Source organism: Manihot esculenta, chromosome 6 (assembly GCF_001659605.2).
Source record: "Manihot esculenta cultivar AM560-2 chromosome 6, M.esculenta_v8, whole genome shotgun sequence".
Classification (NCBI taxonomy): Eukaryota; Viridiplantae; Streptophyta; class Magnoliopsida; order Malpighiales; family Euphorbiaceae; genus Manihot; species Manihot esculenta.
Genome location: NC_035166.2, coordinates 2,699,090 through 2,769,905, shown reverse-complemented (window position 1 = coordinate 2,769,905; position 70,816 = coordinate 2,699,090). Strand labels below are relative to the sequence as shown.

The 70,816-nt window shown below is 32.5% G+C and overlaps 6 protein-coding genes and 1 non-coding gene across 15 annotated transcripts in view; 3 read left to right on the top strand and 4 right to left on the bottom strand.

The window, feature by feature from the left end:
- Nucleotides 1-2,361, bottom strand: part of LOC122723821 (ferric reduction oxidase 7, chloroplastic-like) — a 3,052-nt gene extending 691 nt beyond the window's left edge. Inside the window, exons 1-3 of one of the 3 annotated variants that reach the window (XM_043957505.1) lie at nucleotides 1,883-2,361; nucleotides 1,706-1,799; nucleotides 1,400-1,597 (exon numbers count right to left, since the gene is read on the bottom strand). Coding sequence is in view for 2 of the 3 variants with exons in the window: in XM_043957503.1 (XP_043813438.1) it covers nucleotides 1,285-1,597; nucleotides 1,706-1,799; nucleotides 1,883-2,105 (630 nt within the window). In the remaining variant the exon portion in view is untranslated. Of the gene's footprint in view, nucleotides 1-321; nucleotides 1,598-1,705; nucleotides 1,800-1,882 lie in introns of those variants that run through there. The other 2 variants (XM_043957504.1, XM_043957503.1) reach the window with 2 other exon arrangements.
- Nucleotides 2,362-17,733: 15,372 nt separating this feature from the next.
- Nucleotides 17,734-20,379, bottom strand: LOC122723780. 2 transcript variants are annotated; one of them, XM_043957237.1, is made up of 2 exons: nucleotides 20,041-20,379; nucleotides 17,734-18,290 (listed from the first exon to the last, which is right to left on the bottom strand). In XM_043957237.1, the coding sequence occupies exon 2, from the start codon at nucleotides 18,274-18,276 to the stop codon at nucleotides 18,001-18,003; it is 276 nt and encodes a 91-aa protein (XP_043813172.1). In that variant the 5' UTR covers nucleotides 18,277-18,290; nucleotides 20,041-20,379; the 3' UTR covers nucleotides 17,734-18,000. The 2 variants fall into 2 exon arrangements, with proteins under 2 accessions (XP_043813172.1, XP_043813173.1); XM_043957238.1 differs by having other exon boundaries at nucleotides 17,734-18,285.
- Nucleotides 20,380-23,193: 2,814 nt separating this feature from the next.
- On the top strand, nucleotides 23,194-27,578 carry LOC110618044 (glutathione S-transferase zeta class). Of its 4 annotated transcripts, none has more exons than XM_043957835.1 (11): nucleotides 23,197-23,367; nucleotides 23,470-23,563; nucleotides 23,653-23,709; nucleotides 23,824-24,006; nucleotides 24,108-24,184; nucleotides 24,387-24,440; nucleotides 24,524-24,599; nucleotides 25,297-25,358; nucleotides 25,998-26,057; nucleotides 26,525-26,652; nucleotides 27,300-27,578. In XM_043957835.1, the coding sequence occupies exons 1-10, from the start codon at nucleotides 23,365-23,367 to the stop codon at nucleotides 26,633-26,635; spliced, it is 777 nt and encodes a 258-aa protein (XP_043813770.1). In that variant the 5' UTR covers nucleotides 23,197-23,364; the 3' UTR covers nucleotides 26,636-26,652; nucleotides 27,300-27,578. The 4 variants fall into 4 exon arrangements, with proteins under 4 accessions (XP_043813771.1, XP_043813770.1, XP_043813769.1 ...); XM_043957834.1 differs by having other exon boundaries at nucleotides 23,199-23,367; nucleotides 27,294-27,578; XM_021761057.2 differs by having other exon boundaries at nucleotides 23,206-23,367; nucleotides 23,824-23,909; nucleotides 24,113-24,184; nucleotides 27,294-27,578.
- A 6,580-nt stretch (nucleotides 27,579-34,158) lies between these two features.
- Nucleotides 34,159-34,231, top strand: TRNAA-UGC. The gene has a single exon. It is a non-coding gene; the product is annotated as a tRNA-Ala (tRNA).
- Nucleotides 34,232-37,017: 2,786 nt separating this feature from the next.
- On the top strand, nucleotides 37,018-62,122 carry LOC110618133 (general transcription factor 3C polypeptide 3). Of its 3 annotated transcripts, XM_021761196.2 has the most exons (19): nucleotides 37,018-37,179; nucleotides 37,536-37,840; nucleotides 38,336-38,438; nucleotides 40,771-40,878; nucleotides 43,176-43,357; nucleotides 45,092-45,287; nucleotides 48,469-48,726; nucleotides 50,256-50,402; nucleotides 51,232-51,313; nucleotides 53,681-53,794; nucleotides 53,887-54,053; nucleotides 54,854-54,966; nucleotides 57,046-57,157; nucleotides 57,283-57,354; nucleotides 57,542-57,668; nucleotides 57,933-58,047; nucleotides 60,028-60,218; nucleotides 60,313-60,425; nucleotides 61,683-62,122. In XM_021761196.2, the coding sequence occupies exons 2-19, from the start codon at nucleotides 37,539-37,541 to the stop codon at nucleotides 61,959-61,961; spliced, it is 2,781 nt and encodes a 926-aa protein (XP_021616888.1). In that variant the 5' UTR covers nucleotides 37,018-37,179; nucleotides 37,536-37,538; the 3' UTR covers nucleotides 61,962-62,122. The 3 variants fall into 3 exon arrangements, with proteins under 3 accessions (XP_021616888.1, XP_021616889.1, XP_021616890.2); XM_021761197.2 differs by having other exon boundaries at nucleotides 37,018-37,840; XM_021761198.2 differs by lacking the exon at nucleotides 37,018-37,179 and having other exon boundaries at nucleotides 37,691-37,840; nucleotides 38,341-38,438.
- A 42-nt stretch (nucleotides 62,123-62,164) lies between these two features.
- On the bottom strand, nucleotides 62,165-62,776 carry LOC110618134. Its single transcript, XM_021761199.2, has 2 exons — nucleotides 62,531-62,776; nucleotides 62,165-62,435 (listed from the first exon to the last, which is right to left on the bottom strand). Exons 1-2 carry the CDS (start codon nucleotides 62,575-62,577, stop codon nucleotides 62,165-62,167), a joined length of 318 nt encoding a protein of 105 aa, XP_021616891.1. The 5' UTR covers nucleotides 62,578-62,776.
- Nucleotides 62,777-64,468: 1,692 nt separating this feature from the next.
- Nucleotides 64,469-66,939, bottom strand: LOC110618223 (lysosomal Pro-X carboxypeptidase). Its single transcript, XM_021761348.2, has 8 exons — nucleotides 66,556-66,939; nucleotides 66,300-66,474; nucleotides 66,046-66,179; nucleotides 65,807-65,919; nucleotides 65,456-65,708; nucleotides 65,214-65,369; nucleotides 64,911-64,990; nucleotides 64,469-64,811 (listed from the first exon to the last, which is right to left on the bottom strand). Exons 1-8 carry the CDS (start codon nucleotides 66,922-66,924, stop codon nucleotides 64,634-64,636), a joined length of 1,458 nt encoding a protein of 485 aa, XP_021617040.1. The 5' UTR covers nucleotides 66,925-66,939; the 3' UTR covers nucleotides 64,469-64,633.
- Between the last annotated feature and the right edge of the window lie 3,877 nt (nucleotides 66,940-70,816).

The window sequence follows — 70,816 nt, the reverse complement described above, 5'->3', positions numbered from 1 at the left end:
AAAAATGAGCAACTCCACTTGGCAATCATGCACTAAAAGGTTACTATTTCATTAAACTACAGTCTATCCCCTTTATTCCCTGTTTGCAGTAGTCCTCCCCCCTGGCAGTGCGAGGTGCTACAGCTCAACAGATTTATGGTCACAAGGAATGAATAACACCCTCATTTTAAGCAATTCACACATTCGTCCTAGATCCAATAAAGAAGACTTATACAAAGGGGAAATGAGATTTCCAGTAAATACCGATTTCTTTCAAACTCTCTATTATCACATCAATTTCATTCCTATCTCAAACTCTCCAATTTTTCATCAAGTCACTCCTCTCCCTTTACACGTGTTTTCACTCCAAAGTATCTTCTTCTATCTGTTGCATAAACCCATTCCTTTAAGCATAATCCCATTTCTTTCCTCTCTGAATTATCAATTTCAACCACCTCTAACTCTAATTTTCTTCTTTTTCTTTCTTTCTTTTCTTTAAAGAAAAAAAAAAAAAAAGAAAACTTCTTCCCTTGTTGGAACAATGTCAAACAAAAGAAATTGCAAATACCACCATGCACTACCATTGTTGCAGGTTACAAATTATTTTTTAAAATGGTTCACAAATTTAATGACAATCTGAATATGAATAAGGAAACATTTTCTTGATGTATTTTAATAGTTTTGATGATAAATAGCCCTTTTTAAGGTTATTGAATGGTTTAAATTAAAGGAATAAAAGTTTGGTAATTTAAATGATTTTGTAACTGTAAAGTGGATTGGAATAAGGGAAGAAATAAACAGTGTGAACTAAAATAATATAGAAGATAAAAAAAGCAGTTGTTTGAAGTTGTTTCTCATATTTTGAAAGTAAGGGCTAACTTATATACTTTGAAATAGATGATCTAAGTAATTATGTTCACTAAGGACTAAATAGTAAATTTGCACATATACATGTATGTATATATATAAAGCACTGAACTGAGTAAATTGAAGAATGAAGTCTATATCTTCAAACATGTTATGGAACAAAGTGAACAAAAATTTGCAATATATGAATGTATAAATCAACGTGCATCTTGAATTTGTTGATTAAACTGAATACAAAATGCTTAAAAGAAAAACATGTTATATTCCTGCCTCCACGTGACTCACTGAAGGAATGCATATAACCAATTTTTATGGTCAAGGTCTTGTGAATATATAAATTGCATGCCAGTTTTTTTTTTTTTTTTTTTTTTTTTTTTAAGAATGAAAAATAAAATAATAAAAAAAAAAAACTAGAAAAAAGCAAGGGTTGGAAGGCCATCAATAGAGCGGAAAACAAGTGAGAACTAAAGAAAAAGAAAAGTAAATATAATTTAATCTCATAAACAGTAAATAAGCAATACATATTAAAATATCAAAGCAGAAAACGCTGTACCCTTCATCTTTAGAAGTTAAATGCAACTGGGAGATAAGGCTGAGATTCCGCAGAGTATAGACATAGACAGCCCAGATGATGTACACAACAAACAGGAGAATCCCAATAAACTCAGCAGCAGAAACAACCCCAAATGGTCCATCCACAAGAACAGGAAATGTCCACAGGCGGACACTTGGATACTTTGAATTCTTCTTACTATAACAGAGAGTTCACAGCACAACACAAAATAATGAATAAATAAATAATAAAAAATTTTGAATGAGAAGTTCTGGCATAAGAACTTTAAACCAGGAGATGACATACTGGTGAAACTCATCTTCTCCAGAGATGATCAGATGTGCAATAGCAAGAAATGCAATAAGAAGAATAGGTCCACTCAGTAATAAGAATATGCTTCCTGCACTTGGGATATTTCACATCAAGCTTACTTGCAACAAACAGAAACTAATCATGAAAGAAAATTTTTAACAAGGATCGAACCTGAAAGGCCAAAAAGAGTTCCACTGGTGGCTCCAACAAATTTCTCAAACAATTCATTACCAAATTGCGTTGGATACAGAAAGATAAACACAACCCATGCAATGAAAATCACCCACATAAGAATCTCGAGAACCCATTTCACTGACGATACAAAGAGAGGCCTCTTCTTGACACCTTGGCTTGAAAGAAGAGGTTCCTGAACTGGGTATTGATCCATGGACATAAAACCAATTTGCTGTTCAGTCCTTTGTGAAGTAGTTCAAAATATATAAAGAAATTGTAGCAATAAAACCAAAATCTGTGGAACCCATCTCCACAGTTACGAGGTACATCCAGATTTTCCACATAAAAATGAAAGGCAGAGAAATTATGATATATGAACCACACAGAAGAATTATCTTGTCATAAAGGATTTGAGTCCAGAAATGTAAAACATAAGCAGACAGATGAAAGGGAAAGGGTTTGACGCAGAAGGAAAAAGCAAAAGAATTATAACCTTGTAATAGGAGTATGATAAGAAGAGTGAATTGATTGAGAAAACAATATTTGCCGCTACTTCATACTCAAAAGTAGATGGATAACGTGAAGACAGTAATGACAGACGCTTGCTAGTAAAGCTAGAACTAATTTTATTATAAAAATTGTCATTTAAATTTTTAAAAGGTTAATATAAAAATATATAATTGAGTTTTAAATTTAAAATTATATATATCATTGATGTAGTCCAAAATAAATTGTGTATTAATTGGTTAGACTTAAGTAATTAAGGATGTGAGGTGGTGGATGTCTACGGCAGCTATTCTAACACTCAACTCAGAACACTAAAGAATGTGAGTGAATGTAATAAATTATTTAGAAATTGAGTAGTGTAAGAAAATAATACATTTATTTTATTTATGTGATCATTTATATATATATATAGGTAAATTATAATTTAGTCCCTCTACTTTAGTAAAATATAATCTTTCATCCCTCTGTTTTAAAAAATCGTCAATTTAATCACTATGATTTTTAAAAATTATGCGATTGGTCCCTCCCGTTAAATTTTCAGTTAAGTCACCGTTAGTCTTTAATTTATAAATTTATCAATAGAAAGTTAAATAGAAAATTCTTAAATTGCCCTTTAACTGGCGGGAAGAATAGATATTTTTTCCCTCCAATTATAGAAGGGGCTATTTAAGAATGAGGAAAAACTAATACACAGACAAATTAATCAAGGATGTCGGTCACCAGTTGCTAGGGGTGAGCATTCGGTCGGTTCGGTTCAAAACCGAACCGAACCGAAAAAACCGAAAACCGAATTGTAGAATTTTACAAAAACCGAATCGAACCGAATAAGAGGAATAACCGAATCGAACCGAACCGATTTGGTTCGGTTCGGTTCGGTCGGTTCGATCGGTTGAACCGATTTTCAATTTTTTTTTTTTAAATTCATTCTAAAATTCTATTAAAATATTTTAATTTTAAATTTTACAAATAAAAAATCAAACAACTCATATATTCATGCGAACCCCAGCTGAAATGCCCCAATACTCAATTCAAAAAGCAGTGTGTCATCGGATGTACAGATTGGGAAGATAAAATCTGAACGCAAGAATACAAAATAGAGCAATAACAGTAAAATAATACTAACCAATACCATAAAATAGCAAATTGAAACCAACACCAGCAAGCAATACAAATTTACAACACCAGCAAGCAACAAAATTTGTATTGCTGCTCTCTATTTCCACAGCAGGAAGCTAGTTGAACTTAAAGGAGGGAACCATAAATCTAAAACATATGAACAGGTCTCAAGAGAAGCAAGCTATCCCTTAATTGGCCAACACTCTTAACAATGTAATATGCTACAAGCGGATAGTTAAGGCATATGTTAACCTGTAGAGCGACGACCGACGATTGTGTGGAGAGCGACGGTCGAAGATTGCGTGGAGAGCGACGGCCGGAGATTGCGTGGAGAGCGACGGCCGAAGATTGTGTGGAGACTGGAGAGAGAGAATAGAGAGCTACAGTGGAGAGCGACGATAGTCGGCGACTCAGCGTTGCAAGTGAAGATCGATGACCCGAGTTAGCCGCGATGGTTAATCGGTCGATGTCGGGAGGAGAGTGGAGGTTGGACGGTGGACGGTGGACCCGCTGGAAGTGGTGGAGCTCAGTGCTCAGAGAAGAAGAGGCACAGGTATGACGGGAGGGGTGAGTGAGGCGGCGTGGATTCTGCGTCTCTACTCTCAATGGCACATCTTTTAGATTTAGGGCAAACGCTTATAAGAGTATATTTCAAAACGACGTAGTATAGGTGATTTCGGTTCGGTTCGGTTTAATCAAAATTTTTGAATCTAAAACCGAACCGAACCGAAATCACCGAAATTTCTAAAATGAAAAACCGAACCGAACCGAAATATATAAAAAACCGAACCAAATTTTAAATCGGTTCGGTTCGGTCGGTTTTTTCGGTTTAAACCGAAATCTGCTCAGCCCTACCAGTTGCTCACCCAATACCGGCGGCAGATGGGAGGGAAGATATCTAAATAAGAATTGCAAGTGTGACATTAGGGCTGCTGTGAGGATTTATGAATCTGAAAGGAACAAGAACTGCTTGTATTATGCTTGTCGTAACAACGTATGTGGCTTGTTCCTGGGATGGTGCATACTGGCATCGAGGTTTCCAGCAAGTGCAGAGACAGTTGAAGTCGGGTCGAGATAAAGAAATCTTGGGCGAGATTGGCCGATATAAAAGAAGATATGCTTATTGTGCAAGATGAGAATCGAAAGATGATAATGAAGATAGAAAATATGGAGAATATGATGGGTTTTACAAAGACTATCTTAGTTGTTGTATTGGTGTTAATATTGTTTATTTTTCTTCTCATTCTCGTTCTCGAGAATGAGGTCTGTGTAATGGGTTTTGTAGTATTTGCTTATTGGAGTTATTTTGGGTGTAAGTAAATGGATGAAAAGGGGTAGGTTGTTGAAGTAGTTGGATCTGGGTTAATGAAATCATAAGTTTCATAGATAGTGGGTTATTTTGGGTGTAAGTTAATATGATGTATTATAGTTGATGGGTTAATATTGTATAGTACGTAAATCTGATGCAATGCAAGCTACTATGAATGATGACCAGTATTTTATACATTCTGAGTTTTCATGTGTTTGTGTAAATTGGTTGAATCAATATTGTTTAGATATAAAATTATTGGCAATAATAAAATTTGAAATATTAGATGGACTAAATGGTTGTATAATTTATTAATATAGGGAGTAATATGTATTGAATTTAAAATATTAAGGGACTATTTGCTATGAAATATGAAAATATAGGGGCTAAAGGTCTGTTAAAATTGCAAACGAAGGGACTAAATTGATGGTAAACTTATTAATCTGGAGACTTAATTCATGACTAAATTATTAGTAACCAGATTGGGCAAAATATAAATTGCTATGAAATTGGTAATAAATTATTGACATAATTAGCTCATAAATGAGTTGTCTAAAACAAAGATTATATCATTGTATTTAGCCATTGCAATATCAAAGTTTGTCCATCCAGTGTCCAAGTACAAAGACCATACCAATAACCTTCTTCTGCATATCCTAAAATTATTATAAGCTTCCAAAAGTCTGTACCCATATATATTCCAAAAAATTTCACCTATCTACCAGGATTACCTGTACCCATAATTACAAAAATACAAAAGTACAAAATCAATATTGTCCATTGAAAATCTATTGAATGAGTTCAACCAGCTTCCAAAATCTTCAAGGGTATTGGTGGTATCTTCATCTTCCAAAATCTTCAATTACTTGTGGCATCTCAGATAGGTCTCCCATGTATATTAGATGAACTGCCATTTCTCTGTTACAAAGTAAAATTGAGATTAAATTAATCTATTCAATATATGATCTAAAAAAATAATATCCATAAATGCTTATCTTCTCCTTACTAGGTGCCCTTTGGCAAGTCCTTTTATTATGCCCTACTTGCTTACATGTGGCACATCTAATTGTCTTTGATTTGGTCCTTGCATTTGATGGAGCAGCTTCACCTTCTTCCCTCTTCCTTGCTTTTCTAGGCCTCCCAGGTAACCTTTTCAAAAGTGGTGGCATAATGCATTGAGACTCATCTTGTATACTGTAATTGGCTTGTGGCATTGGGTGAATAATCCCTTCATAAACCTTCAAATATGTTGAAACATGATAGTAATAATGGCAATAATCCTCAATATCTTGACGCATGTATCTAATACACAAGGCTGCATGTTTGCAAGGCAATCCACTTATGTCCCACCATTTGCAAGAGCATTTTTTTTTCTTGAAGCTTTACAGCAAATTTCAGATTACCCTTAGTGACCTCAAATTCATCATTTCTACATGGCAATAACCTACAATATTTACCTTGCTTGATGATTGAATTAATTGTCTTGCGAGCCTTAGGAGTGATCTTACCTTCCCATGAAGTCCCATTGGCATATCTCTTCTGGAGTCTGACCATGCATTTTTGCCTAAATGTATCTAACAGTTTCACAATTGGCAACCCTCTAATTTTTCGGATCCATGCATTAAATGATTCTATCATGTTATTAGTTAAGTGCTCTGGTTTTGCTTATAGCCAAAACATGTGTCTACTCCATTGGCTCATAGGTATCTTCAATAACCAATCAAATGGCTCCCCATCCTTAACCCTCTTAATCCTTTTCATTGCCTCCCAAAACTCATATCCATGTGTGGCTCTAGCAGCATTCCAAAAATCTTGTTTCAGATCAAGTCCAGGATATTGCTTCTTAAAGTTGTTGAACATATGTCTAGCACAAAATCTATGACATGCCTCTAGAAACCAATTATTGACAGCTTCAATAAGTCCCTATATAAGAAAAAAGTATAAATCACATTATTTTGTTAATAGATAAATGAAAGTATAAATGGTTCTAATAGTCATACCTTTTGTCTGTCACTCATGAATGTCAGAGGTGTTTCATCATCTTCTGGACCAATACAGGTTTTCAAGCAATCAAAGAAAAAATCCCAACTTGCACCACACTCAGTCTCCACAATTGCAATAGTTAAAGGAATCACACCTTTATCACCATCAAGTGATATAGCTGATAGCAAAACACCTCCAAATGGACCCTTCAAGTGGCAACCATCAACACCTATAAATGGTCTACATCCAGCTTTAAAGCCATCTATAATTGGTTTAAAAGACAAAAACATAATCTTAAATCATTTTGGATCATTATCTGAAAGTCTATCTCCAAACTGAAAATTGACAAAAGTTCCTGGATTATGCCTTTGTAGCTCCTTCACATATCGTTTTAAAATCTTATAACTATCTCTGTGACTGCCTTCATTTTGCAATCTAGCTCTTACTTTAGCTCTATATAAATTCCATTCACTCACCTTAACTCCCCATTCTTTCACAAGTTCATGACGCATTAAGTCATAAGACATATCACCATCTGCTGATAGGACATCCATTAGTTTACCTGCAACCCACTTAGAATTTGCATTTGCATTTTTACTACCCATTGGCCTAATACATGTATGATCACTTGCCATTGTTTTAATCATAAAGGTTTTACCATCTGGAATCACTGATGCATGTACTCTCCATGGACAACCAGCGGTGGCACATATAGCTGTAACCCTTTTCAAATCATTTTTTTCCCTTGTAATAATATAACCACCCTTAATAGCATAATCTCGTAAAGCATTCCTAAAGGCAGAAGCATCAACAAAACATTGACCAATCTCAAATTGGATCTCACCTTCACCATTATATGTAAATGGATTATTGTAAAATCCATGCAAATGATCCTTTTGGTCTGGTGTATTGTCACCATCTGATGATGATGAATCTATTGAAGCTTCTGACTCTAAGTTGCTCAACCCATCACTATCCTTAGCAATATCCATTTCATCTAACTCAACTTCTGAATCTACGTGACTATCACTACTAATCTCATCTAATTCATCAATTCCAACAGTTTTTGTACAATCACTGCCATCAGAGGACTCAAATTGATATTCATTTTCACTCTCAATCATTTTCGATTCTGTAGATTTGCCCTTGCCATTCTTAGTACCCCTAGTTATTCCACTGCCACTAGCATCAGCAGACTCCAAATTATTTCCACTACCCTTACCCCTGCCCTTAGCTAAGCCCCTTCCTCTGCCTCTTATACTAAAATTGCCTCTCCCATTACCCCTACCCCTAGCTAAGCCCCTTCCTCTGCCTTTTATACTTACATTGACTCTACCCTTACCTCTGCCCCTATTTTCATTTCTACCACTGCCCATGTTACAATTAGTGCCTCCATCCCCATCAACTAGTATTTCAGATTGAGCCGTCAAGGGTACCTTTATAAAGTCACTTGAAGGTGCTTCAAATGTATTATTTTTATGAACAGTTTGATCTCCATCATTTCTTCCCTCCATAAATACAAACTCATCATAAACAGTCTCATTTATGAATTCATTTGCATCATTTTCAGAACTCCCCTCACTATCCTCAACTTCCAAAATAATCTTTTTTGTCCCCTTACTACTTTCACATTTTTCACTATTGCACTTTTCTTTCATCTCATATTGCTTTAACCAAAAGGGCTTGAAAGGTGGAGGTTCACTTTTCCTACCAGATTCAGTGTTCAAATCAAACTTCAAGGGCCCATCAGCAATCACAGATAATGCATAATGTTTCTCATAGCAATTCATTTTTATCAGAGAATTATCAGCATACTTTTCAAACAATTTATTCACATCATCATCCCCTTGAACATGTATTCCACAACTAGAAATAATATCCATAAAGTCTGATTTAATCCTAAATGCCTTATGGCAATCTGATAATAGACTAAAGTATGAGTACATATCTGGGTTAACATTTCGCACAATGACAATCTCCTTCTCAAAGTGCAGGACCAATTCATATAATGGAGCCACCATTTCTACCAAATAACAAAAAAAATAACATTAATAATAAAACACAAATTGTAAAACAGGTAACCCTAATCCCTAAATTGTCAAAAACCTAATCATATCGTACAACCCTAACCCTAATCCCTAAATCATAAAAATACCCAACACCTTAAATCATAAAAAAACACAATACCCTAATATTTACTATATTCGACCAAGTAATTCATATATATATTACCTAAAATTTATCCTTATAAAATAAGTGCCACACCTTTGCCGCATAGGGATGAGGTTCGACAGATCCAGATGGGTGAGAGAAATGGAGCTCCACCTTATGTTTCTCGTATGCTTTGAGAAATCAAATGGAGAGTAGGTTAGATCCCGTTAGAGAATGATATTAATGATGAGTATTTTAGTTTTTTAACTAAGACTAACAGTGACTTAACTGAAAATCTAATGGGAGGGACCAATGGCATAATTTTTAAAAATCACAGTGACTAAATTGATGATTTTTTAAAACAGAGGGACGAAATGTTATATTTCACTAAACTAGAGGGACTAAATTGCAGTCTACCCAATAAACAATTTTCTTATTTTTAAATATTTTAAATATATTAATTATTTAAAAGTTTTTAAATATTTATGAACATAAAACTATTTTTTTAATATATCACGCGTCTCATGTTAACATAAAATTATTTATAATGAAAACAATTTTCAAATTTTTTAACTTTAAAATAAAATAAACATCTCTTTAAAAAACACTGCAATTATTAATTCAACCATTTATAAGATTATGAGTATAAAAAGTATAACATCAAATATTTATTGAAATTCAATTTCCGTTGAAAAATATAAAAAATTATTAATCCTCCCTTTGAATAGAATAATATTTATGTTAAAACAGAATAATATTTATGTTAATTTTTTTTTCTTTCGGAGGATAATCTAAAAATAAAAGAAAAAAATATGTTGGTTGGAGTGGGGAGGTGTGTAAAAAATACTCAAGCCAACAACCAAAATTTAATATGAGGTCCTAATCCTTGATATAGCCATATTGAGTATAAAAGAATTTAAAGTTTAAAAGAGGAGTAGATATCTTTTGAACTTTCAAGGTTCAACTTCGTAAAATATAAATCACAAATTCACGGACGCGCTTGGATGGGTGTCCACGGCAGTTATTCCAACACTCAAATAAAAAATGGGGCGAATGTAATAACTTACTTAGAATTTGAGTAGTGTAAGAATAATATTTTTTTACTCTGTGATCGTTCTCCATTAATACCATAAGAAAATATAGATAAACATAACATCTTCTAGTGATCCGGTGATAATATGATCAGTTAATCTGATAAAAGATCTTACTGAGTTGACTGGTCAGAAATCCCGTGATTACAAACATAAAAGTAGCATATTAATTGTGTATCTGTTAATAGTAACTTTATGTCGAGACTTACCCTATTTAAAAAAGGGCGAATCTCAATAATAATTCAGGTATTAAAATGTCTGAAACTTTCTTTTCACGGCTGAAATCGCATTTTTCACCAGTGAAATCGCATTTTTCACCATTACTACGTTGTTCTATATTGTGATAACAGTTATAACTCAGTTTGAACAATTGTTATATAATATTAATTATATTATTATTATTATTATTATTATTAACTTTTAATGATAAAATTAAGCAATAATTTGAATTTTATAGATATAATTGAAATATAAGTGGGCGTATTTATAGTCCATAATAAATAAAATCACAATATTATTTTAATCACACTTTTAAAAATTTTTAAAATTCAAGACTGTCACATAAATTTTTTAAAGTAAAATTTAGATATATAAATATTTATTTGCCCTAAAAATAAATCAAACTAATAAAAAGTGGGTTGAATAAAATTTTAATATTTAACAAAATTCACAACTTAAAGAAATAATTTAATTTCTAAAATTTTATTATATCAACGAATTAGTCATTTTGTTAAAATTTATTATTATAATATAATAATTTAATATTTTAAATTTTATTTTTATATTAATTTAATTTTTTAATTTTAATAATTTATAAAAATTTAGTCTTTATATTTTTAATATTTATAATAATTTAGTTCTTTCAATTTAAATTAATTTATTCAATTTACGATTGATGAATGAAAAATTTAATAAAAAGATTATTTTATTAATAAAATAAAAATTTAATGAACAAATTATTAATTATTAAGTTATAAATTTTATTAAATTAGAATTATTCCCTCCTTTTAGTTATTATAAATTTTATCAAAAAGAAAATTTATTTTTATAAAGTGATTATGTTATACACACTCTAGAGACGGGGACCACACAAAATTGTGTGTACCTGCAGCCTCCTCCTTTCATCTTCTTGATGTTGACAATAACATTCCCTCAACATTTATTTATTCATTTATTTATTTATTACAAATTATCTATCTTTTATGAGGTCATCTTCACCTGAAAATTTTTAAATTTTTTTAAGAGTACTTAGATTTAAAATAAGAAAAATTATTTTTATAAATTTAAAAAATTTATTAATTAATAACCGTTGGGTCTCACACCTATTCGGTGGCAGGCCGAATCATTCATGAGCCTAGACTCGATAAAAAGGAAGCTGGTCTAGTGATGGGATATGAAAAAAACGAATAGGTCTCGTCCCTTCGCAGCCCTATTCACATGCGTATTGAAAAAAAATTAAATAACCGTCTGATATAGATAAAATGACTGATAACATTGATCTGTCCGACAAAGACAGATGACATATAAAGACTATAAAGCGTCATTATCAAATCAGAAGAAAAGAATAAAATGAAAAGAAAGGGGACGCTTTTTAATTTTTTTCTTTAAAACTAACACAAAAATATTAAAAAATTTTATTTTTTAGATTTTAAAATATCATTAATTAATCTTTATTTCAGAATTATTAAATTAAAATATTTTAATTTTGTAAATACAAATGTTTGAATTCTTCTATTAAATAAATTCTTAGTGGATTTTAATATTTATATTATTTAGTTTATATATTTTTAATTATATTATACTAATTAATCCATTTCGTTTTTTATTATTTTTCAATTTAAAATATTTATTTTTTATTTTTATTTTTATTTTTATTTTTTAATAAAAGTGATATATTTTATTCACTTTTGTAATAAAACATTTTGTTGGGTTATACTATCCACTGCTAACATTAATAGATAATCTAGTAGGTTGTAGCTTGGGCAAGCTCATGCTCACATGCAACCATATTTGCAAACTGTAAAATACAGTTCCAACGACAAGAACTTCGAAACTGAAATTGTAGCTGCTGGATGTCTATGATGACATCACCAATTGACATGAGATCCAATCCTAAAGCGCCAGAAACAGCATGATAAATTTTCTGCCAATCACTCTCAACCACAACCTGTTCTGCCCTTGCGTACAACCAACCAATCCTTTGTTTTTAAAGCAAAAGCATTTGCAATTCTGGAAGTAAAAACTCTAGGTAGAAATATATTTTTTGTTGCCACAAAGTAAAAGGACTCAAGGTATAAAGGAAATTTCAATGATCTATTACTGTAAACAGAGACTGAATTTATACAGGTAAGTGAAACTAAATCCCTAAACTAAAGGGGATACAATCAGATACAAAGAGATACAGATTATAGAAATATAAACTGAATAGCTATGCCTAAAGAATAGGTCTTCACGATAAGTAACAGTCTGATATAATCGAGGTTTTAAACTGCCAGTTTTCGACCGAGTGATCATGGGATGAGAACTGTTATTGTTTGATGGTTGGGAAGCCAAAACAGCAAGCGGAACAGGTGGAGGCAGTAAGGGTATTGGAGCAGCAGATGGAGGAGATTGTGGTGGCATGGGAGCAGCTGCTAGTGGTGACGACCGGTCAATTTGAGTAGAAGGAGAAGGTAGAAGAGGCGGCAGAGGTGAAGGAGGTGCAGGTGGTGGAACGGGTTGTGGAGATAAGGTAGAAGGTGGAACACGTTGTTGAAGAGGAGCAAATAAAGGAAATTCTGGTGGAGAACCGAGGACTGAGGAGCTACCATCACTTTGCTTGAACGGAAAATCCTGTTCATCAAACAAAACATGACGTGAATAAAAAATTTTATGAGTAGATAAAGAAAGACATTTATATCCTTTATGCAGAAGACTGTAACCAAGGAAAACACATTTTGTAGATCGAGGTTCTAATTTATTAGAAGTGTATGGTTTAAGCCAGGGAAAGCAAGAACAACCAAAAATTTTGAGAAAATTATAATCAGGCTGCCGACCAAATATTTTTTGATAAGGAGACATGTGATTAAGATTGGGAGTAGGTAAGCGGTTAATGGTGTAAACGGCAGTAGCAAAAGCATGATCCCAATATTTAGAGGGAATAGAAGCATGAAACAAATTGGCTCGACCAGTTTCAGTGATGTGTCTGTGTTTTCTCTCGGCACACCCATTTTGTTCAGGTGTATGGGGACAAGAGCTTCGTTGAATTATTCCATGTTGAGCAAGGTAAGGTTTTAGTGCTTGGAACTCCCCTCCCCAGTCAGATTGGAACATTTTAATAGAAGTATTAAAGTAATTTTCAACTATTTTGCGGAATTTATCAAAACAAGAACGAACATCTGATTTGTGCCGCAAAAAATAAATCCAAGAGTATTTGGTGTAATGGTCATAAAAAAGAACATAATAACGGCAGCCATCTAAAGTAGCAATGGGTGCAGGACCCCATAAGTCCGAACAAACAAGTTCCAATGGTTTTTTTGCAACAAATGTGGAATCAAGAAATGGCAATTTATGTGTTTTGCTAACACAACAGGTTTCACACAATGATTTATTTATTTTATTGAAACAAGACAAATTATTGGATGACAAAACTCTGGAAACAGTTTTAGAGCAGGCATGACCAAGCCTAGCATGCCAAGTAGACAAAGAAACTGAATTGCAAGAAGGAGATATAGACGCAGAAGCCAACACATAGAGTCCATCTTCAACATGCCCCCTGTGAAGTATCTGTTTCGACCGAAGGTCCTTAATAACAAAACAATGAGGAAAAAATTCGAGTGAAACACTATTAGAAAGAGCAAACTGACGAACAGAAATTAGATTAGAATTAGCATTAGGAACATGTAAAATATTACGGAGTGAAAAACGATTAGAATCAAGAGATAAAGAGGCAGAACCAGTATGAGAGATTGGAAGAGTTTTACCATTTGTGAGAGTAACTTCGTCAGTGCCAGAATATTCAGAATGAAGAGCAAGATTATCCAGTTCAGATGTCAGGTGATGGGTCGCTCCACTATCCACAATCCAGGGTTGAGGGGTAGCAGTTGGGGAAGATGTGTGATGACTGACAGGTCTGGGATTATTTCTATTATACCTTGGACTTGGACACACATTAGCCAAATGACCTTGGCCGCCACAGTTATAACAAACTGGAGATGATGTAGAATTTGTGTTAGAGCCAGAACCTCGACCAGCAGAACTGGAGTAACTACCATGTCCACCACGCCCTCGTCCACGAGAAGGGCCACCACGATAACCAGAAGTATTGAGGTGAGCAAGTGCAGGCACAATTGGTTCAGCCGATTGCAATTGCAATTCTTCAGAAAGCAATAAACCCAATAAGTCATCATATGAAACGGATGCCAAACGTGCCTCAATATTACGGGTAAACGGACGGTAATCAGGTCCTAACCCACGAAGAATATGATCGACAAGATCATCCTCAGAAATCGCAGCATCAAGAGAAAGTAACTGATCATAAATCTGTTTGGCACGACTCATATAGACTGGAATGGAGTCCGTACCTTTAGAAAGGACATAGAGGGAGGACTTAAGTGTGCGAATTTGAGCTTTTGAGCCAGAAGCATACTGGATTTTTAATCGAGACCAGGCATCATGAGCCGTAGCAACACCAACAACCTGAGAAAGAACAGATTCGGATAAGGAACTTAGAATCCAACCAAGAACAGTCTGGTCTTTAAAAAACCAAGTAGAATAAGCAGGATTAGGAGCATCATTGATCTCCTTAGGTGGAGCAACAGTAGACCCATCAATGTGATGAACGAGCTGCTGACTATGAAGAAGGGGAAGAATCTGTGTTTTCCAGAGTAAGTAATTGGTCGAAGTTAATTTGACAGTGACATGATTGTGGATCGAAGGGATGGAAGAAGGAATTGTAGAAGAAGAAGCCATTTGGAAAAGCAGAAAAGAGTCGAGAAAAAAAAAAAAATAGGGCTCTGATACCAAAAAGGACTCAAGGTATAAAGGAAATTTCAATGATCTATTACTGTAAACAGAGACTGAATTTATACAGGTAAGTGAAACTAAATCCCTAAACTAAAGGGGATACAATCAGATACAAAGAGATACAGATTATAGAAATATAAACTGAATAGCTATGCCTAAAGAATAGGTCTTCACGATAGTGCCTTATCAAAAGTTACTTCCTTCATCCCTTATGAATGGCAAACCGGTTGAAGAGTCATTAATATTAGTTATCGTATCAACATTAACTTTGGTCCATTCACTATCTCGTATTTGCCATAACTTGCTTCTCCTTTGTTTCTGCTCTCTTATTTTCTCCATTTGAACATTTTTCCAATCACCTTACATGCATTTTGCACATAACCAAGTTTTCAATGGTGGTTTATACTTGTTTTTCTAAATAATGGAATTATGTGATCTCCAAATAAACTAACACACCCACAACACCATGTTAGCATCAATCTCATTAAAGAATAAAGCACATATGCCAACCATTCAATCTCATTAAAGAATAAAGCACATATGCCAACCATTCAATAAAAGAGCTAATATATGATTTATACCACCCAGGAAAAAAAAAACATTCCAAACCTGTTATTTACTCATTTTTAAGATTTCAATACTCTAAGCCAATAAATTTTTCTTAAGTCATTTACTCACCATTTAATTTTTTTTTTTTGAAATGGGGATTGAAATTGACAGAGTAAAACTTAATACCTCTGAAATTTAATCAAAATTTAATTTTATACACCATTTTTATTATTAATGATATATTTGGTATGAAATTAAATGATATTTATATGGATACTATTTAACATTGTGATTGTTTTTGAATTAAAATTTACACAAATTAATTTATATCTTTCCATATTTATTGCACTACCTTTTCTGTGCAACATTCAGAATGAATTATATTAGATTAAAAGAGTTAAATTTTAATCTTTTGAACTTATTTTATTTCTCATTTTATTATACTAAATATAAAAAAAAATTAACAATAAATAAGAATCATTATAATTTTATTATATTATTATTAATTTTTATAAAAAATTTTATAATTATATTTTATTTTTTTATCGTTTATTTAAATCCATCTCCTAATTTAAATTTCTACATCGGATACTGATCATCTTATTCTGTTGGGGGACATTTGGCCTTCTTCCTTTCCCCATGAAGGTGATGTAGTGGCATGGGAAGGAACACCCACTAGTAATTTTTCTATTAAAAGTGCTTACGCAATGCTGAGTGGCTATGAAGGTAACAGGCGAGTTTGGGACTGGAAGGGACCAGCACGAATGCAGTCCTTTATGTGGCTAGTGTTACCTGAGGCTATCATGCTGAGCGCCATCGAAGACATATAGCTCCCTTTGCAGTTTGCGGCCGTTGTTGGGAAACAGACGAATCAATTTTGCATGCTCTTCGTAATTGTCATGCCTCTCGAGAGATTTGGGAACAATTGCTAACAGGGACTGGCTTCGAGTCTCTGTTTTTTTTATTATCGATCGACTCAGCAGTGGGTGATCAACAACATGCATATCGAGCACCCACAGATCTCTGGACATCATTGGGGAACTGTTCGGAGTCATCTGTTGGTTATTATGAAAGTGCCGTAACAATGTTTTATTCAATGACACTGTTTGCTCCTCTCACAAAATTATTGAATTCCTTTTGCACTAATAATATGTTCTACACCCAATCAATAAATTGTAATTGTATATTGTTCTACATCCAATCAATAGATTATAATTTTATATTATTTTTCATATATTTCAAGTATTTAACTATTTTTTAGTATTAATTTAATTAAATCTTACTGTAAAAAAAATTATAATTACACATATATTAAACCTATATTATATGTTAATTACATAATAAACTGTACATTGTATTCTTGCAAAATAAGTTAAAGCATATCATTTATATATAAAAGGATGAGTTTAGGCTTTGATATTTTTTAGTAAGTTCCGTCAATTATTCTCTTTTTATTATTTTTATTTTTTCTTATCTTTTTCGAATATATTTTTACTTTTTTTTATTTTTTTTTCGAGTATGTTTTCACCGATTACACTTTTATCTGTGTGCTATTTTTACTAGATATTATTCTTTTCTTTTTATTTTTATTTCTTCTAGTCTTTTTCGAGTATACTTTCACCATCTTCCGCTCTTATTTGTCTGCCATTTTCGCTCCTTTTGATTCTTATAAAACATAGCCTCTATTATTACGAATTTTGCTTTCATATGAACCTTGGTGATTGGTCTGGCTTGACTGCCTTCGCGCTCCTTCAAATCCTATTTGGCCATAAAACCAGATTTTAGTTTATCTGACCGTCTTTTTTGCTTTCATATGAACCTTGGTGATTGGTCCGGCTTGACTGCCGTCGCTCTCCTTCAAGTCCTATTTGGCCATAAAACCAGATTTTAGTTGATCGGTCAGTCTTACGCGACACATTATGAGCCTATGTCATATTAGCCCGAGCCTCTTCAATATGGGCTGCTGTGTGCTGACTGTCCAAGACTCATTAGTCATCAATATTTTTTTATAATTTCTATAAAAAAATGAATAGAAATTTTTTTACTCCAAAAATATTAATAGACTTTTATTAATTAAAAATTCTATTGATAAGCCCTCACAACCCAACTTTGATTCTATGAAGAAGTACACAAGAATATCACTAGATAACAATTAGCCAGCAGATATCCATTAGGGAGTAGCTATCTAATTACACAACACAAGGGTGATAAGACTAGCAGAATAAGCTTACAAAAGGAAGAAATAAGAGATAATACTGAAGTTTTTCGTTGTGATTTCTGATTACTACTTCATATCTATGAAAACAAGAAAACAAGAAAAAAAGGGGAAAAAAATGCTAAATGATTCTTGGTTAACTTTTAAATACATCAAGGGAAGTTGCAGAATTCAAATGCTTGGTAGCCAATTACCATTGGATGTTGTTGGGGATTTCACCTTTTCTCAGGATAGAGAGAGCATATTCACCAGTGTCGATAAGATCATTGATATTGTGGAGGGATCTCTCCTCAGAAGCCAGCATGAAGATGGCACGAACTTCAGCCTTCTTAGCCAGTCTAGCAGCTAAATTAAGAGGCAAACTTGGAGAGTTGAGGCTGCGCAAAATTTGGCGATAAAGAGAAATAACCCGTCCTCTATTCCTTCCCAGATCTTCTGCTGTTGCCCATATCAGACCTTTTGCCATTACTAAGCACTGAACTGATCAATAAAAATGATAACACTGATCAAACAAAAATGAGCAACTCCACTTGGCAATCATGCACTAAAAGGTTACTATTTCATTAAACTACAGTCTATCCCCTTTATTCCCTGTTTGCAGTAGTCCTCCCCCCTGGCAGTGCGAGGTGCTACAGCTCAACAGATTTATGGTCACAAGGAATGAATAACACCCTCATTTTAAGCAATTCACACATTCGTCCTAGATCCAATAAAGAAGACTTATACAAAGGGGAAATGAGATTTCCAGTAAATACCGATTTCTTTCAAACTCTCTATTATCACATCAATTTCATTCCTATCTCAAACTCTCCAATTTTTCATCAAGTCACTCCTCTCCCTTTACACGTGTTTTCACTCCAAAGTATCTTCTTCTATCTGTTGCATAAACCCATTCCTTTAAGCATAATCCCATTTCTTTCCTCTCTGAATTATCAATTTCAACCACCTCTAACTCTAATTTTCTTCTTTTTCTTTCTTTCTTTTCTTTAAAGAAAAAAAAAAAAAAAGAAAACTTCTTCCCTTGTTGGAACAATGTCAAACAAAAGAAATTGCAAATACCACCATGCACTACCATTGTTGCAGGTTACAAATTATTTTTTAAAATGGTTCACAAATTTAATGACAATCTGAATATGAATAAGGAAACATTTTCTTGATGTATTTTAATAGTTTTGATGATAAATAGCCCTTTTTAAGGTTATTGAATGGTTTAAATTAAAGGAATAAAAGTTTGGTAATTTAAATGATTTTGTAACTGTAAAGTGGATTGGAATAAGGGAAGAAATAAACAGTGTGAACTAAAATAATATAGAAGATAAAAAAAGCAGTTGTTTGAAGTTGTTTCTCATATTTTGAAAGTAAGACTGTAAAAAGGTTTTTAGTTTCAGAATTCAAAAAAAAAAAAAAAACGTTAATGATATCAAACATACACTAGGGTAATACTGTGATTCCTCATGCATTCTAATTATCTACATGCTAGAACAGAAAAACAAGTAGATGATGCTCTCAATGACAACATTAATGTTAATTTTCTATGACCTATTACCACATGGCATTGACTGGCGCACATGTAGACTCTACTGATACTGACAAATGGCAACTGTTGTTGGTATGAAGAGATTGGGTTGCAGAACCGTTTATCCCATGAAACAAACAATCAAAAGCTAGAATTACTGGTCTCTTATATGTGTTTCTGATATGGGATCTAACTCTAATAGTCAAAACTAGGGATGGTACTGGGTAGGGTACCCGCCAAATTTAAGCACCCGAACCCGAACTCATTAGAAATCCACTACCCAAATCCATCCCAAATGTGATTAACTCGTAATCACCCAAAAAAAAGAGAAAATTTCACACAATCTCAGATCAGAATTTCAATCTCACAAAAACAACTTTGATTCATTCACAATAGTGTTGATTTCTTCAATAAATCTCACAATTACAACCCAAGGCATATTTACATAAGTCTTGGCATTCCCAAGAATTTCAGAAATCTCACATTAACATTTCAATAAAATTCAGAAACCCATTTCAATAATCTCACTTAAACAACTCTCAACCCATTCACTATAGTCTTTATTAAACAAATTCTCAATAACTCTCACAAATACAAGCCTAAACACATCACATAAATCTTAACATTGCCACAAATTCAGAAACCCGCATTAATAGATCTCACAAATCTTAGAAAGCACACATCTGAAACCACAATCTCAAAACCCATACGAACCTGCAGTGACGGAGGACGCCACGAGGCGCTGCAGCCCCGTGATTGAGGACGAGAACCAGCGGCGGGGAGCACCACCGGACGGGAGAAGGACTGGACCAGCGGAAGCGGCGACGAGGAGAAGAAGAAGCGGCGGAGAAGAGCGAAGAAGCAAACAGGAGCAGCGGATGCAGAAATGACGTTAACAGCGTGAAAAGGGGAGGCACGATTGGCGGAAGGTGGGAGGCGCGCGGCTGTACCAGAGGGAGTGATGGAGAAGCCGAAGTGGTCGGGGGAAGGCAAGGGGAGGGGAGAGGAGGGGAGAAGAGGATGGGAGACGGAGTTTTCGTGTTATTAGTTTTGTTTCTTACATTTTATGAAAAATTAATTTTTAATCTATACAAAAACTCGCTATTTAATTTTTTAATTTTAAAACATATATTAAAATTTCTTTAAAATTTTATAAAATTTAAAAATTAATTAATAAATTTTTTATACTATAAAAATTAAATATTAAAATACTTAAAATCTAAAATTAATTTTTTTAATATTTATAAATATTTTAATATATTTTAAAATTAATAGTCTAATTAATAAATTTTAATATATTTTTTGAAATTAATGATTTAATTAGTAATTTTTTTATATTATATGTACTAAATAATAAATTATTTTATATTTAATTATTTTTTATATAATTTATATTATATAAAATATTTTTATATTATATATGTATCAATATTTTATTTTTTAAGATAAATAATATAGTTTATAGTATAATATTAAAGAAAACATTTTAATTTTTTAATTACTTGTAGAATTATCTCATTCAATGATATTTTTTATACTTTTTAGTGTTTATCTATAACTATGACAAAAAATTTCACCTTAATTATAAGAAATATAAAAAGGAAATTATATTAAAGGATAACATAGTATTGTAGTAATAAAATAAATATGTTATTCTATATTAGATGTCTATTAATTTAAGCAAATACTATAATTTAAACCAAAGTAAAGATACAATAACGAAATCAAGTCTCAAAACGCACCGATTTTAGCCAACTTAAGGCTTGATAATTACCCTCTAAACCAAATGTCCATTTCAAAAAATATAATAACATAGTTACTTAAGCATTTATTTTAGGATTTTTTTTTTATTTGAAATGAAAACCGAAGATTGAGAGAATAGAATTTGAAATCTCTCATATTTACTTTAATACACTTATCACCAGACTAAGTAACTATTTTTTTTTCAAGTAAAACTAATGATTATATTAATAAAATTCCATTAAAAATATATCATTCCAAATATATTCTCTAATCAAAGTATGAGGAGCTAAAGTGACGTGACGACGAATTCATCTAATAAAAATATTAGGTCTAACAAAGATTTATAATCATTTAAAATCAAATTCAATTCAGAAATATTTAAATGGGGAGACTAAAGAGATTGAAATACTTGTAAACCGTCCATAAGAATGTAACAATTAAAAGACAAAAATTCCGTCAAAAAAGCAAACAGTAAAAGCTAAAACTTTTATTTTCATCAAAAATAAAATGTCCAACTTATAATTAGTAATCAAAGCTTTCAATGCATTAACTGTTCGAGAATTGCCGAGTTCTCGACAGTTACAACACGGGACGATCATTGCTTTTGATTATCCTAATTTTTGACGAGATGAACTGCTTCGCCAAATTAACATTCGCAGGGTGTGATTAGAGAGATCATGTTGAGAGAAAGGAAAATCTATAGTATCATCGTCCTGTTGAGAGAAAAAAAAAATTAACATTGTTAAAAAATTAAAGCAGATATCTTTTTGTATTTAATTTCATAATAGATACTCTTTCTAAAAGAGGACATAAATCTGTTAAAAAAATTTATATATTTTAAAAATTGATTGGAATTTATTTTAGGATTTAAATAGTTCGTTTAACTATTAAGGTATATAAATTAAATTAGTTGAGGAATAAAATATAAATATATGAGATGAAAAAGGAGAGAGATTATTTATATATAAATGTGGAAGAGGAGAAAGAATAATTGCACTTCCTCCCATACTATCTTAGTTCTATTCAATGTGAAAATTAATAAAATAAAAATGTGATATTTTTTTTCCTAATTAATAAAACAATTATTTCGATGGAAAAAATTAAATTAGAAAAAATTATTGGAATTTCAATTTAAATGTATATTGTATGAAGATTTTTATTTTTATTTTTATTTTTTAATTTATTAATTTATTTTAATATATTAAATTTAATAATTAATCCAATAAATAAATAAATATTTATTGAAAATAATTATAATATTTAAAAACTAATTTGTACGAATATAGTAACAAATTATAATTAAAGGAACTATTTTATTGTAAAATAAAATGTTATAATTAAATTTATAAATACTTTAATTAAATTATATATTTTATAAAATTTTAAAAATTAAAAAATATAATTTTTTTAATTAAAAATTATTTTTAATTAATTTTTAAATGTCTTAAAAAATCTTATTTTATTAATAGAATAAAATAATATTATTTTCTCTATTTTTAATTAAATTACGGATGTCAATTTAAAAAATAATCAAAATACATAATAATTTTTTATAATTACCTCTTAAATTTAAATTAAAAATTTCTCTAACATCAATAATTGATAAATCTAAATTTTTAAACAAGCAGGCATCATCAAATATTTACTCCGACGAAAAAAAATTGAGAAGGATACAGAGTTCTCTGTTTTATTAGATTCGGCTGTTACTTACCGAACTGTGAAAGGATGGGACGGAATTATTAAAGAATTTAATTTTACATGATATTTTAATGGCCGTCAATTTCAGTATTTCTTTTTTTTTTTTACTAATTTTAGATTATTTTAAATTTTTTTAATTAATTGTGATCCATAATTTTGATCCATCCTTTTACCGAAAGTGTGAAAGGATGGGATCGATAATTTTTTATTTTAATTTTGATTATAGATTAAAATTGAGAAAAAAATTTTAATTAGGTTAAAATTGAAAAAAAATTGACTCAGAAATGCACCAAAATTTTAGATTTTTAAAACCTATTTCAATTTGATTTTCCCTTAAAGAAAATGAAAGTAAATAATTAATTAATTCCGATAAACTATATAAGGAAATGATAGTAATTTACTTAATACATTCTAGAAAGGACAAAATGTCATTTTCGTTGGGGAAAAATGAGTTCCTAGAAAATGAAGATGGAAGGTGAATATAAAATTCAATAGATGACGGGTTGCTTTTGAACCCTAATGCTTGATACCTGATTCCTTTACTCCAGCACAGTCCAAAGCCCCATCAGAAGCCGATTCTTCCTCTGTTAATTTCGCATGGTATTTCAAGTTTTTCTTTCTCTCTCTTGCTATTCTATTCTCTTTTTGGTTTGGTTGGAAAGAACTTTGAAATTTGACAGTAAGTGTTTGGTTCAATTCCAGGCAAGTGTTGAAGAGCCCAAGAACAAGCTCAAGCTCTATTCCTACTGGAGAAGTTCTTGCTCATATCGCGTCCGGATTGCTCTCAATTTGAAAGGTTTTTTTTTTTTTTAATTTTTTTATTTGCACTTTGGATTTATTGAGTATTGAATATCAAGCACTTCAATTTCCAATTTTATTTTGCAGGCCTAAGCTACGAATATGTACCTGTTAATCTGGTCAAAGGAGAGCAATTCAATCCTGGTGAGAAATGCTTGCTTCTCGTTTACTTGATCATGAACTCAATTAGGAATACTGTCAGCTTCTTTTTTTATTAATTAATTTAATTTTATTTGTTTCCTGGTTCTATGTGGGTAGAATTTTTGAAGCTCAATCCTATTGGCTACGTGCCTGTGCTGGTGGATGGGGACATTGTTATTTCTGACTCTTTTGCCATCTTGATGGTTAGTTTCGCTTTTTCTCTTTTCTTTTTTTTTTTTTTTTTTTTGGTTGATCGAGCTCCAGATGGAGTTATAACTTCAATTTTCCCTGTTGATAAAGGTAATTGGTAAACTTCCAATTTTTTAATGTGATATTTCGTCTTTATTTTTTTTTTTTTTTGAATTATTTTTCCTTTTTTGATGGGTGCAAATTGATGATAGTGCAGTATTTGGATGAAAAGTATCCTCAGCATCCATTGTTGCCCCGTGATCTTCATAAAAAGGCAATTAACTACCAGGTTAAATTTTATTGCTTTTCATTTAATTTTCAAGTTGTATATGACCTGTGTTTAATTTATCTAATTTTAGTTTAGTTTATTTGAACTCTACTAAATCTGTTTGTCTTTGATTCATGTTTTCTTTTAATTACTCCCAGTGCTATATGCATCTAGTTTTGAGATTCAGAAACTGAGAATTTTTCTTTACTTACCTCTTATGCAGGCTGCAAATATTGTTTCTTCAAGCATACAGCCTCTTCAGAATCTAGCCGTGCTAGTTAGTATCCAACTCGGATTAGTGATATATGTATTATATGTGTTTATATATATTATATTTATCTTTCTGGTGTCTTTTTGCAGAAATATATAGAGGAAAAAGTCAGTCCAGATGAGAAACTTCCTTGGCTTCAATATCATATTGGAAAAGGCTTTGCAGGTGAGATCTAGTCTAAAGCCAAAACTGAATGCCCCTATCTATTCCTAGCATTTAAATATAAATCTAAAAAAGAAGTGCTTCAAATATTTAAACAGTTGAGTTGTTCATGATGAAATCTTATTCATAAAAAGAAGAAAATAACTTGCTTTCTCATTAGGTTGTTAAAATTGACAGCACTCATACGCATTTTTGCCATGTGAATTGTTGCTTCTGTTTCTCTCTCTACTTCTTACATCATAATCATGTCAATCTTTTTGTTTGACTACTTACTATGGTCCTGGCATGGGACAGCCAATTGATTTAGAATTTTCTACTAGACAAATGAGAAAAATCTCAAAATTATTTTTTTGTGTGACACAAGATTTCTCATCTTACATAAGGTACACCTCATGTGATCAATTACTGATCTAATATCAGAATACTCTTATAAGGTGAATGCTAATATGGCGCTAGTAACTGTTGGAAACCATTAGCTTTTTATCAATCACGTGAAGCTTGGAACAATTTTGTACTTTGTGGCATCATCATTATCTGATGATTTCACAACAACAAAACTGGATGGGTTTAATATAAGATGCTAGTCATAGAGAAGGTCCATTAAAATTGTTGTTTTGTGTCAAATTCGGCCTTGGGATTTTGATTGTTTCTGCTTCTTTATGGGAAATTTTTTCTTGGTTTCTTCTTAAATTTATCTCAGCATTGGAGAAGCTGCTAAAAGACCATGCTGGAAGATATGCAACTGGAGATGAAGTTTTCCTGGTTTTGTTTTTCTTCTATCTGTTTATGCTTCTATATTTCTAATATAATATACACAATTATACCTGCACACACTTGTTGTAAAGTTGGGGTTCAGAAGTTTCTGCCAGTGTCCCTGTAATTTTATGGAATGGTTTTTGCAATCTACTTCTACCCATTTTTTTCCCTTGTGAGAGAAGGGAATGTCACTTGTTGCGGTTGTTACAAAGTGTGTTGTCTCATTTATTTGTTAAATAATTTGTAAGAGCTATTCCACGAGGTTCTGCAAACCAATGAAGATTACTCTTCTGCTAGTGAAAATACTAGTGAAAAGAGGAAACCAAAATTATGTTTCTTTACTGACTTCTTCTCAGTACAAGTTTGGTATGGCAACCATCAATCTTCTGTAACCATGTGCAATATGCAGAATATTAATTTTACACCATCTCTTAAAAGATATTAATTCATATTTTGTTTGTGATCACACTCCCAAAAGTGATATGTGCCCGTGGATGGAGCTTCTGGGATGACATGATGTAAGTTGGAGCTCTAGAAAGCTAGGATTTGACAGAAGTGATGAGCATTTATATACCACTGAACAGTAATTTGTATAATATTATTTGGTGATACAACCATTTACTTGAATGTTATGTCACCTTGCAGGCGGATTTGTTTCTAGCACCACAGCTTTATCAAGCAGTTAAAAGATTTAATTTAGACATGGTAGTATTTGTTGCCCAAGTTCATGAAACATTCACATCTGTGTATGATTATGTACTCAATTTTAGCTTATTTCTTTGTTTAATGCGCGCGTGCACACACACTCACACATATATGTCAACTCTCTCTCTTTCTCTCTCGCCTTTATTCAGCATGTTCCTGTTAGTCTATTCACTACAAATGAGAAATAATAAAAAAATTAGAAAAAGTGGTAAATTTCACTTATGAATCAAAATAGAAGGTTTTGATTTGACTTGACATTCTAATAGTTGTTTTGTGGTAATTTGTAAATTTCATTGGGGCTTTATCTTTTTTTGCTCCATGTTCAACAGTTAAATGTACAATCAAATGTAAGCTTATGACTCCCTATCGAAGTGTTCTCTTAGTTTTATACTTCCATTTTTATTTGTTTTCCTATGTGTAGTGGTTGCATCTACTGACAGGTTCCTTCTCCTCAATTATTTGTGCAGACTCAGTTCCCTCTTCTATCAAGGCTGCATGAAGCATACAATGAGCTACCAGCATTCCAGAATGCTATGCCAGAAAACCAGCCGGATGCCCCTGCATCCAGCACAGCGTAAATCAACAGGAAGTGAAGGTACAACTAGAACAATAGAACTGTAGAAGCATAATTAATAATACATACCTGCAAGTAAAATTTCTAAAGCTCTACTAGTTTATTTTCTTTTTGCATTATGGCTGATGTATTCCCAACAAGTGTGAGGCAGTAGAAGATTTTCATTTGTATGTTCATGTCCTATAGTTTTTAACTGGTCTGATATCTGCTATCAAGGTTGTTAATGGTTTTAAGTGAATCTCTTTGTTTAAAAGGTCAAATTTACCCCCTGAACTATACAACAAGGGTCAAATATACTGAATTTAAACTTTTGGCCTAAATTTGCCCCCGAACTATCAATAAAAGGTCAAATGAAGACATTTCTTGCCATGGTTTTAGAGTATGAGTTATGCTCTACTTAGTCTATTTGACATTGTTTGGCTTATTTGATCTATTAATGATAGTTCAAGAGCAAATTTGAACAAAAATATTGAAAGTTGGTATTTTTGGCCTCTGTTGTATGATTCAGGGGCAAATTTGGCCTTTTTGCTGGATTTCTATCGGTTGTTGTCATGGTTCCTGTAGTAACTTCTGCACACACTTTCTTGCAATTATGTTTCTGTTTAAGCGTTGGAAAAATTTGCTGCCATGTTGAAGTTTATATGGTTAATTTTCATTTTCAGTTTCAGGTCAAACATCCTAATCCAAAACTTAAACTGGCAGCAGTAGTGCAATCTGGTGCAGCTTGAAGAATATGCTATCCAGCATATACTGTAGAATGGGGTCAATTTGAAGGTTGGCCTTTCACTATCATATGATTGGATGATGGATGAATGATAATAATCATGGTTCAAGTAAATGCATAGGACATTCACTCTATGATGTTGTTAATCTTACCCATTGTGCTTCCTGTAATAATGAGTTTGTATGACTTCTTTGGTTGCATAGCTCATGTCCTCATTCATCAACTTGCTCCTACATTTTACTGTGCTAGTGTCTAATTTATTGAAGGCCGAGCCTTAACTTAGTCAACCGGGCAGCAAAGTATGTAAGCTTCTCTCTGGTTATATTCTTAGGAGAATATAAGAGAGAAGCGCGGTGGGTTGCTTTGCAGTGGGAAATGAGTGGGTAGGGATGGAGGTAAAGAGGAGTTGAATTACATGAGTTATTGTTGAATACTTTGCAATTTAATTTTTTAACCTTATTTTTTAAATTAAAATAAATTAGTAATTTCAAGAAAACAATATTATTTTCTCTTCACTTCTTTTTCTTTTCAAACAAGGAAAATAAATTTATTTTTTTAAAATTTTCTATTGACCTAAACATGATAAAAGAATATAAAATAAAAACTATTTTCCTTTTATTATTTTTCTTCCCCCTCTGTAAACTATTTAAACAGTGTCAAGGAATACTAAAAATAGATTTAAAATTATTTTTTGATATAATTTAATTATAAAAATACTAAAGTAGCAAAAGTGATTTGCAAAAATTGCTTCTTTTTTTTTTTTCCTTTGCTGCACGGACAATGTTTTTTCTTTGGAAAACTAAGTCAAATAGGCTCATAAATTTAGAAGGGATGCCGTGTACCTTAACTAGTGACGAAGTGGGGATAGTAGCAGTGGATTTAACAAAAAAAAAATTGAAATAAATCAAAAGTAATCCATAAATAATTAATTATATTGTGTAATTATCATTACATTGCACAATTTTTTTTATATTATCTAATAAAGTAATTGAATTTGAAATATAATCACGACTATAATATGTCTTTAATTATGCTATATCAAACCAAATCTTAGTGTTTAAATATGTTGTTGGTGGTGTCTGAATTTTTTTTTTTTTTAAAAAAAGCAACAACATGTGATATTAGTTTTTTCTGCTTTCATGAGAAAAGGCCAAGGAGATTTCGTGGGTTAGAGAATGCTCAAAAAAGCTTGTCGGGGTTGGAAGAGGCCGAGGAGCTCGCAAAAACTAGAAAATGTCTGGAAACTCACTAGGGTTAAAAAATATCCGGAAGATTTCAAGGGCTGGTTGAGGTTAGAGAAAACTTGAAAACTCGTGAACGCATTACCATATCACTCGGGTTTTTGCTAGGCAGGATTTTGGACCTGACTAGTCGGCAGAGCAACTAAGAAGAAAGCAAAAACATTGTGCACTTAGCCCGAATAGAGGCTTACTTGGTTCGACGGACTAAACTAATGCCACACGATCAGTATGTTTCACACTCAGGACCGTGACACATTTCACGACCAGACCATTAGAGAAGGCAAAACGACACGAGTATGAAAGACCAACCTAAACAAGCCACGTGCCTCAGATCTTAAAAACAACTATCACCTCTGAATCTAAAGAATTGAAGATTAGCGGTGAGACCTCTAATGTTACACAACAATCGCGTAAAATGAACAGTGAATTGTCACCATAAGACAGAATCACATAGTAAGGTATGATAAACCAATACACACTCCTACCCATAGAAAGGAAGGCACGGACAATCATAGTACCTGGAACCGAGAGAAAAGAAGACTCGAGAGTTTTACATCGGCTTTAGGTTAAGTCGATTTAATTTGTTAGGGCTCTCCCTCTTAATTACAAGGCGAGACTCCATAAGGAAGTTATCGTCAACAGCTACAATTCAGTAGATCTCCATTATGTCTGTAATCTCGGGATCATCGACTGATTAGCCAGCAAGATCCCTCATCAAACGAACTAGCCACATCATTGTCGGATTTCCAAGAATACTATAATCGATCCCACCTCCTTATTTTATATAAAATATAAGACTCACAGAGACAATAATACACTATTCTTTTATACAATTACTCTTGAGTTCAAAACGTTACGATTCTCTCGTCCTTCTGCTTATTGACTTGAGTATCGGAGTGACTATTATAGACACCAATTACCTCACCTTCTCTTTCTTGTAGGATTGATCAATCACAGCATAACTCTATTTTTCGGTTGCATCGTTATTCCAAGACATCACTTCCTTAATGCCCAATCCTCCTTCATTCTTAGGTTTACACACTTTATTCTAGGACACCAACCTCTTCCTTCCAACTTTTGACTTTCCTTTCCAGCATCTCCTATCAATCTCATTAAGTACACCTTTAGGAAAAATAAAGACATTGCACCGGTATACATGGAGGCTCCTAAGGACTGAGTTGACAAGGTGGATCCTATCGGCATAAGATAATTACTTAGTAGACTAAGAGCCAATTATGCTAGTTATTCACTCTTATTAACTTTTGACAAGCTTTTTCTTAATGCTAGTACACACTATAGGTAATCCCAAATAGATAACGGGAAGAGAATCCTTCCTGATTTCGTTTTATAGAACTTTTAAAGGCATAATTTATATGAAAAAATATTGTTTTAGCTTGTAAATTATTTTACACGCCTTCTTCCTCACAAGACTTCAACCACAATATGAAATTTTGGGTAATTTTTACTTGCAGACACTAAATTTTAGTACTTATTTTATTGCAGTCAATAAACTTAATTTTACTTTAAAAAAGTCACTCAACTTTCTATTTAAATTTTAAATAGTATATCTCATCAAAATCCAGTGAAATCTCCAATTGAATGTCTACGTTGCTTCTCCTATGTGAATTTTTTTTTTTTTTTTAAAGAAAATTCTCTATCATGTAGGATAATAGAGGCTCTCCTTGACCTACATGGAAAGGAATCTTCTTATTTTAGAAAATAAAGATCTACATAGAAGAAGTCATGTACACGTTTAACCGGAAATTTCATCAAATTTTAATGAAAGTTACAGTTTAAAATTCAAATAAAAAATTGAATGAATTTTATAAACTAAAATTAAGTTTAGTGATCATCATAAAACAAATACTAAGGTTCATTGATATTCGGTCAATAACAAGTGAAATTATAACTAATATGCGTTTAGTATAAAAAATATATTATTTCTCATTTAAAATTAATATATGCTATATGCCGAGTCATTCGATTTTTTTTTATAAGTAAAATTGAGAATTTTAATTATTGCAGAGTCACTGTAATATTTTATTTTTTAATAAACTGATCCGACAGAAATAAAATTTATTTTTAATTAGTGAATTGATAATACTTTGATTAAGAAAACTTTTTTTTTTAATTTTAAATAAGTAAGAAAGTGAATCCAAGGTAACCCTAAAAGGCCATTATAAAAATACCTTACCAACTTTTGATATTTTTATCTAACAAAAATAATATTTTAAATTTCTAACAATTTAATTTAAAAGGATTTGAAGGTGGTGAACTGAAAGGCCAGTGCAACGAGCTGATTTTTTTAATCAAAATATTTTAATTAAATTATCATTTTATCAATATTATAGTTATTGATAAAATACCGCATCATCATGTAATATGCCACGTAATCTAAGATAATTTAAAAAAATTCACTTTCTTAAATTTTTACAATTCTATCTGATGTCATAAAAATTACTAATTAAATCTTAAATTTTTAAACTTTACGATTCTATCCCATCTTTAAGCAAACTGTTATGTGAAGATACCGTATAATCATGCCATATCAACCCTTATTTCCTAAATTAATTCCAAAATCCCTTCTATAAAACACTGATGTGAGATGGAAATTTAAGGGTTATTTTAGGAAAATAAATTTAGTAATTATTTTAAGGTTGGATATGGCTGATGTGTAATGGTTATCTGTCCAAATTTCTTTTCCTTTTATCAATTTTACTAGGCAGTTGAGAAAACTGTTATCTTAGTAAGGATTCACATGTAAGTTGATTACTGCGCACTAATATCCAGACTAAGGTTAAATTTTAAAAGAAGAATCAAACTCAAAATCCATCAGAATTCACTGTATAATCTAACTCATCAGCATACTACTCAACTCGCAGTTAAGCATGTCGGGCTCATTGGAAGTCCAGACTTATCAGAGAGGAATCCAACTCATCTGACATGACGGAAAGTAAAAAAACAAATTCAGTTATACTGCGACCTTATCAGTACGAGTGTTGAAAGAGAAGTAAATGGCCGCCTAATGAGGATGGGTAAATAGGTACGCTCGTACGTACGGCTCTGTGTGACAGCAACATGTAATATTATAGTAAGATAACAGTTATGCGTCACTAGAGAATAAAGAAAAAAGGAATAAAGGAATAAATGAGGGAAGCACGACTCATTCAGGCTAAGATTTCACATACACATAGAAACCCTACTTTTTTAGATCTCATATTATCATAAATAAACACCAAATAATCATGCTACATTAGTCTTAATAACCGCAAATAATTTTCTAAATTTATATTTCTTAAAATAATTCTTAATTTGCACAAGTCTTGGTGGAAAGTGCATCCTGTAGTCTTGAAAGGTCTAAGGTTCGACTCCCCCAACCCCCTATTTCAAAAAAAAAAAAAAAAAATTCTTAATTCACTTCTCAATCAATATTAGTGGTTTAAAGTTATTTTAGAAAATAAGGATTAGGGAATTAGTTTCATGGTTGAGTGAGTTTGATGTGTCATAGTTATATGGTATTTTATTAATAATATAACAAATTTTTCAAAATTAGGGTATAAGTGACAAGGTTTAAAAGTTTAGAGCTTAATTAGTAATTCTTATAGTATGGAATAGAATTTTAAAATCTAAAGAGTATATGATTTTTTTCAACTATTAACCTAGATTACGTAATAATAACGTGACATTTTCATGGATAGATTAACGATCTTATAATATTAGAGTACGATTGATAATAGTTTTAAAATATATGGTTTAATTAGTAATTTTTAAAGTATATAATGAAATTATAAAAAATTATAAAATACATGATTCTTTTAGTATTTATCCCATAATATTTAATTCCTCTCAATCGACTTTCGTTCAAAATTAATCTCGTGTTTATGTGTACTAAACATTAGGGGTTAGCAGTATTCGGTTTAAATCAAAAAAATCGATCGAACTGAATCGATTTAAAATTTTGGTTCTGTTTTTTATATATTTCGGTTCGGTTCGGTTCGGTTCGGTTTTTAATTTTAAAATTTCGGTTATTTCAGTTCGGTTCGGTTTTGATCAGAAAAAAACCGAAAAAATCAAACCGAACCGATTAGTGATAATAATATGTTTTTTCAATAATATAGAGAAATTAAATCATATTAAGATTAAAATATTTTAATTAAATTTTAAAATATTAAAAATAAAGTGTAAAAAATAAAAAAAATATATTAAAAATCGAAACCGAACAAACAGAATCAGACCGATTCGATTCAATTCGATTTCTGATCAAAATCGATTCGATTCGGTTTTCATAAACACTAAAATTTTGATTTTCGGTTTATGCGGTTCGATTCGGTTTTGAACCGAACTGTCAGAATGCTCACCCCTACTAAACATTGAAAATTTCTAGTATGAGATATTCATTCAGATTTCATTACGAAGATTTGAGATCACTATTGAATTCAAGTGAAAATTTTAAATTTGAGGCTAAATTTAAAATTTTTTAGAAATTGAAAAATTTTCATATCTTATGGACATAACTTTGTACTGAATTTTTTTAGTCTTTTAAGTAAATTTTTTAATAAAATAAAAACGTAATCGTAGTGCTGTGGTCTTTGAGTAGGTAATCTCGTACAATAGAAATTCTATTAGCATTTGGAATTGTAATTTTAATTCAAACAAGGTAGCTCTAAAGCTTCCCTCAAAATAAGTTCAACAATTCAATTGGTAATATGATTGTTTCTACACATGTAAAGTAGAATTAAAGCTGTCATTTAATTCAGGTATCATCTTTTTGTAATATTATCATAGAACCCAGATATTTAAAACACTTGACGAAGAGCAGAAAAAAGAAGCCACCATTCTGATAAAAGTAGAAAATAAATAAAATGACGTGATTGCGTCAATGGTTTAAGTTTAGGATAGTGAATATAAGAAAGAGAAAACGTTAAACACTCTTCTCGTTTGAACTTTATTTGAGAATGATATCAACTCTTATATTGATTGTTATATATTGTTTTTGTGTATTTATTGAGAAATTCGATTCAGATAACATGCAAATATACTTGTTACAATGCATTAATTATATAAAAGTATTTATTTTATGCACATCTATTATTTCATTATTCTAGACATGCGAGAATTTTTATTTTTGATATAAGTAAAAAATTTAAGAGTAATTAAGAAGCTGAATAATTAAGAGTATAAACATCTTTAATTCAAAATTCACATACTCCTTCTCTTGGGTGGAAATATATAAATAATTAGGACAAATTGCTTGGCAGCTTCTAATTGTTGAACACATGGCTTACTTTCAGTAAAATTTAGGACTCTCTTTCCTTGTTTTTCCTGTTGGAATGAATATGGAAATTTCCTGAAGATGGGTAATTAGTTACAATTAAGTTGTTCATCAGAAACAAATAGCATATAAAATTTTTCTCAAATATCCTTGCCATTAATTAATTCAATAAATTAACTTATAATAGTAAACCAATCACTGAAATTTCTACGCAAGGTAATTTAAGTTTGATTTTTACAAGATTCATGCTTTATGATAACATCTTAAAATTTATTTGTTTACACAGCCGAGGGGATGTAGCTCAAATGGTAGAGCGCTCGCTTTGCATGCGAGAGGTACAGGGTTCGATCCCCTGCATCTCCATTCTTTTCATTTTTTACGTTGGAAGTGTAGATTTTCTCGGGAATTCTCCAAAATGTTTTGAACTGCAAATCAAAATTAAATTGACAAGACTTCTGAAGGGGGAAAATTAAAAGAAAAAACTTCTGCCAGTGGTCTTGCTTCAACTATGGCAGGAGAATCATCATTAAGAAGAAACATAGGCAATAACAGGGCTCCCCACCGGATGTTCTCCATCAACCCAAATCAAAGACCCAGAAATTGAAGCATTGCCTAGTTTTGCTGTCAAAGTTACATGAAAAGTTTTCTGTTCCCCAAGCTTCTTGAAAGAAAGAACATTAGGTGTCACATTGATCTTCTGCTTTCGAAGTTTTCACAACGGCCTTGTAAGTGGACTCTGCTGATCCAACATCTGTGACAACTCTACGAGAGACACGGCCTACAGATTTACCCAGACGGTGTAGACAAGGTGAAAGAAGGGCAATTTAGATCGGACAACGTTGTTTTTGGTACTTGAGAACAACTGTTACTGTCCTCAGTAACAACTTGCAGTTGTTTAGTACTATAGCCTTGTACACACAAAAACTCAATGGAGACAATGTTGGGTGAAATGACTTTATAAACATTTATCATTTCAACTAGGCGAAAAAGCACAAAGATTTATTAAGTCTGTTGTTACATAAAATTTTAGAAATTAAATCTCAAAGAAAAGTTCAACCAATCATAACAATTAAAGAGAAATTCTAGCAGCCTTTTACCATTTTTTATACACTCAAACACAAATTAATAACATGCATTAAAAGTTCAAAATATAAAAATATAAAAATAAAAAATAAAAAATACGGACTCATTAAAAATTTCTATTTAATTGTCGATAATTTTAACAATAAAAATTAAAATTTAACAAGAAATACTAAACCTATTCAAAAAATTATGAAATTTTATGAAAATATCTTACGCATGTAGTGTACTGAAGAAAAATATGATATTATATAAAAATATTCAAAACACAAAAGTTATAGTGTATTTTTTAAATTTAATTTTAATCTCAAAAATCACTTTATTTGATGAACTCAAATTCAAGTTATCAGTCCTTAAATGTTTTGAAGCATTGCATTGTAACGACTCATATTTCATATTTCCATAAGTAATTTTAAAAATTCATAACTAAATTAATATAATTTAAAAAAAATAAATAATATATGAAAATTAAAAAAATTTTTGTGAAGAATTTAATAAAAGTATACAGAGAGCCATAATAATATTCGATTAGTGTGGAGAGTCTAAATAAATTTGATTCCTCATATGGTTTTATATACAAAATTTGTATTATCCTCAAATTTTATATCAAAACATATTTAAATTAACCGAATAATATATAAAATTATTTTTATACCATATAATTATTTATTTTAATAAATTATTTTGAAAATAAATAAATAAGAAAGAAAGAAAAAGAGAAATTTAAGGAGGTGGCTGAAAATCTTAAATAGAGAGATTGGTTTTTTAATTTTCTTAAAGTAAAATTCTCAAGGATTTGAAGAGTTAAAGAGTGACGCATGAGTTGAGAGAGTAGAATCTGAAATGGGAGAGTAGAATCTGAAATATCTTAGATTTATTTGAAAGTACTTATTATCAGATTAAATATGTGAGAGTTATTATTATTATTTTATTATTATTATTTTATTGTTATAAAACGAGGGAGCAGCAGCCTCTCCATATTTTTTTAATTTTTTTTTAATTCAATTATTTAACCATTTACTTAAATAAATTATTTTTATTTTATTTTTTAAATATTTTTTTAATATATAAAACTCATTGAATAAGTTTCCAGCTTGTTGGTTAATCAAGCGTGAGCCAGCTTATTTGTAATACTCTTAAATAGAATAGATGATAAATTTGTTTATAAGCTTATTAAATAAATTTGTGAATTGACTTAAATTTATGTATTTTATAAATTTATAGGTAAATTTATTTTTTTTAAAGATAACATATAAAATTATAATATCACATTATAAAAATTTATTTATAAAATATAATTATTTATAATTTAAATTTAATTAGGGCAATGAATGGTTCACGTTCAACAAAATGCAGTGCAAGTTTACATAGGTCCTTTTAATTAAATATAAATATAAAGTTAATACTGTTATTATTATTTATTAAATTGCTTTAGAAAAATTATTTAGAAAAAAATTAGAATTATTTTTGGAAGAAATATTAGAGCTCAGGATTCAATCAATTCAATTTAAAATCAAATCGAATCGAATAAATTGAAAATTAAAATTTTAATATTTATAAAAATCAAATCGAATTCATTTTGATAAAAAATTAAATTGAATCGATTTAATTTATTCGGTTTAATCAATTTAAATTTATAATAAATTTTTTATTAAAATATTTTAAAATTTAATTAGAATATTTTAATTTTAATATGATCTAATTTTTATTTTATTAAAAATAATATATTATTATTTAATTTAATTTTTTTAATTAAAATTAAATTAAATTAAATTAAAATAATTAAAATTTTTAAAATTAAAAATTAAATCGAATTGAATTAAATTAAATAAAAAATTAAATTAATTTAATTTGATAATTTAAATTAAATACTGCTCGTTTAGTCAATACACGACTTAAGTTTTATAAAATAATCATATGTTTCAGGAAAGAACGTTATCATATTTAAAACGAGAAGTAATCGTGAAAGCGCGCAAGACCATACAGCGGCACCTTTGTTTTTCGAGTCAGGTACTTCCCCTTTTATTTCTTTTTCTTTTTCTTTCAGTGGCTGTCTGTCTGTGATGGGCGGGCTTCTTCTTGCTTCTTCTCCTTCTCCTTATTCTGCCGATGGTGGTAAAAGTGAGAAGCGATTCGTTTTTTTTTTTTCGGATTTTTCGGCGGAGGTCTCACCTGCACGGGGTTTGGGCTGAGGCGTTGGGCGCCTTGCTTGTAGCGCCTTTCATAACTGTGTATGGGGCTCACCTTGAACCGCCCTTTTTCGTCTTTTTAAATCAAATCTTCCTCTTAACTTCAAACTACAGTCTTTGGCAGTTGAAGGGGGTGCCCTTGAATCGCTCTTATAGCCCTTTTAAGTGGATATTTTGAATTTTAATGATTTAATAGTCGATGAAATTGTTTTATGGTTTGTTTTAATAAGAAAAATAGAGATTTGTGAATTTGATGATTGTCTGGGGGTTTGAATTTAACAAATTTACTTCATAAATTTATGGTGTGGATCCATACTTGTTGAATGTTCATGTTTTCTTTGCGTTTTGTTTTATTTTTTTTTCCTGTGGAATTGGATGTTGACATTCTGAATTGGTAGATTATGACAGGAAACAAGGGAAATGACATGAGTGACTTTGATGGATTTGCCTTGGATATGAGTAGTGAGGAGGAGGAGGAGGAGGAGGTGGTGGTGGTGGAGGAGGATGAGGATGAGGATGAGGATGAAGATGAGGGTGATGATGGTGAATTTGAAGAGCAGGAGAAAGAAGCAATTTCACTTGGTAGAATTGAAGGTGATGGTGCTGCTGATGGTTCAGGAATTCAATTTTATCAACAATTTGATCATGTTGAATATGAAGCTCTTGCTGCAAAAAAGCGTAAAGGACTTGGTGATAGTAAGGGGTTAGTGTCTTCCTAATTCCATGCTAATCTCTCTTTAATATATATATATATATATATATATATATTAGGTAGGGAAGTGCCCTCCTTTAAATTATATACCCTCTAAGCTGGGTTTCTGCGCAAAATGTTATGACCTGTCCTTTGCATTTGTTAGATTTATTAAATATTCTGCATATATATTCTGTAAAGGAAAGTATTATTTGTGCATGAGTTCAAATTCCATGTAGCATCAAAACTAACTTGTGTTTGAAAGTCTAAAACAGCATTCTCTCTTTATTCTTCGACTCCATTTGTTTCCTATTTCTTTAAGTGACTTTTTTCTTGCAGGATAAGATGGTTGTTGGGTATGAGGATGGTGGAATTGAATTTAAGAACAAACGTGATTGTGATATTATTTTTGATTAATGTTTTTCTTTGTCCCTCTTGTCACTTAATGGTTTTGGCATGTTATATACTTGTATTTGGACTTATTTTTGGTATATTTTTAAATGACAGTGCAGGGTCTCATAAGAAGGCTAGGCAAGAGGATTTATCTGGAGCTAGCATAGATGAAATAATGGAAGCCATGAATTACGGTATTCGGAGAAAGTCGCGAAAGGTATGGCATTTCATGACATTCTTTCTCATTGTTAAATGTTGTAACCTGAAAGGTTCATTATTGATGTGAAGGATCTCTGATTTATAACGGTCATCATGGTACTTTCAAGCAGATCTTTTGATGCAGACTGATTGTGAGGGTGGTTTTTGGGTATTTGCAAGCTAGAATGAATAGATATATAATGGGCAACATTTTGGGTTTGCAGAAGGGGGGCATTGAGAAAAGAAATTAACCAACTAAGATAAAATTTTGGCTGTTTGTAATGGAAATTAGGCACTATGAATGTAATGCATGAGCAGTAAATTAAGGAGCTTAGGTCAGCACAAATTTTTTGAGGCATCACACCCAAGGTAGAGTCTCATCAAAATAATGCAAGAAGCATAACTGCTGTTTTTTTTTTCTTTTTTGGTTAGAATAGGGATATAAATACTGTCTTCACTTGTCAGAGCTGTAATTAGAATTTAGAAGGTTAAATCCTGAACATCGAGGAATTCCTTGATTTGGGAAATTACAAATGGTTCCCTATTCAGATTAATTGAAATGTATACAAATGTATATAAACCCACAGGCTTGAGGGAAATAATCTAGCTGTTTTTCTCCAAGTCTCTCTATCTTTCTTAATTTCAACAATATTCAATTACAAATCTGATTTATGGGCATTATTAACTCATAGATTATTGTAGGATTAAATTTAAACTAATCCTTATCCCAAAACTTTGAGACGTTGGTCATTGGGCCCAAAACTAGTTCTCATCCTGTTAGGATTTGGACTCTCAGATAAGACTAAAGAAAACATCATTATACTAAACTGATTAGGACCAAAGTTGAAAGACTAAAATAAAAACAAAGGCTTCTAAAGATATCCAGTAAACCTGTTCCAGAACATCTAGAAATTATCAGTATTCAGTGGCTCAAAATATTAGACAAGCAGCTAATTTATTTGAATAGACATATAAACAAAACTATAAATGGAGTAAGTACCCTATAACATCTTGAATAAACTCTATTTGATACGGACTGTAATCCTTATTATGTCATGGGTCTAATAATGTTGTCCTGAATCTTATTGTTGCTTGTGTCACCTTTAGTTTGTTTTAATGTCCATGTAAATCAAGGAAAATAGCATGGCATATTCCTTAATTATGTTATCGATAAATGATCTTACAAAATCTTTTAGGCCTTCCCAGTTCAAAAGAGAGTCTCTGAAACTTTATAATATTGGTATGGCTCTGTGAAACTTCATATATCTAGATTATTTAATATGATTCTATTTCAGTTGGCAAGCTACCTTTGATGTGTATTTTGCTGTTTGATATTGTAAATCATTCTGGAACAGTGCTTACTGTGGCCATTGAGAGCCTTTTTTTTTCACTAAAATTCCCCAGCTCATTCATTTACTATTGCTACCTAGTGCAGTAGTGGAGTTTCAGTCAGCCTAAAGTATTTAGGAATAATAGTCATTGTAGAATGAGGAAGTTAAGAGTTTTGTTATATAGGATTGATAGTAATATTTTTATTATTTAAGAATTCTATTATTTCTAGGTATATTTTTATGTTCTAGTTCGTTTTTGGCTGAATCAAACTCCAATACTGCATTAATACCTTACCTCTAAAATTAAAATCCAGACTTCCCTATATTGTGTGCATTTTCATCAGCTAACATTATCCCTCCTGACAAAAAGGAAGAAGTGTGCTACACAGTGGCTGGCTACTTATTTTTATTCATGTACAATGGTTTGCATTGATTCTGAGAATGAATTTTATTTGTCGAACTAATGAGTTTTCCTCTCTTTGTTTGTCCTTATGCTTAAGTTGAATTTAGCAGTTAAAGCATCATCAATATATCAATGTTTTAATCAAGATAATGGGTATAATGCTTGTCTTAATATTGTTTAGCAAAGTAAACTCAAATTTGGAAAGTTGCTTTGCCAGTCTTCATGATAAAGTTTCTGTCCTTGGCCCATGGAAAATATAGTGCAACGGTACGGTGTTTTTGTAAATGGCTGTGCCAAGGATAGAGAGGGCATCGTGGCATTCAATTTCATTAAACCCTGGTTTTCACTATATAGGAAATCTGTCTAGAATTTTCTAGTGGCTATTTTGAGTTAGATGTACATGCAGACAAGTTAATCTGTTAAAGGTTTGTTATATGTGTGACTCAGATATTTGTATTTTCTTAATTCTTTTCTAATTTTCATTTTTCATGATATATTCTCATTCTTTACTTCATGGAATCTAAGAAAGATGTGAGAAGGAAGAATTAGAATTTTAAATTTTTATGGGCGTGAGGATAATATGCTAATCTGTTGTCCATATTCTGTATCTCATGCAGCTTAAGAAAAGAGGTAGGAGGAAGGGATCAAAGAATAAGCTCAGCCCTGAAATCACAAAGATGCTGGGTGATGCTACTGTGCTCTATGCACATGGCCGCTATGAAGATGTAAGATGCATGATAAATCTCCATTAGATTAATGGATGCAGCATTTCATATGATAACTTCAAGTTTTTCGAGAAATAAAAAATGTCTGTATGCCAAAATATCCTTAACCCAAACCCAATTAGCTCCTCGGCCCTCTCTCTCTCTCTCTCTCTCTCAACAGCTGAGCCTGTGGACTCATAACATAGGAGCTATTTGGTCCAAATTTTTTCATCTTAGCCAGGGGAGGCGACTATAGTGTACATGTGCTAATCTAGTTAGAAGATGGATGAGGTAGAACAGAGCTTGCATGGATCATTAGGCACCCAATCAGCATATTACACTGGGCGCCAACACAATCTTTCTTTTATGTGAAGTTTATAAATTTCCCTTCATATTTAGTTGGGGTTGGCTGATTGGAGAAAACTAGTCAAGCTATCTAGTCAAAGTTTAAGTGTGTCCTCCTTGAAATTTTTGTGTCCTTAGTTTTTACTCAATACAAACCAAGAACTATTGCACATGCATTAATGATGCGGATATGATGCTTTTGGGAACTAAAACAAGAGAGACAACTTAAGGAGGAACGGGAGCAAAATAGGGCAGAAACTCCCAAGAAACAGATTATCACAAGCCCTGGGGCATGTGACAGCAGTCTGGCATCTGCCAAAGGGTGCGTGCCAGCAGATAACCGCCAACCCTGTTCTGAGCTTCACATGCCCCAGGGCATGTAATTGGAAGATCCACAAGCCCTAGGGTGTGTGAGTCTCAGGGAGCAGGTGTGGAATTGAGTTATTGGGTCCTAGCAGTCCTATTTTGGTATTGGAGACTTTGTTTTATTAATTCAGCACCTGCGGCCGCAATTATTGGGAGTTTATTTTTGTTCAGGAAGTATCATAATTACATCCATTGGAAGGTGTATGTAGCACATATTGGTAAAATGTGAGTGCCATGACGATGGTTTGGTCATGTCCAACATATAGAATAAAATGTTCCAGTATGAAAATGTAATAGATTAGTGGTGGAGTGAGTGAGGAAGAAAATGAGAGAACCTAAAATAATTCCCCAGGAAATGGTACCAAAAGATGTAAAATTTTTGAATATTGATGCAGAATCAGTCTCAAATAAAGCTGAATGGTGAAAAAGGATCCATATAGTTGACCCCTACTAGTTTGAGATTACGATTTAGTTGCATTTCCGTTGTTGCAACATTTTTGTTATTTCTGTTGTTGCGACATTGCACCAACTAATTTGAGATTAAGGCTTAGTTGTTATTTTGTTGTTGTTGTGACATTGTACTCTATTTTGATTCATTTAACAATATAATGTTATTTTCCGTTTTTAGATGATAAGGTTCTATTCTTTTTCCCTTTGTAAAATAAATTCTCTTTGGATTTCTTTCAGTAAACATCCTAGTAGAATTTCTTAGAAAAAAAATCTTTTTAGTCAACTGACAATTTTCATGCATTTGTAACTATTATTATTATTATTATTTTAAAATGAAAATGACTTTGAGAAAGTCTAGATCAATGAGGAGTGAGGACTCCATGTTTGTGTCCTTGGAGGGTGTTTGTCTAACCTACTTATAAGCTCTAAAATAAATGGACTTGTTTGTTTATAACATTTTTTGACCTTTTTACATTAAAAAAAGGTTGGGGGGAGGGACCAACTTTCCATTTTGGTTCTTGTATGTTAGTTTGACCTATTAATCTATATTATCCTTATTTAATTTTAAAACTGGACCACATTATTTAATATTTGAACATTAATCTGCATATTGGCTACTTTTTACCAAATATGTCAACTACATATCAACCACTTTTAAACATTTTAACCAAGTAGATATTTGCTTAAAATTTTTTTTAACTGCTCATAACCTAAGCCAAACACTCTCGTAGTTTGAAGATATTTGAATTAAAAAAACACATACACACATCACATGAATAGAAAAATTTTGGTTACTGCTGGCTATCGATAGCTTCGACAATCAGCAGTGGGTGGTATACTGGTATGTGCATATTGTGATTCCATGATAGATTGTAAAAATGGCTTAATTTTCCTTCCAACCAGAGCTATATTGCTAGAGAGCAACTTTTCTTATTTTTCCAAACATTATAAAGTGTGAAAAATGTTATGGGAATATAAATTTTATGAAATAAATTGCAAGTTGATTAGAACTTTGAGTTTTTCAATTTGATTTTTAATTATGTTGTAGGTTTTCTTTTGGCTTGTCAGCTTTCTGGATTCAACTTATTAAACCATTATTTTTTGTCAAAGCTCAGTAGTTCCCTTCCATTATTTTGTCTTTTCTGTATATTTTGTAGGCCATATCTGTTCTGAATGAAGTTGTTAGGTTGGCACCTCATGTGCCTGATTCATACCATACACTTGGACTTGTCCATATTGCACTTGGTAATACTGAAAAAGCAATGGGATTTTATACAATTGCAGCACGCCTTATGCCAAAAGATTCACCCTTGTGGAGAGTTCTTTTTGACTGGCACAAGTAAGTTATTTATCTATGGCATCACCGTTTACTGTACCATGATCTTATGAAGTAAAATGTGAAAAATGTTCTCCTTATGATTTCAGTTTTATTGAATAATAATAGTTTATATGGGTTTTTGTATTATAATAGATGTTCGTGTCCCAAATAGAATGCTTCCGTTAATCTTGGTGGGGTTTAATTTTCAATCAGAGGTCAAAGTTGGTGATTGTAATGAATACTGTATCAGGATATGTTCAATATGGACTTGCTATGCCAAATTAGAACTTTGTCAAATTTGGATATCCATTCCATATATTGGCAATTAGAACTATTTTAGCCTTGCGTGCTGATAGAGTAAGGGAATTTACTAAGACAGAAATTAGTATTATAGGGGATTCAATATAGCTCAAAAGGCTTTACTCAGGCTATATTTCTTCTCAAGTGATGTTTTAAACAATAAACTAGCACAACTCTAACTGAGTACCTCAGGAACAAGTTGTAAATACAAGAAAGGTAAGAAAAGGAAAAGAAAAATAGATGATAAGAAAAACCAGGCTAGTTGCCCCAGGATGCAATGCTCCCCTCTGCAGAAAATGATCTCTGCTCACTGTTAATTCTTTCTTCTTCGATACCCCCTCATTCTCCCTTTCCCCTTCCTTTTATGTTGGAAAAGAATTTTTTCTTGTTAATACCTCCAGGCCACATGTCCCCACTCTCCTTAAATTCAGCAACGGTCATTCCTTTCTGCCACTCCAATATTCCCTTTGCTTTGCCCTGTCCTTTAGGCCTTCTAGAATAGACCTTAAAAGACCTGGTAGTATTTTTACCCTGCCCCTCCTTATCACGTGCAATTTTCATTGTTACTCATTTTCCTTATAACTTGATATTTTAAGAATCTGAGAGGGTTAAGCTATTATCTTATTGGGCTATTTTGATGTAATTTTTATCTCTCTGTGATGACTTTTTAACTTCTTTTTTTCCCCGGGGGGGGGTATGCAACTTCATTAAAAATAGGAATTTATTATTATTTAGGAGCTCTACTTTTGAGAAATTTAATTGTTTCCCTCTTTAGTGTCAGCTATGAGTTTTTCATGTTTGTGGGAATCATACTGTCTTGGTGATTTGAAGCAAGCAAAGGGAAAATTAAAAAACTTCTAGTTATTGAAAAACCAACTGTTTTCATTCAAATCATCAGCAATAAATTGAAAACTAGAGAGTGGAATCAAAGATATAATGTAATAAATTTCTTACAATTCTGGATAAAACTTTCAAGTAGCAAGAACAGTAATTTGGGTATTACATTGACTTCATAATTGGTGCTTGTGCTTTCAGAGTATTATTTTTTAATGTTGTTCAATGTTATTGGAAGTGGTTACAAGTCTAGTTTTACTTTTTTCATATCTTATCCTCCTCTTTGTAAATTTTCTAACCTGCTCCTTGAATTGCATTTATTTTCCTAAAAGAAAGACTCCCTTCCATTAGTGCTGTAAAGACTGGTCCTGGTCTACAGTACAGCCTGGAATCATGTTAATGGTGTCTAATTATTCTTGTAATAGAATATCTTTTTTGGACCAATCATAAAGTTATAATGACCCTTTTTGTCTCAAGCAATCAAAACCCTGCCTTGAAACACATCCATATGGACATCATTGTCATATGTTTTGAAAAAGTTGGAAATTACTTGGTTATTATTATTATATATATATTTTTTTATTTTCAGCTTGTCTATCTAATTTATTGAATGAAATGTAGTGAACGAGGAGATGTAGCTAGAGCGAGGTTGTGCCTTTCTAAAGCAATAAGGGCAGACCCTAATGACATTGCACTCAGAGTTCTTCATGCATCCCTCTATGCTAAGCTTGGAGATTGCCAAAGAGCTGCTGAGTCTTATGAACAAATATCACGAGTTTGTCCTGAAGATGTTGAAGTGCTGAAGATATCTGCTAAGGTTTACTATCAACTTTTGCATTTCAATATCTATTCATTTAGTTATGCTTGCTATGCTATAAATTTTATTGGTCTTCTTCCTTTCAATTTATGAAGCTAATGGGCAGTTGATAGTCCTTTTGCCTTAGCTCGCATATGGTAAAAAGGTGATTGGGGCCTGTATTTAAATCTTAGCATTGAAGAGGAAATGTTGATGGTAATTTGTGTTATTAGATGATACATGAATATGTTGGACTTGAATATATTGATGAATGCTAGTCGTTAGTATGCTGATGCCACTCTGTTACTCAAACCCTAAATTAGAGTTCCAGCTGGAGAACATAGATAATTAGAAACAGAGAAGAAAGAGAAGAAAGAAATGAGAATTAGCAAAAAAGTGGACAGAGAACAAAAATTCAAGAATTTGACTAGGAAGTGAAAAATTTCTTCAAATTCAGGAAGTAAGAAATTACAGAAGAAAAATAGAAGAAAGAATAAGAAAGTGGCATAAGAAAGAAATTTGATTAAAGAATTTGAAGAAAGAAAGAAAGAGAGAAAGAAGAAGAATAAAAATGGTCTGCTGAGAATAAAAAAGAAAAATGGGGAAGAAATATCAGGGAAAAAGAAAGAAGAATTAGAGGAAAGAATAGAGAAAGAGTGAAGAATAGAGAGAAACCTGAAATTGGGGAGACTACCATTGATCTCTCATAATTCTGACTCCAACTAATTGATTTGGAAGTAAGCACAACCTGAACAGGACTTTGGTGTCAAATGTACCGGGATTCTCATCACAGAAAGAATAGAAATGACAGAAGAAATAGAGAAAGTAAAGAAAGAAGGAATAGAGAATAAAAGAAGAGAGAAAATAATTGATGGACAGAAAGTATATCTTTATTGATTTAGAATTCAGAATGATATTCCTGGAGCTATTCTAGCTCTTTTATAGGCCAGGTTCCAGCTTGTAAGTTGTAACTGCTTCTAACTAATTCCCCCGAGACTCTGTTGACTTTTCTTCCTTCTATCTACCTCTACTTATTACACTTATTTCAAGATCTATTTCCTCCATTTCTTCCCTATTTGACAATTTGACACGAAAAAAGTGCCAGTGAGTGTATACCAAGTATCAGCCTTGAACAAGTACTTTTTTGCACTGGTTAGGAATGGACTAACAAAATGTGTGCAGGATGGTATTCTGCAAGTCATACTTTTTTGCTTATGACATAGTTTGATTGATGAAACCCAATTTAAGGTCTAAGGGTTGGAGCAGTGGTCAAATACTTGGTCGGTGAAACACTTAGTTGTCTAAGGGATTTTGAGTAAAGAAAAATGGCATAATATGGTTTGCCGTTTTCATTATGGGAGAATGAGGTAAGCGGGATTAAAATGGAGGAAGTAAGATTTATGAATAGCTTGATAAAATGGTGCCTTGTTTCTATTGTATAAGGTAATATGACGGTACAGAGGCTTCTTCAACAGGATTAAGGCAGTTTGGTTAAAATGGAGAGGTGTGACTAGCATGCTTTATGACTTTAGAGTCCCTCTTAACTGGAAGTGGAAGTCCTACACAGTTTGGCTGTTACAAATTACAATAGTCAATTTTTGGCAATGAAGATATGTCTTAGTCTGTCTAAATGAGTGTGCTAAAGATGGATGCTTGGAAACACAAGAAAAGACTACTTGAGGAATGAGTGTATCTATCAGTAGGAATTTGAAACTGGGAACCCTTGAACCTCCAGCAGCAACAGATCTAAGTCACTTGAACAAAGAATATGAAATTTAGAGAAAAGATGACTTGGCTTGGACTTGGAGTGTTTGATAAGGATTTATTGCAGAATTGTTTGACCTTAGTGCAAATATTCCTTTGGCCGAGCCAAATGGAGGATAATAATCTATATAGCTTGCCTAATTTAATTGACATTGAGGTTAAATTTAGTTGAGTTATGTTCGATGATTGTTCTAGGACTTATTTCTAATTTATTGCAAAATCTTGTCATGACTTCCATGAAAAGGGAAGGATGTCAGGAGATTAACATGGTTATTGTAGTAACGTTCTGTGAGTTTACGACAAAAACATGACTGTTTACATAAATTAGTGAAGATAAAACTAGGTAGAAGAGGTGGGGAAAAGAAATCTAGGATATCCTGATATCAGTATACCAGTTTACTAGATTTCTTTTAGTAAAGCTACTTAGAGAATTACAAAGTTCACTGCTGTTTGATACATATTTTGACATCTTTTTCTTTTATTTTTTATTTTTTACATCTTGTAATTTTGTGCAGTTAGGTTTTATTATTACTTTGATGTTTATTTTCCTCTAAGAAGTGTTCTCTTTATGGTCTTATAGTAAAGTTGTGTAGCCATGTGCAGCTGGATTATAAAGGGTAGCATGTGAAGACTTTTGATTATTTCGGCTTAATTAGTACATTTTAAAATGTATTTCGATTCTTGATGGAATATGTATTTTAAAAGAGTTGCTTGTTTTCATGTCTCCAATTTTTTTGGTACATGAGAAAAATATATTACACAAACTAATCAATGGCATTGGCAGTGGTATTCATGATTGCTGCCAAAGGCTTTTGGTTAATGGTTTGTGTTGCCCGTCTCTAGGTGGCTGTAGCTGTCAATAGAAATGATATTAGGGGATGATTGATTACAGATCACAGTTCTTGACGTTGGTACTTGGTAGTGCTTGTCATGGACTGCTGATGGTCAACGATAAATTTCACTGTGGAAAGCACGATATACCTTCCATCGGTTCATCCTCCAAAGTGTAAATCATTTTTGTTTCTTTGGCTATTTGATTACACCACAAATATTTTCTTGTACTGACAATTGAATGACTGAACATTTTCTGGCGGGTTACTTCTGTTTAGAAAACAGTTCTGGTAATTTTTTTCTAGTTTGTTCCAAGTCTCCGGCTAGAATTTCACAGTTAATAGAATCATCATCTTCCTTCTGTTCATAAATTGCATTTAATAAAATTTATTTCATTATGCTTAATTGCAAATTTTCTTGCTTTTGTATTTCTTTAAGCAAAGTATATTTATCTTGTCATTACCTTTGTTCTGTGATATCTTTAATCGGAGAGCTTAATTTATTTTGGAATTATTGTGTTTTTGATTTTGTTTTTATGTTTTCCATTTTTCTATTATTTTTTTGGTATCCCAAGGATTTTAATTTTTTTTTTTTCTTTTCATATCAGTTGTATGCTGAATGTGGTCAGACAGAACGAAGTATCAGCATTTTGGAGAACCATCTCAAGAGTCATCCTTCTGGAGCTGACTTTGGTGTCATCGATTTGCTTGCCGCCATACTCATGGAAACTAATGCATATAATAATGCTCTTCAACATATTGAGCATGCTCACCAGGTTTACTATTCAGGAAAGGAACTGCCTCTGGAATTGAAAATTAAAGCAGGAATCTGCCATGTTCGTCTTGGTAATATTGAGAAGGCAGAGGTTTGTACTTCTGAATATTGCTAATTGTTTATATTGTTAGAATTATTCCTGTCCAAGTGCCAACTGAAACTGAAAAAAAAGAAGTGAGCAGCCAAACGAAGTCATTTTTAATTTTTTTTCTTTGTTCTTACCGTGCTCAATTGCTAAATCACAGGGTTTCTGATGGATGTTTGAATGTGTAGTTCTTTGGTAGGCACGCTATTTGAACTTGACTGCTTAATCTATTTTTTTAAAAATATTTTCTATTCTACTATATGTAAATTCAGCGATTAATATTCCTTCAATAGTTATTACAAGGCATATTCCTAAAATATTTAGTTCTGCCTTCCCCACAAGGTTCAAAGGAACTGGGTGAAATTTAAATGATAAACATTTCTTAATGTAATGGTTGTGTGTGTGTGTGTGTGGCGGGAGGGGTTTGGTTCATGTTGCAATTTCTCTTCTTTACCCTTATGTTATACTTATTTTGTTGCATGTGACAGTAGATAAAGTAAAATATTGCAAACATTATAGGAGTAACAATTAAGCATGTTTAGTTTGTAACTTTGTATGTTTATACAATGTTAAAGAGAGGTAGTGGTGAAATTTGATGATGAGAGTGTCATTTTGGCTATTTTGATAACTTGCTTCTGTTTGAATGTGGAGTGTGGATAGTGCTTGGAACTTAATTTCGTGGATTTCTTTGCACAAGCTGCTTATTTTCATCCTCCTTATCATCCTTTTATTTATTTCTTCTGTCCAAATTTAGATACATGCTCAATGTTAACTTGCTAGTTTTCAAATTTATTACTGTCTTTTTAATAGGCTGATAAATTTGCACAAAATTGCGCTAGAATTTGTAAATTTTGCATGTCCAAGTGCAGTGCTATGGTATGTTGTGAAGTAGGCAAAAATTTTGGTAATCCATCAAATATTAGGAAATAGGTAAAAGAAAAAAAGATATCTATGGAGTTATCTTATTTAGCATATAACTTTGGAATCAAATGGTGGAAAGTCAGGCAGTCAAGATCCTCTTCAAATTTTGTGAAATTATTTTTTAAATTAAAAGAATACTTAGTATTAAATAATTGTGGTGAGACAGTGAGAGTGAGTTTGTGAACTAAAAAGCTGCATGACCATTATGTAATGGTCATGTTGTGCCCGCTTATTTGTGATTGAGAAATTGCCATATCTAGATGCTGAATGATATGAAGGCCCTGCTTGTTATGTTATGTAATGTCAGGAGAGAGTATTCATTTGGCTCAAGATTTAGCAAAATTAGAATAAGCGGAACTTTTTGAAGGAAGAACTGAACTGAAGCATTATGACAAACTGAGCTGAAAGAAGGACCGAAATAAATCTTTTTAGTCATCAGTTTTTACTGGAAAAAAAAATTATTTTTATGTTTTGATTTATATTACTTAAAAAATTATAAATGTACATAATTTGGTTCCATTCAGCTATTTTACTTTATTTTATTTTAGTTATGAAAAATGAATTGAGCTAATTGAATTTTATTTATCTTGCTAATCTTCTTGCATGATTTGTAGATTATGTTCAGTGACATTGAAACAGAGAGTGACTCTAGTCATGCTGGGTTGATTATGGACGTAGCTGATGCATTTATGAGTCTTGGGCATTTTGAATCTGCATTGAAATATTATCATATGCTGGAGTCAAATGCTGGGATAGAAAATGTAAGGAAAACTTTAATCTTCTTCTTTATTTATTTTTACCTGCAAGTTAGTGCATCACATAAAATGCATATGTTTTTTTCATTATTTGTAGGTGATTTTTCTTCCATCAAATAAGATGATTTGAATTGAAAGATATAGATGAATCAACTCCTGAGTTGTTTTCTATCATAGTATAATATTTGAGAGTAGATCTTTGGTAGGAGGCATGAAAAAGAAAAGCATTTTCTTTAAATTTTGTCCACTGGTCCAGTAAGATAAGTGGAGTTTTTTTACTTGTGCTCATACACCTTTAAGAGCTGGCTCAACAAGTGTGACCCTGTTTAACAATGTGATGTTTCTGTCTAGCATTTGATGCAAGTTGTCAGCACAATTGAGATGGGATGTATTAACAATGGAAAATTTAAGTTGTGTGCTGCATATCCGATCAATTCTGTCATTGAAACAAATGAGTTGGTATTTTCCCTTTATAATTATTGGTGGGGCTGTTGTTTTGCATTTCCTTCTAGGTTTGTTCCTTGGGGCTTATGAGGCAGTGTCTCTGGTTATTCGATATGATCGGAGTATATTGTGTTGTTTGTTTTATCTTTAGCTTGGATCCATTTGGAGGAAAATTATCTTCCTCTTCCATCATATATTGTTTTCATTATTTCTTCTTTGCAAAATCAAAATTATAAGCCTCCAAAAACATGGTAAGCTTATATATAATATCTGTCTGGTATTCTGGTGTCCACATTTGTATTCCAAATGCTGATTTTATGTTGCATGCTCATAGCATATACTTAATTGTTGATTTCAGTCATTGCTGACTTGATGTTGCATGTTTCTGTAGGAGGGCTATGTACATTTGAAAGTTGGTCAGTGTTACATATCCTTGGAAGATAGAGTTAAAGCAGTTATGTTCTTTTATAAAGGTAACCAGAGGTCTTGACTCGAGCTCCTGCTGAAATCATATTTCATAAGCACATTTTTGCAAACAAGAGAGGTTGCCATCAAGTATCATGTCATCCTATTACCTGACATTTTCTCTTGAAAGTCTATAAGCATAATTTTTGGTTAATTACACTAATGTCCTGAAATTTGGCTCAAGTTGCAAATAGCCAAATCAATAATATGTTTGAGTGGTTAAACCTTTTTCACTTCCATATTATTTATAGTTATACGGATTTTATTGGACCAGCATGATTACTCTTAACCTAAAGTGTAGGAAATATATATATATATATTTCGAGTTGGGCCTTAATTTTAAATTGGCGAAAAGTTCAAAATCTTGAGTTTCCAATCCTAATTTTTTCCATGTATAAGGGGCATAAGGCATTTAGTTTCATCAGTGCCTAATTGTCATATCTTTGTGCTGAAAACTACTGGTCTGAATTTGATATTGTAGCATTTCTTTTCCATCAGGGTGAAACCTACCTGTTCTAAATTTCCATCCCATGTTCCCATGGTTGATGCACTTCTGCAGACTACTAACTTGGTATATTCAGTATCAAAAACATAGAACTAGGGCTTCATTGTTGTCCTATTTGAGCAGAGAATGACAATTTGAATTGCAGAAGTAAGCATATCAAATAAACAACTGCATCACATATCTTCACAAGAACAGATGGGTGATGGATCATGGCACTAAAGTTTAAAGACTTTGACTTAGGGAGAAAAACAAAAGGAGAAAAATGTAGTTGACAAGTTTATGTGGAAGTCTGCAAGGAATGACTAGTTTATGTGGAAGTCTGCAAGGAATGGCTAGTTGTAGTGTCTTGAGTTTTAGTTAAGCCTTACTTAATTGCACGTGTTTCTAGTTTAGGAGTCATTTAGCATTTGTTGTTCTTAGTTCCATACTTTGAGTTCAGCCTAATAAGGATAAGTGTTTAATCTGCATAGGAGGTTTTAAATTGTTTTGCATTTGCATATAATGGGGTGGGTCTTCTTCTCACTCAACTTAACCCTCTTGCCTATTGTTAGTGGGACTTGAAATGAAAACCACTTTTTGAGCAAATGTTGGTACTGTGGATAGTTTGATGTGGTTTACCCCTTGATCTCTCTTCTCTTCCTTGTAATCTTAACCTCATGTTCTTGATCTTGGTGCTTTATGATATGGGTCATGACAATGCGTCTTTTAGATCTCCTATTGCTGATTATTGGAAATGGAGGAACCAGTAGTACTAGGAAATTCCATGTTTGTGTGCATGTAAGGTTGGTGACTTTCTTATGATAGTAGCGGTGTTCCTACCACGGTTAAGTTCACCTGCTCTAGATTGTCACGTTTGGGAGATTGTGAATCGCTGATGGAGTCCTGTCCTTACCTTGATGCTTTGATCATCTATGGATTGTCTAAGCATATCCAAAGGATATTTTTGGTGCATGATATTTGCAGATGACTTGGTTTCAACAGATCAAACTCTGGTTCGAATTAACAGGAAGTTAGAGTTATGTAGCACCTGAAGTCTATGTCAACTCTATGTGGTTTAAGTTTGTTAATTTGGGTTAGGTCTAACTCACCCCAAAAGCTAGCTCTAGGGGGAGGAGTGCCTATGGCCCATATAAGGGGCACATTATCCCTTTCCACAACCGATGTGGGATTCAACACACCCCCTCATGTCCAGAATTTTACTGGTGCGTGACATATTTATAGGAGGCTCAACATCGGATGGGGAGGCCTGATACCATGTGATACCATGTTAAATTTGGATCAGACCTAACTCACCCCAAAAGCTAGCTAAGGAGGAGGAGTGCTTATGGCCCATATAAGAGGCACGTTACCCCTTTCCACAATTGATGTGGGATTCAACAAGAGTTATCATACTTCATTGCAAGCAATAGTTGATTACTGGATTTTCAAGCTCTGAAATCAAGCCAAAACCCCACTGGCTGCAAGATGTCCTGCAATGTGAGGCGAGTTAAAGTTATGAAGGCTTGATATACTGAAACCAAATTCAAATGCTGTCCTGGAGAGTCCAGTCTAGATTTGTTCTACATTATGAAGTGTGTTAATATTATGCAGGCTTGATGTTTGTTCCCACAATTTCTTGTACCTGATACTTTTGGGATTAATGCCAACCTTACAACGCTTTTGAGTTGAGTGAAGTGTGAGGTCTTAGAGTATTGGTTCATACTTCATAATTTCATCCACATGGTGGATGCTAATGTTTAACTTCTTATTGATAATTGTTCATGTTGTCTTTTCTTTTCTTCTCAGTTGCATCCTAGGCTGTTAAACTAGACTGCATTTTAGGTGGTTAAGTCAAGAAATGTACATGTAGCTTATTTGTGTTTCCCTTCAGCTTTGCATGCACTTGAAGATAGTGTTGATTGTCGATTGGCGTTGGCATCACTTGTGCTTGAAGATGGTAAAGAAGATGAAGCCATTTCTTTGCTATCACCTCCAGAAAATTTAGGTATTACTAGTTCGATAAGAGTTATCCATTGTATAAATCAAGATATGCTAGCATGATGCTTATTTTATCTTTCTTGTGGCTTGCATTTGTAGATTCTGTCAACTTAAGTTCTGATAAGCAGAAGGCATGGTGGCTTGACGGGAAAATAAAACTGAAGCTTTGTCAAATATATAGGGCTAAAGGAATGTTAGAAGACTTTGTCAACACAATATTCCCTTTGGTTCGTGAGTCACTTTATGTCAAAACCCTCCGGCAGAAGGTAATTGTACCTTGTATAATATTGGTGGCTTATACATCCGGCTGCCTTGTACATCCGAGTCTCCAAAATTATCAGATGAACATTCCATAAACCATATGAGTAACCCAGCTTAATCTCTTAGTTTAGTGATTTTGTAATAACAATTTATTGAATATCTAATCTAATCCTCCAGACTAGTTGGTCGGAAGGGTCTGTTTCCCTTGCTTGCTTAGTTTAGAACTGCACTTTCTGAAAGATTTTAACTTGATACATTTTACTGCCCCATCCTGGGTTTGCTGTTCTCTTTCATGATCCTACAATAACAATGTTCTCAACCTACTGTATTGGTGCATTTGTTGGTCTTTGGTTCACATGTCCAAAATTTTTCTCTCCCCAGAATTTTTCTTCGTAGGTTCCCCTTCTACCTTGATATGAATGCATTATTTCCTTACCCAATCTATTCTTCCTTTGGCATTCTTACCTTTGCCTTAGTAATTTGTAGGTATTGGTTCTTCACTAATCCAGTTCTCTCTAACTTGCATTATTACCGGTGGGACCACAGTGCTGTAAAACTGAGCTGGTGTTTTGCAGATAAATAGGATTCATATCACAATTGTGTGCTCACCTATCTTGCTTTAATCTTGTGCTTGATGTCTTAATTATGCAAAGTTGGTATCCTCATTATGCGATGTGATTAGCATTGAACGAATTAATCTTACCAGATAGGCAATGTGTACAGTCAATAGGTCCCTCTGCAAAACGCATGGTCCTTATTTTATTGTTATTTTCTCTATACTAATTTGGTCCTTGATTTAAATTAGGTGAAGAAGAGGCTGACAATAAGTGTTCTTCGTCAAAGAACCAAAATTTTGGATGTTGGGGAAACTGTTGATGTATTTGGTGGAGTCAGACCATTGGCTTCTCGCTCGGATCTGTGAGTACTGAGTAGTTAATTATGCTGTGTTATTAAAAAAAAAAAAAAATCAATTTTAGGGTCAGCATTGGCCTTTTGGATTGTTTGTTTAATACCCACACTAGCTCATCAACTTAATATGGATGACCTCTGTAGGCAGATCATTGATGGTGTTCAAACATAATAGTTTCTTGATTTACCACCTTGATCGATTAGCAATTGTGGTTCCAACTGACTATAATTTTTAACCATCTTAAATCCTTTTCTTTTTAGTGTTTTTTACGGAATAAGTTTATGTTGACTGAAGTGCCACTTGCTTTCAACTCTCAGTTAACTAGCATTTCAACCAGTAAATCACTTGCCTATCTCAGGCTTGGCCTTACTAGTAAGTAGATTTTCTATATAATAAAACTGATATTAATCTACCTGGCGCAGGATTTTCTAGGGAGTTCAGAACTACCTATTTTAGGAAGAAATATAGAAAAAGTAGTATTTCATTTAATAGGAAGTTTCTGTTGGTTTGGATTCCTATTTAGCATTTAATGTTTAGGATTCCATATCCTGGTGCTAGTAGGGTTACAAATACTACTATAAATACTTGTGTTCTTTAGATATTTTGGCAGGCCTTTTATTCTTTTTGACAATTGATTTTGATAATTAATAAAAATTTGAGAATTGTTTTCTCATCCCATTGAGTGTTCTCTCTTGCTTCTATATTACTGCTCTGTTAAATCAAATATTGTCATAAACAGATGAACCATAGATAAAATTAGCAGATTGATGATGTACCGTACGAATCTAATTCAGTTGTTAATATTATTTCAGTATGATTCACAATCAAACTAATATTTTTGTAAACCGATGAACCATAGATAAAATTAGCGGATTGATGACGTACCATATTAATCTAATTCAGTTGTTAGTATTAGTTCAGTATGGTTCACAATCAAACTAATATTTGTCTAACATTAAATAAAATTTTTCATAAATCCTTAACCTTAGATAAATTAACAGATTGATAATATAACTTTAGCTATTGTTTAAGAATTTAGTATCAATAAACACTTTCTTCATTCAGTTGCTACTTCCATATGGACATGTGGATTCTGAAGCTAATTCCGCAAAGTTGAACATACTTGATCGAAAGAGAAGCATGCATTAAGTTGTACCTGTAAGCTAATTAAATCATAGGACTTGAAAAAATGGAAGATTTTGTTCAAAAATTAAAATCAAATAAAGTGAGATATAAGAGTTCTAGAGTACAAAATATGACATAGAAACTTAGATTAAAGATGCTGAGAGGGGGGATAAGAGGAAAAGGGAGATTTTTATATGAAGTAAATTTGAAGCTGCCAAATCCTAGATCTCCGTTTTTACACATCTGCCATGATGTGCTCAATCTATTAGAAGAACAAAATAAAGTTTTAATCAAAATTAAAGTGGAAGATGTCAATAGAAGTCATGTAGCATTAGGGATGTAATTGATAAAATTAGCTCAGCTCCAGAGGTTTTATGAAATTGAAGAGTTTATCTTGACTCTTTGAGTTTTTTTGTTATATGAAGAATTTATCTGAACTATTGCAAGTTGAACAAAGGAATGAACCTTGAACTTCTCAAGCAAGAGAGCATGTTGAGTGTCTATGCTGACGATAATAAAGGCAGCAAGAGGGGGAGAGGATAAACTGTGGAGAAGGAGAGATCTAGCAATAATGGGAAAGAAATGTGGGGAGGAATTTATTAAGCTAGTTTTTCTGTGTAATTTTTTGCTTTAATCCCCTTCCATCCTTATTAAGCAACATGGATTAGTTGTAGTTGAGGCTAACTTAGACAAAAACAATAGCAAAGGGAAGCAAAAACATTGGGACAGCTGGAAACACCATATGAGAAAGGAAATGCATGTATAATAAGATGAAACCAACTTATAGGACAAAAAGATGTTTAGGATTAGGTTCCTTGGAAAACAAAGTTGATGTTTTGAAAAGTTTAATTTAAAAAAGCAGAGTTTCAATCAACATTTCTTTCTTGTCTTGCTTTTTATATAGATAATTGTCTTGATGGAAATATTAGATTAACTGTTTAATGTGTAATTCTCTGAAATAGGTTGAAAGCGTCTAGAGCTCGGAAGTTGCTTCAGAAAAAGGAAGAACAGAAAGCTGTGGAAAGGGCTGCTGGTATTGATTGGCATAGTGATGATTCAGATGATGAGTCTCTGGTAAAGCATTATTGATTGTATTGCAACTTCTACAGCATTAAATTTGTTGGTTCAATTAACAGTGAAATCCTACAATTTGGGCCTGAACCCCTGGCACACTTTTTCCTTTTTTGGGCTGTCTGCAGGAAGAAGAAATCAGAGTTCCCCCCCTTCCTAATTTTTTGAAGGATGAAGAGCATCACAATCTGATAATAGATGTTTGTATTCCCCCCTTTCTTTTCATCATATTTACACCTATTTTGTTTCTTTTTTCTGTTCAGAACCTTCTTTTTTCTTCCTATGCTGTTTCTTTGACTGTTACATATATATATATATATATTTCCTACTGTGGACTTTTTCAATGAATGTTGGATAAACTCACTATATCTTTTGGATGGTTTACAGTTGTGCAAGGCACTGCAATCATTGGAAAGGTATTGGGAAGCATTAGAGATTATTAACCTCACTCGGAAATTGGTGTACAAGAAACTGCCTGTTGAGAAGAAGGAGGAACTCCAGTCTATTGCAGCTCGTAATTCCTTGACTTCAAAAATTGATGATCATCTTTTACATCAGTCCTTTGGCCCGGGGGTGGGGGGGAGGGTAGTATTCTGATATTACTTTCTAAAAAGTAAAGAAAAAAATGGGAAGATAGTGCCTTCCATATGTTATTTCACTGGTCATTCATCCTAAAAACAACTTAATTAAATTTTTGTTTGTTAAAGAATAAATTTGTGGAGACTCTTCTCAAGTCTTGAAGCTTCACTGAACAGAGTACTTGTTTATGTTTCTGCAGAAATATCATACAGGACCACAGATCCTAAGCATGGGTTTGACTGTGTAAAATCAATTGTTCTGCAGCATCCTGACAGCCATGCTGCCTGGAACTGCTATTACAAAATAGCTCTGAGGTACGTGTCCTTGCATCAGTACCTTCACTATGTTGAAATATGTTTTCATGATGTAGCCTACTCTGCTGAGATGCCTAATGTTATATAGTAATCAAGTATTTTGAGGCCTGTATTCAATAAGGTTATATTCATATCTAGAGCTGTAAATATGTTGTGATTTATCATTTATGTTCATGGCCCAATAAGCAAGAGACACAACTCAAAAAACAGAAACTGAAAAAGTTGTACTCTCGAATCTTACTGAATAATACTGAAACACATTCTTTTGAATGCTCTTAAAGCAGGGGCACATAAAGAAGCAAGAGAGACATCTCAAGAAATAGATACTGAAGAAGTAGTGCTTTCTAATCATGCTGAATAATACTAGAATACATTATTTTGCGTACTCCTAATGCATGGGCACATAAAGAAGCCGTGACAACCACCTTATGTTACAATAAATTAAAGGAGAAAAATCTGATTTTGAAAATGTAGGCAGCTTTCAATTCTACCACTATTTCATTCCCTCCCAAAAAAAAAAAAAAGAAAAAAGAAATCCAAGTTCTGGGCATATCCTGTTCTCCTCAATACCAGCAAAATGTAGCCCAAGTAATCTCACGATGTGAAGACAGTTGAAAGAAAACCGTAGTGTGCATATGAGCAAGAATGTTCTTGTTCCATAACTGTCTTAGCCTCAAAAAATTATTTATTTTGAAATGAGTGAAATCTTTGTTTAATTCATGTCTTTTCTGCTTTATAAAAACTAAAGTTCCTTCCCAAAAATTAAATGGCTGGGTCAGAAAATTAGAAGCTGAGGCATGAGATTCCTTTAAAAGCTTTGGGTCAGAAGGAAGAGAGGGTTTGCTGAGATGTACTTTTCTATGTGCCAAATAGAGAGAGGGGGAGGGGGGTTGTTTCAGGCAACGGCTGTACATTATTAAGTGGGAATAGCCTGTTTCTAGTGACTTGGTAAATATCACTTCATATCTCAGTATTGAAAGAACTACCTTTTTGAGTCTGGTGATATCTCATGCATTGTTTAAATAATAGAAGCACTGGAGGAAATGTATGTGTGATCATGAAGGAAGAAACCAAATTACTCAGTGTCATAGCACTTTTCCATCTTGGACATCCTTGTATGTCAATAACAACTGTTATTGCAACATCTATTGAAATGCTCGACTGGGAACAACTTTGTAAGGTGTTCGGCAAAATCACCAACTGGTTTATTGATGACTTGACTTGAGGCTTTAAGCTCAGTTTTGCAAAGCTTTTCCCATTAATCCAAGAACATAAGACAACTATTGAAGAAACTTGTATTTTAGCTTTATCAAATCTGCTGTTTCTGCTATTGGACTTTTGCTTGTAGCTATTTAACTGTACTGCACAAACTCATTTTTATTTGAGTTGATTGGAACAGTGTGATTAGGGGTGAGCATTTGGTTGGTTTGGTCTATTCAGTTCAAAATTTAGCAGAGCTGAATTCATAAAAAATTTTACGAACAGAAACCAATCTTAAGAGAACAGAGTATGAACCAGACTGAACTGAACGAAAAATGAAATAATTCTTCGAGTAAACACTTATTTGTTTCATAAGATATTTAAATCAATGTTTCACCATATTTCTCCACTATTCTGTAGTTGCATATTATGAGAGTTTGATTGCATGAGCTACCACCCAAAATATACTATATTAGAACCTGCATCATATAGTTTTCCTATACTTCTGCTCTTCTTGCTTATGATGTCTTCACTATCTCATGTACTTCCACTGAAAGAATCGGTATGACTGTGTTTATGGGTGTATATTATGACTTTGGGTCGGTGCTTGTCCATTTTCTCCCCTTCTTTTGAGTGTGTATATACAGCTCGTGTACCATGATGGTGTGTATTCACTTGTCATGAGAAGATAAAAATAAATGGAGCGTGGTGGTTAATGTGAGCATTTTTACTTGTATCCCTTTCTGTTATTCATTTACAAGTATGCTTTTGATTTCATAGGTTGGGAAAGAACTATTCAAAGCATGCAAAATTTCTACGCCATATGCGAACCAAACATGATGATTGTGTACCGCCTATAGTCATATATGGGCATCAGTTTACAATGGCCAGCCATTACCAAGATGCTGTAAGAGAATATCTTGCAGCTTATAAACTGTTACCAGAGAATCCACTAGTTAATCTTTGTGTGGGTAAGATTTTTTCCTTTTCTTTCATTCTGTTTTGAACATTAAATCTTTGTGCTTACAACTGTATTAAATCTTTTGGAAATGGTATCTCATCCAGGAACAGCATTTATCAATTTAGCCCTTGGATTCAGACTTCAAAACAAGCATCAATGTGTTGCACAAGGCTTATCATTCCTCTATAACAATTTAAGGCTTGCTGAAAACAGCCAGGTTTGCTTTCATTGTCATGTATATTTCACATATTATATTAGAGTAACATAGTAGATATTTCTATTTTCCCCTGGAAATCTTTAGAATTACCAATGCTTAGCTTTCATCGTCTTTGAACCATCAAATGAAATGTGAATAAACCATCCTCTCTTTGAAAAAGGGGCACTCCTGGTTCTGTTGGTGTTTGAGACAATTGTCTTCTCCATATTTTACTATATCTCTCAAGTTCTATGAGGAGTCAACTATAAAGTTTTGATACAATACTTTGATCTTGATATCTTTAAATAATAAAAAGTATATTATAAAATTATATACTAATCAAAATTATTATTTTGTAAAACATTTGTAATAGATAATTTTGTTATAAATTTTTAAGTTTTTATATTTGAGTATTTTATACTATTTTTATTTATTATATATTTTATGTACTCTATTACAAGTGTGCATGTCTTGCACAGCTTTCCAAAGGAAATTTTCTGGCTCCATCCTTACTGAAGATAGAAATGAGAAACAAATTCTCTTGAGAAACTAATTCTCAATATTTTTATTAATTTTCAGCAATAGTCATAATAATAATAATAATAATAATCTCTGGTAAAATCCATAGATAAGACATATATGTATAGTAAATAACAAGTCCTACTATCAGTAGGATAAGGAATTGTTAATAAGATAACCCAAATTAAATACTAATTAGGAACCCAAAATCAACTAAAAATTCTTTTAATACTAAAATACTAAATTTAGTTGAACTCTATAGATATTCCTAAATAATTTTATTATTCCTAGGAGAAATATAATCTTCCTAACTTTACAGTAATAGATTAAATCAGAACAATCCTTAAATATGGTCTTCTTGGACTGCTCCAAGTAGACTACATCTAATTGCTCCTAAGGCAGGGGAACCATTCAATAAATAATAATGTGGTCTTCCTAATTTAATGGCTACTGAGGCTTAAATAGAAGTGTACTTCTTCAAAATCAAGAAGTTAAGTCCATGTTCACCTTCCATGTGAATAAAATGTTAGCATTTGCATGAATCCATAATTCAGTGGATACAATTGAAACAAAATAAATAATCTCTCAACCAAATGAATTAAACTAAAACATAGGGTACAATAGAAAAATTTACAAAAGTTGAGAATATGTTAGAGCATTAGCCCAATCAAATCTGTAGTTTTCTTCGATTTCCTCTTCTTCTTCTTCCTCTTTTTTTCTTCTTCAGATTTAATTGTAACTCAAATTTATGTTGTATAGGTATCTTTACAGGAGGCTTTCTATAATATTGCCTGTGCTTTTCATCATGTTGGACTTGTCTCTCTAGCAGCTTCATATTATGAAAAGGTGCTTGAAACGCGTGAAAGGGATTACCCTATTCCAAAACTTCTGAATGAGAATTCAGATCCTCCCGAAAATCTGAATCCAGGTTACTGTGACCTGCGTAGGGAGGCAGCTTATAATTTGCATTTGATATATAAAAGAAGTGGAGCTTTTGATCTTGCTCGCCAGGTTTTGAAAGATCACTGCACTTACTGAGTAAATGTGCTTCAAATTTGCATAAACTGCCTTTGTAGATTGATAGCTTTTTTTTTCCTTTGAATAATTATTTAGAATTTGGTTCAGAAAATAAAAGTGATACATTGTTGGTTTTTTTTTTATTTTATTTTTTAAAGAAGCATTGGGTACAGGGTTGCTGATACTGAAAGATTTTGAGGTCTAATTCCTAAATAATTATAAAATTAATTATGTGAGAAGTAATTAATATCAAGAACATCCTTTGCAGCTTCAGAAGGAATATCTTCCATGACTTTCTCTTGGCCCTTAGGATAAAAGATCCCAGTCCTTTCATGAGGAACCCAACAGCAACTACCATCATCTCTCACATGCTTCTTCTTCATTTTCATTTCTTCACCATCCACCTTATTGCTCATCTCTCTCATACCATCAGGAGAAGAAGAATAAGAGCTATTTCCTGTGCTTTTCCTGTGGCAGGCCTTCCGAATCATGGGCCTGCATCCATCATACAATGTATACATTAGGAAATCTCAAAATCTAATAGATTTCCCAAACAAAGAAAAAGCCAGAAATGGAAGAATAAGGCTTACTTGGAAAACATGGAGTGTGCTCCTCTGGAAAATGCAGCTGTTGACATGTCTGTTTCTCTCTTGAAGTTGGTACACTGTTGAAGATGATGGAGTGGATGATGAAGAATTTATACAACTCAACAAGGATGAGTGCACGTTTTATCCATATCTCTCTTTTCTATGGAGATCTGGTTTGGGACCGTTTTTTCACTTGCGTCATTTTCTGTTTCTCATTCATTTCCTTGATTTTCCAAATTAATCTTCCAATTTTTTTTTCCGATAAAAATAGTGTGCAAATAAATTAATAAAATATTTGCTAAATATACTTTTCACCACTTAAAACTTTTTGAAAATATCTTATAAAACATTTGAACGGTTTAAAATTATTATTAAAATGATTTTAAAATTTTAGTACAAAATAATATAAAATATGATAATTTGCGGATTTCGAACACCCAAAACCGCGATTAGATCCACGGCGGAAAGGTTAAGTCTAATGGATATAAGCCTAATAGAGAGGGACTTAATCCAGCGATTAGCTAAACCCACGAAATAGCAGATTTCACACATTCGAAATCATGCTAAAATAGATATTAAGAAAATTAAATAGTCGTCTGATAATAAAAGGAAGAACTGTATATCTATACGTCCGGTCCTACATAATAAAAATATGGAGTAATATAGTACAATAACGGTTATATGTCACAAAACGATAAAAAAAAAAGAACTAAAAAGGATAGGGAAAGAAAATAGAAACTAAGCTTACATATATGAATCTCAAATCATCATAATATAAATTCATTAATATATATAATGTATAAGTTTTGAAATTAAAGCACTCTATATTTTTTATATTAAAAAAAATTCTTTAAATTTAAATTAGTCTCAAAATAACTTGAATGTGGATTAAAATTAGTGTTAATTTCATTGGTTATTGATTTTTATTTTTGTTTTAGCTGATTATATTTCATAGATTTGAGTGGATAAAGATTCTTAATTTATCTATATAGATTTAAAAGTTGGATTTAGTAACATTTCTTCACTATTGCATTTATTTGATTTAAAATTTTATAAAGATAGAAATTTATAGTTTTGTTCACAATTCAAGATTGGTGTTTGATCATATTCTTTGAAACCATTTTTTCTGTAATTTTTTTTATAAAAGACTATTTAATTTACTGTTTTTTATTTCTAATTTTCTATAATAGCTTCTTCTAGTGAGTTCCACACATATTTTAAGTCTAACACTATTATTTATTCTGTTAATTGAATTTTATACGTGACGATTATAATAATTCAGGGGATTATTTATTCTCTAAAATAGTTTAAAATTTTATTTAAATATTAATTTATAATTTAGAAACTAAATGGTATGATATGTTTTAAATATATATGAACTTCCAACTTCTACCATTTATCTATTTTGTAATCATTATATTTGCGGAGGCAGTGTACTTTGATCGATTCGGTTTAAAATCGAATTAAATTAAATAAATCAAAAATTAAAAATTTAATATTTATCAAAACCGAACCAAATTGATTTTAAGTAAAAATCAAATTGAATCTAATTGATCTGATTCAATTCGATTTGATCAGTTGAATTTTTTAATAAATTTTTTATTTTTTACACTTTATCTTTAATATTTTAAAATTTAATTAAAATATTTCAATATTGATTATAATATAATCTTTCAATATTATAAAAAAATATTATTATTATTAATCAGTTCGATTTTTTTTTTTAATTTTTTCTGATCGAAATCGAATCGAACTAAAATAATTAAAATTTTTAAAATTAAAAATCAAAGTAAAATAAATAAAAAATTAAACTGAATTTTTAAATTAATTCGATTCGATTGATTTTTTCAATTTAAATCGAATACTATTTACCCTAATTTTATTGATTTTAAAATTAATAATTAACATTTCTTTTTCTTTATAATACCTCCCAATCTCTAAAAACTTTAAATTTAATCAAATTAAAATGTTCTAGTACTGTAATTTAGATAATTAAAAATCAACATTCCTCTTTGTCACACTTTTTTAAAAAAAAATAAAAAATAAAAAATAATTTATCAATGCATCCCATGGAAAACTATATATCTTATCCTGTTTCTTTCTGTATCAATTCTTCTTGGGCTTGGCATAGTCAGTAATCCACTGTGCAATGATTTTGGTTTCTTTGTCTCTTTGTGCTACAAGCCAATCAGGATCATTTACTGAAGGAGTATACAAATCCAAGCAATGGGAACCTCTCTCTGTATTTACAGCAACAATATTTTCTGATATGTCTTCTACAACTCTGCAAATCAATAATAAAATTACTGAATTACCCAACAAAAATTGAAATTTCAATTTGTACACTGGTGAATTTAATCCAAAGAAGTTGTGTGTTCTTTACCCTCCAGCACTGTATGGATCTCTCAGTCCATTAGAGAAAATGATGTTACTTCCAAAATTTCCCAGCACTGATTTTATGTCCTGAAGATTAATTTTATAAGATTGATCAAATGCATATATAAAAAATTAAAATTTATAATTAATCACATATTTATGCTCCAACACTATTTTGAAATAATTTATTATCTAAACTAAAATGGTAATTTAACATTTAAAAAATAATTTAATACCCAAATAATATTGGAGTAAATATGTATTTTACCATAAAATTATATCAACTAATATGCATGGGAAAAAAGCTTACGCGGCCACCAAATTCTGTTGTGATCCAATGAGGCCTTGGGGTGACACCAAAAGCTTCTTGACAATTGCTGATATAGTTGCTTAGATTAAATGGAGCTATCCAGAACATTGTATTGTTGTTATCTATTCCGAATGGCATTACAATTTCAGTGCATTTCTGAGAGAAAGAAAGGATCGCCATCACCAAATGGACAAATCTGTAAGAAAATCTATCCATGTATAGATGGTAGAACTTCCACGTACCTGCCATGACCATCCTTGTTCCTGCACGTAATCTTGTAACGCTGGTGATCTTCCAACAGACATGGACTGGCACGAAGAGGAACTAGAATTTAGACCTGCTGCTATTCTTCCAAGAACATCAGTTCCTTCTGGTGCCCCATCAATGGCTCCACATACATTTTCAACATAATTTTCTTCAGGACTGTCATACTGAGCTGAGTACATATACATGGACGCAAGGATATTTTTGAGCTCTAGTGCTGAGTTCAGAGGGCTTGAAAATAATTTAGTAAAAAAAAAAAAGAGTTAGAAGTTAGCAGGTACTTTTCAATTCAGCTAATGCTATTCTTGAAAGGATGATAATCAAATTACTTGCAGAGGGTGAAGATTTTCTCAAGGGTGGCAAGGCCATTTGATTCACCAGCAACTCTATCAATTTCAGACCAGGACTGCGTTATGTTACTGTAGCAACTTTCACTCTTGTTCTGCAGAACCCAAGATGAACATTATTTACTAAATCAAGTTGGTGAGCTCTTGAGCTCGAACCACATTAGATCGCAAGAAGAAAAGGAAAATTAAGTGACAGAATCACGGAAAATTTCAATACTCACTCTAAAAACCTGGCTAACAACAACATAATATCCATCTTGTGGTGTAATATCATCAAAGTATAGTATTGGAGCAGACGAAGCCAATGCACCAATGACAATATGAGGGTATTTTAGACGAAACCACGAGGCAAGCACTGTAAATATAGTTATGTATCTGAGTGAGAAGTATGTATATGTATATACATACGTATGTATGCATGCATGCATGTATATGGAATCAATAATTTCTGACAGCATGTTGAACTGCAACTTACTTCCACCATAAGATCCTCCAACAGCAATAACAGGACAATTTTCTGCTGATAGGTTTTTCTTGACATCTATGATCAATTGTGCATAATCAGCTAGAGCTTGTGTTGAGCTGAAGTATCCAAGAGTACTGGAATTCTGATTCGAACCAAATGGGATTGATTCACCATAATAACGATGCTGCAAAGTTCACTGGCATTATCTCACATGATTATCAGAATCTATCGCCAAACTTATGAATATCTGATAAAGTTTACTCACCTCCATATACAGCAGCAAACCTTTAAAACGCGCAGCGAGATCATCAATGAATCCAATAGCAGGAATATTCAGTGTTACATCTGTCTCTGCACCTAAATAAGCAAAAATGGGTGAGCTCGTATTTGCTCCTCCCCAATACTGGGAGTTGATAAAATATCTCTGCTGGAAAGTTTGATAACTATCAGGTCTGTAGTTGAAGTGGTCTAGTGTCTGGCTGTAATAAAATGATTGGAGTTCAGAGTAGGACTGGCTTGAAAGTGATCTTCTAACCATCTTCAAGCCCATTCTACCAGGACTTGGTGCAGATGCATAAGTTGTTCTAAGAATAAGCAGCAAAATCAACAATGGGAATAGCACAGATTTTGCCATAATTCGGAGCTACTGATCCTTACCTTAATTCACCCCAGATTATATATAGAGGATGTGCATTTTAGCATCTAGTTCTTGTCTTTAGCTTGTGTCATATTGTTTGTAGAACGTTGTTTACTAAGCCATCTGTGAACTTTCGACGGAAAGCATGATTCTGAAGGATGTTTCTTGTCGCATGGTTACAAGTTTTAGGATTAAATAGGTTGCCGGCTAAGATTGGTCATTGATATAATCAACGATTAAAGAAAGACTCTTTGCATGAGAAGGGTATGCAGAGCAAGTGTGATTGGTGGGTGACTGAGTGCACGCAATCAACTTCAACCAAACGTTTATATAATTGACATTTAAGATTTACTAATTAATGAACACACGAAAAACATACTATTCCATTTCTGTGACTTGGTCATTGACGATTTTTCTTAAAGGTAGAACCTCGCCGGGAATGTTCATCTATGTAGGGATCCATAGTCAGCTTCACCAATTTAATCACGAATTCTTCAATTACGAAGACCTTCAACAACTATACATATATATATATATATATATATATATATATACATATATATATATATATGGTGATAGGTACAAATCCAACATTATACTTTTTAGGATAAATAATTAATTTTAATCTTTTTAGCTAAGTCAATCTATAATTTATATGATAACCTGGAAAAAAAAAAGAACACGTAAAGATCATGACACATATATACGGGATTTAGAAGAGTCGTGCGAATCTTTTTATTTAGTCCGATCGGACAGTAGAAATCCCAACCCATGGAGCATGAAGATTGGACCACCAACACCTCTGACCTTACTAAAGTTCGAAATGGGACCGACCTCTTCAAAGCTTATACTACGAACGAGAATTAAATATGAACATTGTCGACTTTAGTGACTGAGGAGATTTCACCTCGATACAAATTGAGTGAGCCTGGCACAATCTGATAAAACTAAGGAACAACGCCAATCTCCAACACGTTGGTCATCTCCTCGGTACATCAGTGGGGTCATGAATGCACATATAGTAAAATAGACTGATGTGACGTACATGATAGACAAAGTATGAGTTAATCAGCTCCGCATTTATTAGCGACTTAACGTGGGTGACTGAGTGCACGCAATCAACTTCAACCAAACATTTATATAATTGACTTTGAAGATTTACTAATTAATGAACACACTAAAAACATACTATTCCATTTCTGTGACTTGGTCATTGACGATTTTTCTTAAAGGTAGAACCTCGCCGGGAATGTTCATCTATGTAGGGACCCATAGTCAGCTTCACCAATTTAATCACGAATTCGTCAATTAGGAAGACCTTCAACAACTATACATATATATATATGGTGATAGGTACAAATCCAACATTATACTTTTTAGGATAAATAATTAATTTTGATCTTTTTAGCTAAGTAAATCTATAATTTATATGATAACTTGTAAAAAAAAAAACACATTAAGATCATGACACATATATATATGGGATTTATAAGGGTCGTGCGAACCTTTCCATTTGGTCCGACCGGATAGTAGAAATTTCAACCTATGGAGCACGAAGATTAGACCACCAACACCTCTGACCTTACTAAAGTTCGAAACGGACGGACGGACCTCTTCATAACTTATACCACGAACGAGAATTAAATACGGACACTGCTGATCTTAGTGACTGAGGGGACTTCACCTCGATACAAATTGGGTGAGCCTGGCACGATCTGATAAAACTAAGGAAGAACGCCAATCTCCAACACGTTGGTCGTCTCCTCGGTACATCAGTGGGGTCATGAATGCACATACAGTAAAATAGACTGCTGAGACGTACATGATAGACAAAGTATGAGTTAATTAGCTCCGCATTTATTAGTCGACTTAACGTGGAACCCTATGACACAAGTCTCAAACCCACACACACAAGCAAATATGGTATCCAAAGATTTGATAAACCCACCTCCTATAGCACTCCACACTTAGAGAAACTGAAACACCAATGATCGAAGGATTTAGATGATAATTTGACAAATGCCACAACAAATAGTTGATAAGTTAGCCAAGATTCTTGGTGCAATTGATGAAAACAAATCCTCACTCTCACTCAAAGCAATACACACCTAAGACATGAAAAGAATTATGAAAATTTAGATTCAAAACTGCCTTTTACAAGTGTTTCTTATCCTTATATAGTAAGGAGAAAATAAATAAAACCCTAAAACACTCTTCTTAGGTCTGGCCGAACCACACATAAGGCCTAAGTTCAATCACATACTAAAATAACACATCAAACTCTTAAGTATTAAAATATAAGCCCAAGACATGGCCCAACACTCTAAAACTTAAAAGATAAAATATGGTCAGAATACAAGTCACACAAGGTTCATCTTCATTCTTGATGAATCCAAAGTCCTTGACTGTCTCATCAAAACGAAGATTCCAGCGCTGAGAGGCTTGCTTCAATTCATAAATGGATCTTTGAAACTTGCAAATCTTTCCAGAATTCTCAGGGATTACAAAACCCTCAGGTTGTGTCATGTTACATTCTCGAGCAAGTTTCCATTAAGGAAAGCAGTTTTGACATCCATTTGCCATATCTCGTAATCATAGTACGCAGCAATGGCAATGAGAATTCTAACCGACTTAAGCATTGCAACTGGCAAAAAGGTCTCATCATAGTTTATACCATGAGTTTGTTTGAAACCTTTTGCAACAAGCTATCCTCGAGCAAGTTTCCATTAAGGAAAGTTGTTTTGACATCCATTTGCCATATCTCGTAATCATAGTATGCAGCAATGGCAATGAGAATTCTAACCGACTTAAGCATTGCAACTGGCGAAAAGGTTTCATCATAGTCTATACCAAGAGTTTGTTTGAAACCTTTTGCAACAAGCCTTGCTTTGTAGGTATGCACATTTCCATCCATGTCAATTTTCTTCTTGAAAACCTATTTGCAACCAATGGTCTTAACACCCTCGGGGATCAATTAATGACCAAACTCGATTGTCATATATGGGTTGCATTTCAGATTTCATGGCAGAAAGCCATTTCTCATAATCTGGACCTGACACAGCCTCTTGATAGGTAGTAGGCTCATCTTGATCAGTGAGCAAAAGTTCACGACTATCAGTCATGAAAAATCCATATCTCTCAGGCTGATGACGTGTCCTATTAGATCTGCGTGGGACTTGTGTCACCCTTTCAGTTTCCATAACTGTTTGTGGTTCTGGAAGTGGTTCTATCGGCGGTTCAATGCTCTCTTGTGGTGCTTGAGTTTTCTCAAGTCGCACTATACTCCCACTAAACTAAATCTCTGAGAGATAAATTCCTTTTCTAAAAAGGTACCATTTCGAGTAACAAACACTTTGTTCTCTGAGGGAATATAGAAATAATATCCTTTGGTTTCCTTAGGATACCCTACATAATTGCACTTGATAGATTTTAGAGCTAGCTTATCTGAAAATGGATGTTTCACATAAGCCTCGCAATCCCAAATCTTAAGAAAAGACAAACTGGGCATTTTGCCAGTCCATAACTCATATGGTGTCTTTTCAACCGCTTTCGATGATATTCGATTCAAAATGAATGTAGTTGTCTCTAAGGCATAACCCAAAACGATAAAGGGAGATTTGTTTGACTCATCATAGATCGAACCATATCTAATAAAGTTCGATTTCTCCTTTCAAAAATACCATTCCATTGTAGAGTTCCTGAAGGAGTTAATTGTGAAACAATTCCACAATTTCTAAGATGTTCATCAAACTCTTGGCTCAAATATTCACCACCTCGATCAGATCGAAGCATTTTAATAGTTCTACCAAGTTGATTTTGTACTTCATTTTGAAAAGTTCTAAACATTTTAAATGATTCATGTTTATGTTTCATTAGGTAGACATAGCCA

What these genes read in the sequence shown, in the direction of transcription:
- LOC110618133 (XM_021761196.2), top strand. Translation starts at nt 37,539, where the DNA reads ATGACAGGAAACAAGGGAAATGACATGAGTGACTTTGATGGATTTGCC. An exon ending in GGACTTGGTGATAGTAAGGG is followed by an intron (nt 37,841 to 38,335) that starts GTTAGTGTCTTC and finishes TTTAAATGACAG; the next exon opens with TGCAGGGTCTCATAAGAAGG. An exon ending in TCAAAACCCTCCGGCAGAAG is followed by an intron (nt 54,054 to 54,853) that starts GTAATTGTACCT and finishes GATTTAAATTAG; the next exon opens with GTGAAGAAGAGGCTGACAAT.
- LOC110618134 (XM_021761199.2), bottom strand. Translation starts at nt 62,577, where the DNA reads ATGTCAACAGCTGCATTTTCCAGAGGAGCACACTCCATGTTTTCCAA. An exon ending in GCACACTCCATGTTTTCCAA is followed by an intron (nt 62,436 to 62,530) that starts GTAAGCCTTATT and finishes TGATGGATGCAG; the next exon opens with GCCCATGATTCGGAAGGCCT.
- LOC110618044 (XM_043957835.1), top strand. An exon ending in AGGAGAGCAATTCAATCCTG is followed by an intron (nt 23,710 to 23,823) that starts GTGAGAAATGCT and finishes CTATGTGGGTAG; the next exon opens with AATTTTTGAAGCTCAATCCT. An exon ending in AATTTTCCCTGTTGATAAAG is followed by an intron (nt 24,007 to 24,107) that starts GTAATTGGTAAA and finishes AATTGATGATAG; the next exon opens with TGCAGTATTTGGATGAAAAG.
- LOC110618223 (XM_021761348.2), bottom strand. Translation starts at nt 66,924, where the DNA reads ATGGCAAAATCTGTGCTATTCCCATTGTTGATTTTGCTGCTTATTCTT. An exon ending in GTTTGCTGCTGTATATGGAG is followed by an intron (nt 66,475 to 66,555) that starts GTGAGTAAACTT and finishes TGAACTTTGCAG; the next exon opens with CATCGTTATTATGGTGAATC. An exon ending in GATCCATACAGTGCTGGAGG is followed by an intron (nt 64,812 to 64,910) that starts GTAAAGAACACA and finishes ATTGATTTGCAG; the next exon opens with AGTTGTAGAAGACATATCAG.
- LOC122723780 (XM_043957237.1), bottom strand. Translation starts at nt 18,276, where the DNA reads ATGGCAAAAGGTCTGATATGGGCAACAGCAGAAGATCTGGGAAGGAAT.